This window comes from Schistocerca gregaria, chromosome X (genome assembly GCF_023897955.1).
Source record: "Schistocerca gregaria isolate iqSchGreg1 chromosome X, iqSchGreg1.2, whole genome shotgun sequence".
Classification (NCBI taxonomy): domain Eukaryota; kingdom Metazoa; phylum Arthropoda; class Insecta; order Orthoptera; family Acrididae; genus Schistocerca; species Schistocerca gregaria.
In genome coordinates this window covers 485,071,605-485,143,693 of record NC_064931.1, presented here as the reverse complement: position 1 = coordinate 485,143,693, position 72,089 = coordinate 485,071,605, and the positions used below count along the sequence as shown (strand labels likewise).

Below are 72,089 nucleotides of genomic sequence, written 5' to 3'. Positions count from 1 at the left end.
CAGATGCTGGATGTAGTCCTGTGGAAGGGCTTGCCATGCCATTTCCACCTGGCGCCTCAGTTGGACCCGCGTTCGTGCTGGACGTGCAGACCGTGTGAGACGACACTTCATCCAGTCCCAAACATGCTCAATGGGGGACAGATCCGGAGATCTTGCTGGCCAGGGTAGTTGACTTACACCTTCTAGAGCACGTTGGGTGGCACGGGATACATGCGGACGTGCATAGACCTGTTGGAACAGCAAGTTACCTTGCCGGTCTAGGAATGGTAAAACGATGCGTTCGATGACGGTTTGGATGTACAGTGCACTATTCAGTGTCCCCTCGACGATCACCAGAGGTGTACGGCCAGTGTAGGAGATCGCTCCCCACACCATGATGCCGGGTGTTGGCCCTATGTGTCTCGGTCGTATGCAGTCCTGATTGTGGCGCTCACCTGCACCTCGCCAAACACGCATACGACCATCATTGGCACCAAGGCAGAAGCGACTCTCATCGCTGAAGACGACACGTCTCCATTCGTCCCTCCATTCACGCCTGTCGCGACACCACTGAAGGCGGGCTGCACAATGTTGGGGCGTGAGCGGAAGACGGCCTAACGGTGTGCGGGACAGTAGCCCAGCTTCATGGAGACGGTTGCGAATGGTCCTCGCCGATACCCCAGGAGCAACAGTGTGCCTAATTTGCTGGGAAGTGGCGGTGCGGTCCCCTACGGCACTGCGTAGGATCCTACGGTCTTGTCGTGCATCTGTGCGTCGCTGCGGTCCGGTCCCAGGTCGATGGGCACGTGCACCTTCCGCCGACCACTGGCGACAACATCGATGTACTGTGGAGACCTCACGCCCCACGTGTTGAGCAATTCGGCGGTACGTCCACCCGGCCTCCCGCATGCCCACTATACGCCCTCGCTCAAAGTCCGTCAACTGCACATACGGTTCACGTCCACGCTGTCGCGGCATGCTACCAGTGTTAAAGACTGCGATGGAGCTCCGTATGCCACGGCAAACTGGCTGACACTGACGGCGGCGGTGCACAAATGCTGCGCAGCTAGCGCCATTCGACGGCCAACACCGCGGTTCCTGGTGTGTCCGCTGTGCCGTGCGTGTGATCATTGCTTGTACAGCCCTCTCGCAGTGTCCGGAGCAAGTATGGTGGGTCTGACACACCGGTGTCAATGTGTTCTTTTTTCCATTTCCAGGAGTGTATTAGAAGTTTATTAACATTTAAGTAAAGTAATTTCTGTGGGTTGGATAAACTTCTAATTTGTTGTTAGTGTACTAACAGCCAATACATTAAATTTGTGAACATTTCAGGTTGTATAATAATATTCCAGTAATCATGACTATGTAGTAATAGAATACAGAATAACAGAAACATAAAACTGCCTTTCCCCATTTCGTTTATAGACTTGTTGATTCTCACAAACTTTATCATTTCTCTACAGACCACACATTAATTCCTTTGTGTCTGTATGTTTGCATGGAAAAGTTTACAAATATCTATAGAGTATGAACATAGCCAATAGCAATTTGAATATGGACATATTTAGGCAAATAGTTTGTCCTAGCAGATAAAACATCGGCTTTCAAGAAATTTCAAGGAACTTTGGAATCAAACATTTAGAAATTAACTACAAACATTTATTAATCAATAACAGAAGATCATTTGTACTTTCCTAGCAGCTAAGAGCATTCCTGAACTGGGGAAATTACAACCTCCATTGTTAATGAGAATATTTCACTCACCACTAATACTTTATGCAGTTTCTTGTAATGACAACATTATTAGGTCATAAATGCACTTAAAGGTCTGAATATTGGGATCACAAGAGTAGTGTCTGTAGTCTACAGTCGCTGTTTTAAATAATCTGTTGTTGAAACATGAAAGTCTAAATTCCAAAGTTGTGTATATATGTATTAGTAAGTACTTAGAAAGAATGTTAAGGTGTAAATTTCTGAATTCAACATCGTGAATAAAACATAATATCTCAGAAATGACACAGGATAATAAATGAATATCTCTGAACATGAGTGTATTTGAGACCAATGTGTTATTTCTGTGTGTCATCGAACTTTAGACCCAACATTTATGTTTTCTGTTCCTCTTATTTAGGTCTTTGCACAGATTTACTGCCATGACTTGCATAATGGCAGTCATGGTGGCCAATATGATTTCGGCTGGCACCATATCGAAAACAGTGCCATGAGTATTTTGATTGTGGTACATGCAAATGGTGGCTCATATCACTATTGAAGATTCAGGGAGCATGTTACTTGCTATGGTGTCACTTAAACTTCATGTGGAAACTTGGCTTAGGTGGATGGAAATCATATATACACTCGAAAAAATGTGACAACCCATGATGAGTACTGACAAGGGCTCATTTCTCAGCCCTGTTTTCAGACTGGATACACTCACTCCTGTCACCATCACAATTGGTGGATTTCGGAATTCTATTACGTGGTTTGAAAGGAGAAGGGTGAAGCATCCTTGTACTGGCTTGAGTGCAGAGACAGCTAGTACTGCCAACCTGTAGCAGTGGGAATGAAGTGCTGGTACTGTCGACATAAGGCGTAAAGTGTAACTGACTTAGCATGGTCCTGCAGTGGCCTAAATAGTCTGACACAGACGGATACCTGCATCGTGCCATGAGGTCACATGACATGGGGTAGCAGAGTAATGCCCAGCTGACCACCTGTCGATGAGATTGGTGCCCCAGACGCTGTGGAGGTAACCTGCAACTCCGTGGTAACCAGCCCTGACCATACATGAAAAATGTCTTGGTGTTGATGAGACTCGTTTTCGCACGGCCTCTTGGTGGGGCAGCTGTCGCATGGCCTGTGGAGGAATCGATTACCAGGTGGATACAACATCCCTCTCCCCTTTAAAAAAAGATGGTACTGGCATAACAAATACGTGCGGGAGGCAGCCCACCGCCCCTGCTGACTGTCCATGGAACTGGAACGATCAGCAAAACACTCACCAAAAGGAAAAACTTTTGCCTGGGAACTGACCAAAGAATACAATTACAAAACATTGCATTCCATGTGTATTGAACTGAACAAAAATTCTATGCATATGTAAGAATAGAAAAAAGATACAGACAGAAGGACGCAAGGGGGTGATACAGAGAGCAGAAAGAAAGTAATAAAAGAAGAAAATGGCATGTAGAAGGAAAAAATAAAATCCCACCTCTAAATACTGGACAAGAAGAGGATATTAGTATCTTTAAACAAGAGATTATAATTTTTTGCCCATGGTCTTGTGTATTCCCAAATGTGCCAAATTTGCCACACACTACCACAATGTGAGGTATGAAGTAATTTCTGTTTACACCTCCCACCATTTTATATTATTTCAACCGAGGAAAATGGCACAGCTGTTAAGTCACTCCACTTCTATTCAGAGGGGGTAGAGTTCAAATCCCTATCCAACCACATTTTTAAATTTTTCTGAGGTACTGTAAGAAAATTTTTTGAGATTGGCACATTAGTCATACTACACTCATGCTCATAAATTAAGGATAATGCTGGTACATGGTGAAACAACGCTTTGGTGGGCGGTTTGCGGGTTTAAATCACCTCAGGGTATGACCATGCGGTGCATTTCATCTGCGGCCGTCGCACGGTGGCGCTGGTAGCAGTCCATATACGCAGAGGTGTGGTGGTGCATGTCAGAGTACGGTGCTGCGAGTAAGTGTGCAGACGTTTTCAGACGTGCTAATGGTAACTGTGTGTTGAAAATGGTTCAAAGAACACATATTGATGACGTTATGAGGGGTAGAATACTAGAGCGACTGGAGGCTGGTCAAACACAGCACATCGTAGCAGGGACCCTCCATGTGCCACAAAGTGTGATTTCAAGATAATGGCAACAAGTCCAGAAGACAGGAAACGTGTCCAGACGCTACAGTACGGTACGTCCACAGTGTACAACACCACAAGAAGACCGATATCTCACCATCACTGCTCGCAGACGGCCACGAAGTACTGCAGGTAGCCTTGCTCGGGACCTTACCGCAGCCACTGGAACAGTTGTCTCCAGACACACAGTCAACAGACGACTGAAAAGACATGGTTTATTCGCCCGGAGACCTGAAAGGTGCATTCCACTAACCCTTGGTCACAAGAGAGCCCGTAAATCCTGGTGTCAAGAACACAGTACATGGTCATTGGAACAGTGGTCCCAGGTTGTGTTCACAGAAGGGTCCAGGTATAGTCTGAACAGTGATTCTCGACGGATTTTCATCTGGCATGAACCAGGAACCAGATACCAACCCCTTAATGTCCTTGAAAGGGACCTGTATGGAAGTCTTGGTTTGATGGTGTTGGGTAGGATTATGATTGGTGCATGTACACCCCTGCATGTCTTTGACAGAGGTACTGCGACAGGTCAGGTTTATTGAGACGTCATTTTGCACCTGTATGTCCGCCTTTTCAGGGCTGCAGTGGGTCCCACCTTCCTCCTGACAGCTTCCGCACAGAGCTGCCATCGTGGAGGAGTACCTTGAAACAGAAGATATCAGGCGAATTGAGTGGCCTGCCTGTTCTCCAGACCTAAGCCCCATCGAGCACGGCTCTCGGCCAACGTATCGGTGCACGTCTTCAAACCCCTGTGACACTTCAGGAGCTCCGACAGGCACTGGTGCAAGAATGGGAGGCTATACCAAAATGGTTCAAATGGCTCTAAGCACTATGGGACTTAACATCTGAGGTCATCAGTCCCCTAGACTTAGAACTACTTAAACCTGGACATCACACACATCCAAGCCTGAGGCAGGATTCGAACTTGCGACCGTAGCAGCCGCGTGGTTCCGGACTGAAGCGCCAACAACCGCTCGACCACAACGGCCGGCAGGAAGCTATACCCGAGCAGCTGCTCGACCACCTGATCCAGAGTATCCCAACCCGTTGTGCGGCCTGTGTACGTGTGCATGGTGATCAAATCCCATATTGATGTCGGTGTACATGCGCAGGTAACAGCCGCGTTTTGTAGCACATGTATCAGGGACGGTTTTCTCAACTTATCACCAATACCGTGAACTTACAGATCTGTGTCGTGTGTGTTCCCTATGTATCTATGCCGTTAGCGCCAGTTTTATGTGGTGCCACGTTGTGCGGCACCACATTCTGCAATTATCCCTAATTTATGAGCATGAGTATAGTTATGCCCATGAACCGAAAATAACAATCAGTATAGAAGAACAGAATTACCAAAATAGTACTTGTAAAGGGAGATGCATACGACAGTTCATGTTCTGTCTAACAAAGGACGTCATATTTTTAGGCAACAATTTCACTGAAGGTACACTATGTGGACAAAAGTATCCGGACACCCCCAAAGACATGCGTTTTTCACATTAGGTACATTACGTTGCCACCTACTGCCAGGTACGCAATATCAGAGACCTTATTAGTCATTAGACATCGTGAGGTTCGAACGCGGCCAGGTGACTGGGTGTCACTTGTGTCATATGCTTGTACACGAGATTTCCACACACCTAAACATCCCATCGTCCACTATTTCCAATGTGATAGTGAAGTGGAAACGCACGGCTAGCCGGGCGGGATTCACTTACTTACTCGGGACCCGAAAGAGATATGGCTCTCCTTCCTGCGTTAAAAACGATTTCAATATCTTAGCTACAGTTACTACACAGGAATGTATAACCTAAAATGAACCAAACGTTAAACTGTCCAGCAACGGCATTTTTCACTCTAAACTTTTCGAAAGAAGCTCGACGTTTTACTTATTTTCTTAGTAGCGCGAAAAGTATGAGCGATTACGAAAAGAGAGCCAGTTCATTATAAAGCTGCGATATATGATTATAAGAGATGAAAAAAAATATTTTTTATACAATAGTTTCCTCAGACTCGAATGAGAAAGACTGCGTAGTGTCCCACAACCGTGAACCCCAAAACAGTGGTTTTTAATTTTTTACTGCAAAAGTAAAAGTTTTAGTGAGAAACCAACTGTAGAGAAGGAGATAACTTTGCTTCGTTTACGTAAAACAGTTTTTTAGAGTTACAGCAGCTGATTCGATATTTGGTTCTCCGCACTTCGTTTCACAGCTACAGGACTGCGCGTCTCGCCGCAATACGTCTCCCGTGCGGAGGCACTCCGCTCGTGTGGCCTTACCATAACAATTAATAGTGTTCTGCTCCAGACGAGAGCTAGGAAAAACTAACAACGCAAACGAACGATTTCTGCATCTGTACTGGCAAGAAAATGAGCACTGCGTTGCGTACCTTGGATGCCGTAGGCCAAGAAGTGCAACTCCAGCTGTTGACGGCACAGGTCTCAGTGATTCTGACGGTCAAACACACGAAAAGTCGGCGCAGATAGGGTAGTGGTGTGCCGAGACACAACAGTAGTAGCCAGAATCTCTGTGAATTATTTGAGGAAAGAGAGTCTGTGAAACTTACACTGTATGATCTCACCAAAGTGTTTGACTGAGTCCCCTACAAGACCTTATTCAAAATATTAAAATACTATGGTGTTGTAAGTGCTGTACTATCTACTTTGCAGTGCTACTTAGGAAACAAATGGCAGATTGTTTCAGTTCACAGAACAATATCTCAGGAGCAGATGATGTAACACGGTGTGCAAAGCAGGCCGCGGTGGTCTCGCGGTTCTAGGCGCGCAGTCCGGAACCGTGCGACTGCTACGGTCGCAGGTTCGAATCCTGCCTCGGGCATGGATGTATGTGATGTCCTTACGTTAGTTAGGTTTAAGTAGTTCTAAGGTCTAGGGGACAAATGACCACAGCAGTTGAGTCCCATAGTGCTCAGAACCATTTGAACCATTTTTGAACGGTGTGCCACCAAGTTCTAACACAACCCCATTCTTTTCCTCATTTCTGTAAATGATCGAAGTCAATATGGTGTCACACAACAATTTATCGACTAAACCGCTTTTATTGCAGTCGTAGAATCAGATTTGCTATTTAGAAAGGCCAATGAGTGGCTCGTGTCAAATAAGATGAAAATAAATGAAGGAACAACGCAGCGTATAGTGTGCAGCCTCAGCAAAAACAACAATTAGAAATTGCAAAATTGCTGGGTTATATAAAATATTACAAACTTCCAAAACATGGACACACTAATTATGTATGCAACAAACTGTCACATGTAATGTACCACTTAAAGGGACTGAAAAGAGTAACTAAACGCTAGCGTCTATTAACTACACTAAAACTAAAAACTAAACATCGTTAGAACAAACCTTGAACGTCCAAGTTACCTCCCGACGGCCGTGTCATCCTCACTAGATGCGTACATGTGGTCATCAAACCGCTCTCCCGGCCGTTGGCAGTTTTCGTGAGTGCAGCCGCTACTTTCCAGTCGAGTAGCTCCTGAACTGGCCGCACAAGGGCTGAGTGCACCCCGCTTGCCAACAGCGATCGGCGTACAGTCATGCATCCAAGACAAGTCCGACAGCGCCTCGGTGATCTGATGGGAACCGGTATTACCACTACGGCAAGCCCGTTGGCACTATTAACTACACTGACTGACAAAAAGAAGTGACGCACCCGGAAGGTGATGACAAAACGAAATGAAACTTCACGGGTTGAGAGAGTATGTCATATTATTTCAGTGATTACAAAATCGAGTCAAATTTAAAAAGAACTTGAGGCCATGAGCCCTATTATCAGTATGGCGTTGCACCCCCTCTGGCCCAGATGCATGCACTAATTCGATTGGAAACAGTGTAAAAGCCGTTACATTCCCTCCTGAGACAGTGTGGCCCACAGCTGTGGTAAAGTGGTACCCGATATCCTGGATGCTTGCTCTGAGACAGGGTTGTCGTCCAAACTGGCCTCACATACGTCCTATCGGGGATCTATCTGGGGAATCTTGCTGACCACAGAAGTACGTCAGCATCACGCAGCCAGTTCGTAGAGACACATGTCGTTAGTGGACGAGCATTGTGTAGTTGACAATGGCACTACGATACTGTTGCATGAGAGGTAACACACAAGGACACAGGATGTACGTGACATACTACTGTGTCATCAGAGTTCCATCAACCATTACCAGCCATGATCTAAAGTCATACCCAGTGGCTCCGCACACCATAATTTCAGGAGTAACACCGCTGCGCATCTCTAAAACATTGGAAGAATGGGACCTCACCGACAATAGCCATCCGACATAGTATGGGACAGTGATTCGTCACGTACCACAATACAATGTCTTTCGTCGGTAATCTATGCTTCCCGGTCGTGACACAATCGAACCACACTCGTTTGTGTTGCAAATTTAAATGCAGCCTATGTATGAGACGTTAATTCCGTAGTCAAGACTGCTGTTAGTCCACGACCAATGCTGCAGGATGACAAAAATGTTGCAGGGAGTCCATTACTTCTTCTCAGACGGCAGGGGCTAATTTCAAGGTGTTGCAATATGATTGGTGCACAATATGACGATCGTCCATTGTGGTGGTCAGAGGTAGTGTACTGGTACTTTGGCGCTGAGTATGCCTGCTCTCACACTCCCATACAGTCCAGCATCGGGCCCTGTCACATCTGAATGACCCACTAATTAGAATATTATCAGTTGCCTATTTCAAACTCTTTCAGGTGATGAGGACGCTGTCTCTAGAATATTTGGCATTTTCATGCCGTTCATAGTGATCACTGAACATCTGACGATGTTCACGTTCCTTATATACCCTACCAGGCCTCATAACAACACTAAACACGGACAACACTAGCGCAAATTGGTGGCAGTTCTGCCTGTCACAGAGAATTGCAGTTCTAAATCAGTTATATACCCTCTGATTGCGTGTATGTTTACAAAGCTACATTGCTTCACTTTTTGCTCAGGCAGTTTATGAAACACACTCATATAGCCTATGGGCTACAGCTGTGGAGTAATGTGTGAGGCTGCAAGAACATGACACTACTGCAAAAGAAGGCTCGAAGTATTATCATAATATGGGATATAACTACTGCCGAAAACAAGAGATAGCTTCCCAACGATTGCTCTGACAACGTTTACTTCACTAGACTTGGTAGTGCAGATCTTACTGCTGGAGAAGTTCAAGAAAATATTATAAGACACCTAAACCTACGCCCACTATACTTAATACAGGAGTTTCTGGTGACAGTGAATAGATCTAATGAACTTTCGTCACATTTAATAAACCTATTAATAAAATATATATTGATCATAAATGTAATCTCCTTTAAATGTTTAATTTGCTTAAACTAGTTATATTCTTTATGTTGTTTTTACTATAATTTATTACCATTGTAAATCTGAGGCAGTCTGTCCAGCCATAGCTAGAGAATGAGGCAGATCTGGTAATAAATGATAATCTTCAAGGAGTAAGAACTGTCTAACGACGTGAGAGAAGAAGATGGGATGAGAGTTGGCGTGGGTGGCACAGGCAGTCCAGTAGTACAGTCAAAATATAACATAGCTTTGAAAGACCTGCGATCAAATAAAGATGAAGGCATAGATAACATTCCTTCAGAATTTCTAAAACATTCGTGGAAAGTAGCGTCGAAACGACTACTAAAGTTGGTTTGTAGAAAAAACAAGCCTGGAAGCACACCATCAGACTTGCAGAAAAATATAACCCAAACAGTCCCAAAGACAGCAAGAGCAGACACGGACGAGAACAACTGCATAATCAGCTAATCAGCTCATGCATCCAACTTCCTGACAAGTATAACAGACAGAAGAATGTGAAATTGAGAGTATGTTAGGTGATGATTAGTATCGATGTAGGAAAGATAAAGTTCAGACAAAGCTCTTGATAATGGATGCATCAGTTAAGATTTGTCGACCTAGAAAAACATTCGACAATGTAAAATAGTGCTTCATATGAAAAGACCGATAATGTAGTATATGTACAAAAACCAAGAGGAAAAATAAGAATGAAAGACTAAGATCGAAGCTCTCGGTTTAGAGAGTTATAAGGCAGGGAGAAGCAGTCATAGAAATAAAGATGCAGGAATGGGATTAACATCCAAGATGAGAGAATACTAACGATAAGTTTCGCTGATGAGGTTCCTACCCAAAGTGAAAGTAAGGAAGAACTGCAGGACCTGTTAAATGGAATAAAATGTCTAATGAGCAGACACTATTGATTGAGAGTAATCCAGAGTTACTTAATTAGTTAGTTATTCAGTTAGTTAGTTTCATGTTCCATGGATCATTTGCATGATAAATTGTAATGATGTGGAACAATTCATTTTACATTTAGATTGCAGATTAATTTGTAAATATGGCTACATGCTGAATATTTATAACTTTTTATTTTTGTTAATTTTTTGTTATTACATCTACAGAAGTGAGTTAGTCATTCCTGTCCAGCACCTTTCACACGTTTGCATGGTTAAAGCAGGTGGCACACTTGCTTTCATGGGTAGAATAATGGGGAAATGCATTTAGTCTACAAAGGAGATACCTTACAAAATACTTGTGTGACCCATCATAGAATATTACTCAAGTGTGTGCTATCCATGCCAGACAAGATTAACAGGAGATATTGAACGTAATTAGTTTCATGTTCTACAGATCATTTGTGAAATTAATTTTAATGATGTAACACAAGTCATTTTACACTCACGTCATACATTCATTTGTAAATATGGGTACATACTGACCATTTACAATTTTTGTAATACAGTTGTGTATTACTTTCCACTCACCACTTCTCACACATTACAAAAATAGAAATTCCTCTACAGGGTTTGTCAAGATTTAACTTTATAAGTGATCAAATAATTTTAATGCACACTTGTGCACCCCTTTTTGTACTACAGTCAGCCTTAATGTGTAGTAATAAATGCCGTTCTTTCTTCTGGTATTACAATTATTTACATCATTGTCCCTTTTGAACTGCAGTGGGTTATTTAGGACAAACTTCAAGAGGGAATGAACATACTGTGAAGCAGTAGTCAGAACACCCAATTCCTTAAACAGGTGTCTACAAGACGATCGTTAGTGAGCACCACATATTATTCTTACTGCACGTTTTTGAGCAATGAAGACTTTTTTCTTAAAGATGAGTTACCTCAGAACATCATTCCATATGCCATTATTGAAGAAAAATATGCAAAACATGTAAACTTATTGATTTGTGTCTCCCCAAGATTTGCAATGGTTCTAACTGAAAATGTGGCTGAACTAAATTATTTAAGATGTTCCAAAATGTGCTTTTTCCAGTTTAAATTCTCTTCAATATGTATCACTAAGAATTTTGGAGTTTCCATCCTATTTATTATTTCCTCACAATGTGTTACACTTATCGTTGGTGTAGTACTCCTAGATATGCAGGACTGAATAATATGGGTCTTTTTAAAATTGAGGGTGGAACTACTCACAGACAACCTCTCAATGATACTTTTAAGGAAGACAGAAGTAATAAGGAGAAGCTGATTTGAGATTAGCGATGAACTTAACGTCAAAAAGAAGCCAACTAACATGAAACATTGGCCTTGATTTGAGGAAGAAATTTATGAAAAGTCGTTTGAAGCATACTATTGGATCGAAGTGAATTACAGTCTGTGGGAAAACAAAAAAGAAGAGACTCGAAGAGTTTAAGATTTGGTGCTTCGCAAGAATGTTGAACATTAGGTGAACTGATGAGCTAAGAAATGTGGAGATTCTCTGCATAATTAGTGAAAACATCGACAAGAAGAAGGAACAGGATGATATGTTAAAACATCAAGCGATAACTTTCATGGTACTTGAAGAATCTGTAGAGAGTAGAAAAAACTATAGAGAAAGTGAAGAACTGAAATATATCCAAGAAATAAATGAGGACGCTGGGTGCAATAACTACTCTAAGATGAAGAGAGTGATACATTACAGGAGTTTGTGGTGGGCTGCATCAAACCAGTCACTATGGCCCCTCCCACCGGAAGTTCGAGTCCTCCCTCGGCATGGGTGTATCTGTTGTTCTTAGCATAAGTTAGTTTAAGTAGTGTGTAAGTCTATGGACCGATGACCTCAGGAATTCCCACACATTTGAACCAGTCATTAGACTCAAGACAGAAAAAAAGCGAGCAAGTTTAATGGTGTACTTCCAGGTGTCCAGCCAAGTTGTTCTTTCCACTTTATACATGATATTTCGACAACTGATCCAGTCGAAGTATTCAGGTACTGCAGTTAGGTAGAACACCTGGATGTACATCGTTAATCAATCAAGCCGAGGAAACCTGAGAGTTTACAGTAAGCATGTCTGCCAGAAGTACCCTCATGCTAAAGCAATCTTTGGAAGTAGGATGTCATTTACTTGCTATGAAGCTTAAGCCCAATACCATTAACAATATCACACATCACTAAATGAGCTGTATTGTTGTTTAGCGTAATTTACATTTTGTGTGGATTTTGATTGTTCTTTTAAAAAATGGTTTATTCCTTTTGAAATCTTAACTGAGGAGAGAATTTGGCATCTTACAATAACCTTTTCCTATGCTGCCATGGTCACCTACTACAAGTATGGTCTACTGAAAAATGAAACTGAAGAAGTATTCAAAATTTTGATCAGGAGAACATCAACAACCAAGGAGCATATTAATAGAACAAAAATCCACTTTGGTGGCAAGTAATTAGTCTTTTTTGTTATACGACCAGTTTCAGAAAATTAAAGCTCCATCATCAGGTGCTATCAGCTGAGAACAAGAAGAGGAGCAACTAGATTACCAGAACTATTGTGTTGACACTCGACAAAACACGATAAAGCCATGAAAATGGCATTACTCAAAATTATGAAGGTGTGGCAGTCAGAACCGTCAATCACAAATGATCTAGACTATGCCAAACAACAAATAGGTGTGAAACAAAGACTCTAACGTAGAGGGAGAGGTCCAAATGAAAATAAAAACAATAATACATAAATAATAGTACTCAAGAATAGGTACAGCAACCAGGGCACCTGCCTTGACAGCCGATGAGGAATTGAATATTGCAGCCTGCTGCATAAGAGCTGAATGTGGTGGTACAAGGGACTAATATAGGGATCAGTGAGATGAGGAAACAGGGGGCATGGTAGAAAATTGAAGGAAAACAGGGCTGACAGGTCTGTTTACTTACATCTGTGTGGCTAACAAGATAGAAAAGAGATAAAAAAACAGAAAAAAGAAATGAATATAATATACATGTAAATGTACATAGTTGCGCTTAAAACTAATTTTTACATTTATGTTATATTTATTCCTTTTTTCTATCGATTTATCTCTTTTCTATCTTGTAAGCAACAACTTTGTAAATGGACTTACCTTTGAACCCTGTTTCGCCTCACATTTCAGGTGATGTCATATGTTTTCCCATCTCACTGGTTCCTTTATTAGTCACTTACACCAACACATTAACCTGGCTTACCAGCAGGCTATAATTTCAGTTCCTCTTTGGCTGTTGACGCAGATGGGGACTATCACAGGTTCCCTAAATCATTGCAGTCGAATTCCAGGAAGCTTTCTACATCATTCTAAATAATGACAGTGATCAATCTGCATTCACTGTTGATGTAACACCAGTATTACTGAAAACATAATTAATCATTTACCTAATTATTGTTTCCTATGACATAAGACTACAATAGGTCATTATTATTCGATACATAACAACAGGATTCCGAAAGGTCAGTGTAAGGATTTCATCTACATCTAAATTTACATTTATACTCCGCAAGCCACCCAACGGTGTGTGGCGGAGGGCACTTTACGTGCCACTGTCATTACCTCCCTTCCCTGTTCCAGTCGCGTATGGTTCGCAGAAATCCTCCATGCGCGCTCGAATCTCGCTAACTTTACATTGGTGACCTCCTCTGGAGGTATTAGTAGGGGGAAGCAATATATTCGTTACCCCATCCAGAAACGCACCCTCTCGAAACCTGGACAGCAAGCTACACCACGATGCAGAGCGCCTCTCTTGCGGAGTCTGCCACTTGAGTTTACTAAACATCTCCATAACGCTATCACGATTACTAAATAACCCTGTGACGAAACTCTCTGCTCTTCTTTGGATCTTCTCTATCTCCTCCGTCAACCCGATCTGGTACAGATCCCACACTGATGAGCAATACTCAAGTATAGGTCGAACGAGTGTTTAGTAGGCCACCTCCTTTCTTGATGGACTACATTTTCTAAGGACTGTCCCAATGAATCTCAACCCTGGTACCCGCCTTACCAACAATTAATTTTATATGATCATTCCACTTCAAATCGTTCCGCACGCATACTCCCAGATATTTTACAGAAGTAACTGCTAATCATACAATATAGGATCCTTCTTTCTATGTATTCGCAATACATTACATTTGTCTATGTTAAGGGTCAGTTGCCACTCCCTGCACCAAGTGCCTATCTGCTGCACATCTTCCTGCACTTCGCTACAGTTTTCTAATGCTGCAACTTCTCTGTATACTACAGCATCATCCGCGAAAAGCCGCATGGAACTTCTGACACTATCTACTAAGTCATTTATATATATTGTGAAAAGCAATGGTCCCATAACACTCCCCTGTGACACGCCAGAGGTTACTTTAACGTCTGTAGACGTCTCTCCAATGATAACAACATGCTGTGTTCTGTTTGATAAAAACTCTTCAATCCAGCCACACAGCTGGTCTGATATTCCATAGGCTCTTACTTTTTTTATCAGGCGACAGTGCGGAACTGTATCGAACGCCTTCCGGAAGTCTAGAAAAATAGCATCTACCTGGTAGCCTGAATCTAATATTTTCTGGATCTCATGAACAAATAAAGCGAGTTGGGTCTCACACGATCTCTGTTTCCGGAATCCATGTTAATTCCTACAGAGTAGATTCTGGGTTTCCAAAAACGACATGATACTCGAGCAAAAAACATGTTCTAAAATTCTACAACAGATCGACGTCAGAGATATAGGTCTATAGTTTTGCGCATGTGCTCGACGAGCCTTCTTGAAGACTGGGACTACCTGTGCTCTTTTCCAATCATTTGGAACCTTCCGTTCCTCTAGAAACTTGCAGAACACGGCTGTTAGAAGGGGGGCAAGTTCTTTCACGTACTCTGTGTAGAATCGAATTGGTATCCCATCAGGTCCAGTGGACTTTCCTCTGTTGAGTGATTTCAGTTGCTTTTATATTCCTTGGACACTTATTTCGATGATAGCCATTTTTTCGTTTGTGCGAGGATTTAGAGAAGGAACTGCAGTGCGGTCTTCCTCTGTGAAACAGCTTTGGAAAAAGGTGTTTAGTATTTCAGCTTTACGCGTATCATCCTCTGTTTCAATGCCATCATCATCCCGGAGTGTCTGGATATGCTGTTTCGAGCCACTTACTGATTTAACGTAAGACGAGAACTTCCTACGATTTTCTGTCAAGTCGGTACATAGAATTTTACTTTCGAATTCACTGAACGCTTCACGCATAGCCCTCCTTACGCAAACTTTGACATCGTTTAGCTTCTGTTTGTCTGAGAGGTTTTGGCTGCATTTAAACTTGGAGTGAAGTTCTATTTGCTTTCGCAGTAGTTTCCTAACTTTGTTGTTGTACCAACGTGGGTTTTTCCCGTCCCTCACAGTTTTACTTGGCGCGTACCTGTCTAGAACGCATTTTACGATTGCTTGAACTTTTTCCATAAACACTCAACATTGTCAGTTCGGAACTGAAATTTTCGTTTTGATCTGTTAGTTAATCTGAACTCTGCCTTCTATTACTCTTGCTAAACAGAAAAACCTTCCTCCCTTTTTTTATATTCCTCTTAACTTCCATATTCAGGGATGCTGCAACGGCCTTATGATCACTGATTCCCTGTTCTGCAAATACAGAGTCGAAAAGTTCGGGTCTGTTTGTTATCAGTAGGTCCAAGATGTTATCTCCACGAGTTGGTTCTCTGTTTAATTGCTCGAGGTAATTTTCGGATAGTGCACTCAGTATAATGTCACTCGATGCTCTGTCCGTACCACCAGTCCTAAACATCTGAGTGTCCCAGTCTATATCTGGTAAATTGAAATCTCCACCTGAGACTATACTATGCTGAGAAAATTTATGTGAAATGTATTCCAAATATTCTCTCACTTGTTCTGCCACTAATGCTGCTGAGTCGGGAGGTCGGTAAAAGGGGCCAATTATTAACCTAGCTCGGTTGTTGAGTGTAACCTCCACCCATAATAATTCACAGGAACTATCCACTTCTACTTCACTACAGGATAAACAACTACTAACAGCGACGAACACTCCACCACCGGTTGCATGCAATATATCCTTTCTAAACACCGTCTGTACCTTTGTAAAAATTCCAGCAGAATTTATCTCTGGCTTCAGCCAGCTTTCTGTACCTATAACGATTTCAGCTTCGGTGCTTTCTATCAGCGCTTGAAGTTCCGGTACTTTACCAACGCAGCTTCGACAGTTTACAATTACAATACCAATTGCTGCTTGGTCCCCGCATGTCCTGACATTGCCCCGCACCCGTTGAGGCTGTTGCCCTTTCTGTACTTGCCCGAGGCCATCTAACCTAAAAAACCGCCCAGTCCACGCCACACAGCCTCCGCTACCCGTGTAGCCGCTTGTTGCGTGTAGTGGACTCCTGACCTATCCAGTGGAACCCGAAACCCCACCACCCTATGGCGCAAGTCGAGGAATCTGCAGCCCACACGGTCGCAGAACTGTCTCAGCCTCTGATTTAGACCCTCCACTCGGCTCTGTACCAAAGGTCCGCAGTCAGTCCTGTCGACGATGCTGCACATGGTGAGCTCTGCTGTCATCCCGCTAGCGAGACTGGCAGTCTTCACCAAATCAGATAGCCGCCGAAAGCCAGAGAGGATTTCCTTAGATCCATAGCGACACACATCATTGGTGCCGACATGAGCGACCACCTGCAGATGGTTGCACCCAGTACCCTTCATGGCATCCAGAAGGACCCTTTCCACATCTGGAATGACCCCCCCTCCCCCCCAGTATGCACACGAAGTGCACATTGGTTTTCTTCCCCTCTCTTGCTGCCATATCCCTAAGGGGCCCATTACGCGCCTGACGTTGGAGCTCCCACCTACCAGTAAGCCCAACCTCTGCGACCGCCCGAATCTTGCAGACTTAGGGGCAACCTCTGGAACAGGACAAGCAACCATGTCAGGCCGAAGATCAGTATCAGCCTGAGACAGAGCCTGAATCCGTTTCGTCAGCAAACTGGAGAGGCCTTCCGTTGAGCCCTCCGGAATGTCTTTTGCCCCCTAACACACCTTGAGACGACCTCCCACTCTACCACAGGTGAGGGATCAGCCTCAATGCAGGCAGTATCCCGCGCAACCACAGTCATAGTCCGATCGGGGGATGCGTGGGACGAGCTGGCCGTCCCCGACTAACCCCCATCCGGACCCCCACAGTGATGCCCATTGGCAACAGCCTCAAGCTGTGTGACCGAAGTCAACACTGCCTGAAGCTGGGAGCGAAGAGATGCCAACTCAGCCTCCATCCGAACACAGCAGTTGCAGTCCCTATCCATACTAAAAACTGTTGTGCAAAGAACGTCTGAACTAGTCTACAGAGAGCGCAAATAGATCGACACCAAATTTAAACGATTATTAAAATACAAGATTGCCTAGTAAATGCAGTAATGCTGCTACTTGCGCTCTGCTGACACACTGCTCGGCGGCGGAAGGAGACTACGCGATTTTACACTATTCAGGTACTAAAACGCGGTGCTACAACTCTCAAATACTATAATACGCCCGAAATTTATGAATTAAACAATGCAAGTACCAAAAACACGCAAAGATATAGAGAATTAAACTATGTAACAAATGAGTGAGCTAGGAGTATACGACTTTCTGCTGCAGCTGCTTATCCAATGGCGGCAGGGAGCACACTGACTGTGACCAACCGACACTGGCCGTTCAAAACAAAAACAGAAGACAAACGACTACGCGAATTTACACCACTCAGGTACTAAAACGCGATGCTACAACTCTCAAATACTATAATACGCCCGAAATTTATGAGTTAAACAATGCAAGTAGCAAAAACACGCAAAGAAATTATGAATTAAACTATGTAACAAATGAGTGAGCTAGGAGTATACGACTTTCTGCTGTAGCTGCTTATCCAATAGCAACAGGGAGCACACCCTATGTATGCACACGCACATTCACACACACACACACACACACACACACACACACACACACACACATGCTCACACATGAAAATACACAGAGAGGGAAGCATGAGATATTGATACACTAAGAAGCTTTTGGTTTATCATTTTATGTTAATGAATATTTCTCCTCTGTTTCAAATCAGTCAGTGTGTAATATTTTGTGACCAGGTAATGTGCACTACGACTATAAACAAAAGCCTGAAATACATGTGAATCAAATAACACACCTTCTCAAATAAGAGAGCACACCACACACACACACACACACACATACACAGAAACACACACACAAAGTGCCCAACCACCCACCCCACTCAACTCTCCAAGGATCCCTCAATCTGTTCCCATGATCTCTCAGTCAGCTCTAAAGCATGTTACCAAGAGCAGTGCAAACGTGCAGTTCTCAGCAGTATAGGTTACATGCAACACATTTTTACTGGAGGAAGCGCATACTATGAGCATTTAGCAGATACAGGACAAAAATTTTGCACATCAATAGGAGACAAAAATGAATGTAAGTAAAAACCACAAACATATAACTGTAAATAGAAATAGGAAAAGAATAACTACAAATCTCATATCAAAATACGTGTAATTAAATAAGTTTGTGTTATCATAGACCACCGAAGAGGCTTAACATGGACAGGCGAAACATGTCTGGTACTCAAGAATAAATTTCAGTTGCAAAAGACAGAAGTTTTCTTATCTTTATGATAAAACATAACTGAAGTTATTTACAAAGTGTTCGTGAAAGATGGCAGTCATAAAAAATTGGAACAATGCTGTAACTTCTTTCCTTCAGAAGAAAGAAGCAGATAAGAAAACTATAGATCCATCACCACCTTTTGCAAAATCTACAACACATTCAGTACAATTATTATCATTAACAAAGGAAAACGCTAGATTTTAATGAGACAAAGGAATAATCTGGCTTCATATGTAGTCATAGCGCAATGGACAAGACATATAAACTAGAACAATGAATATGAATCAAGACGTTCTCACAGATTCATAGGTATTGAGAAAGATTTTGACGTAGTTTCAATGAAATCTGTATTAATCGTCCTTGATATACAAGTCAGTGATTCAACCCATGTAAATTTACTGAAGAATTTATACATCACTGCTACAGCTTCTGTTATGTGATGTTCACTGTGGTAGTGAAACTTCAGAACTGAAAGAATAATTTGACAAAATCGTCCAATATCACAAAAAGATTTGTTAGCAGTACTAGGAGAGGTTTTCAGATTCCTTGATCTGCATCTACGTACATACTCCACAGGCCACCATAGAGTGTGCAGCAGAGTGTATCCTGTACGACTAAAAGTCATTCCCTTCCTTGTTGAGGAAAAACCGACTGGTTGTATGTCTCGACATGAGCCATCTTCGTTGTCCTTACTCAAAATGTATGTTGATGGTAGTAGAATTATTCTGCAGTCAGCTTCAAATGGTGGTTCTCTCAATTTCGTCAACAGTGTTCCTTGAAAGGAATGTCACCTTTCCTCCTGGGACTCTCAGCAGGCTTTTTCGTGAACCATCTCTGTAATACTTGCATGTTGTTTGCACATATTTGTAACAAACCCAGCAGTACACCTCTGAATTACCTCGATGTCCTCCTTTAATTGAACCTGGTTTGGATCGCAAACATTCAGGCAGTACTCAAGAGGAGGTCACACTAGCATTCTATACAAGGTCTCCTTTACAGATGAACCACACTTTCTTAAAATTTTCCCAATAAACCAAAGTCGACATTTACTGTCCATACTGTCCATCACATCCTCACTCCATTTCATATGGCTTTTCAGTGTTATGACCACCTATTTAAATGGCATGACTGTGTCAAGCATAACACCAGTTATGCTGTATCTGAAGATTATAGGTTTGTTTTTCCTACTCATCTGGATTAACTTGCATTTCTTTTACATTTTGGGCTTGCTTCTATTCATCACACTGAATATAAATTTTGTCTAATTCATCTTGTGCCCTCTTACAGTAGCCCAACTTCATCATCTTCCTGTACACCACAGCATCATCAGCAAACAAAAGATTTAACGAAATTAAAATTACATATTAATACCTTCAGCTGCTGACGGGCGTTGATATATATCAGCGGGGACAGGTGCAAAATGTGTGCCCCGACCGGGACTCGAATCCAGAATCTCCTGCTTAGATGGCAGATGCTCTATCCATCTGAGCCACCAAGGACACAAGGAGTGTGTGACTTCAGGGACTATCTCACGCATGCCTCCTATGAGACCCACATTCTCACCTTATATGTCCACATGTAACATTTGTAGTGCCCCTACCCAACACACTCATTACTCGTGGAAGACATTCTTACCAAGTCCTGTAAGAGTTTGGGTAATATATGTGTATCCGCACAGAAGAGTAAGGTCATGGCCGATATTGCCAGAACCATATACTTTATACGAATATGGTGTATGTTCTTTCGGACACGTCCAAAAGTAACAGACATCATTGATGACCTGCAGCCGTCTAGAACGAAATTAGGATTATACATTAATACCTTCAGCTGCTGACGGGCGTTGATATATATCGACGGGTACAGGTGAAAATGTGTCATCAACGGTGTCTGTTCTTTTGGACATGTCCTTAAAAAATAGACACAAAATTCATATAAAGTAACATCAGATTTTGTCCCTCCTGTCCACCAGATCATATATACAAAATAATAACGGTTCTGTCACACTTTCCCTGGGCACTCCTGACGATAGCCTTGTCTCTGATTAACACTTGCAGTCTGTCCGCCCCGGTAGCTGAGTGGTCAGTGCGACAGACTGTCAATCCAAAGGGCCCGGGTTCGATTCCCGGATGGGTCGGAAATTTTCTCCACTCAGGGACTGGGTGTTGTGTTGTCCTAATCACTATTACTTCATCCCCATCGACGCGCAAGTCGTCGAAAGACTTGCACCAGGCGAACGGTCTACCCGACGGGAGGCCCTCGTCACACGACATTTCATTACTTGCAGTCTAGGACATGATGCTGGGTTCTTTTACTTAAGAAGTCTTTGAGCCACTCACATATCTGGGTACCAACTCCATATGCTCATACGTTTGTTTACAGTCTGAGTTGATATGATAAACAGACAAGTACTGTATATTAATGTAACATACATTTCACTTTATGGAAAAACTTAAGAGAGAAATTTTAAAACCACACGTGAAAATCAATTAAAATATAACTGAAATAACGTAAATTCAACCCACCAAAAGGCAAATTGTACAAATTAACTTCCAGTTCATAGAATCAGTTGTGTTTTCGTATTTATGGTGTATTTTTGGAAATCTGAATAAAGTTTTCTAAACTAAGCTTCGAACTTTGTATTACCAGATTCAATTTTTTAAAGTGAAGCATGGACTTCTTTTCTTTTAGAAACTGAGGACTCCTCTGCATGGAATGATGGGAATTGCTTTAAGATAGCCATTAACTGTACAAATAACAACATTCTTTTGGAAAAACTTAAAGATTGTAGCTTTCAAGGTGTAATGAGTAAGTGCTTCACTTAAAGTTCAATTGATAAGAAACAAAGGATCATGTTAGATAGCTCTTGCAGCTCTCATGGTGACTCTTTTTCTGAATGGGGACAAACCACTAATGCCATTTCTCAGGTATCAGTTCTGGGACCATGCCTATATATATATATATATATATATATATATATATATATATATATATATATATATATATATATAATCTCCCACATTACACTGAAAAGGCAGGAATTTTCCTCTTTACTAATGATGCAAGCACAATAATGAAACCCAGCACAATAAGCAATAACTGAAATATACAAAAGTAATACTGATCATGTTTCTTCAACTTCTCCCAGTATAATTCACGATGAACTACTTCACAGGTAAACAGCTGGATGCCAGTGTCCAATGAGCACAATATTTCAGCTGAAGACCACCTTGCCATTGTACACCTGATGTTGGCAGTGTGGTAGTTTGCCGAAATATTGTGCCCATTGGACACTGACATCCAGCTGTTCACATGTGAAATACTTAATACTAGTATTGACTGATTCTTGTAAAATTGTCTGTCACTTAACTCAGAGGAAACCCTGTTCATTCATGCTGTTAATACACTGAGGTGACAAAAGTCGGGATACCTCCTAATATCGAGTTGCACCACTTTTTGCACAGTGTAGTACAGCTACTCGATGTGGCATGGAAGTTCCCTGCAGAAACAGTGAGGTATGCTGCCTCTGTAGCCGTTCTGAATTGCGAAAATGTTGTTGGTGCAGAATTCTGTGCACGAACTGAGCTCTCGATTATGTCCCATAAATTTTGAGCAGGTTTCATATCGGATGGTCTGGGTGGCCAAATCATTCGCTCGAATTGTCCAGAATATTCTTCAAATCTATTGCGAACAATTTTGTCCCAGTGTCATAGACCATTGTCTTCCATAAAAATTCCTTTGTTGTTTGTTAACCTGAAGTTTATGTATGGCTCAAAATCGTCTCTAAATACCTGAACATAACCATTTCCAGTCAACGATCATTCAGCTTGACCAGAGGATCCAGTGCACTACATCTAAACACGGCCTCCAACATCAGGGAGCCACCACCAGCTTTCTTAGTGCCTTGTTTGCAGTTTTGATCCATGGCTCTATGGAGTCTGCACGACACTGGAAGCCTCCCATCAGTCCTTATCAACTGAAATTCTGACTCAACTGACCTGGCTACAGTTTTCCAGTCGTCTATGGTCCAACCAATATGGTCACGAGTCCAAGAGAGGCACTGCAGACAGTGTCATGCTGTTTGCAAAGGCACTCCCATCGGCCATCAGCTGCCATACATAACCCATCAAAGCCAAATTTCGTTCCATCGTCCTAATGGGTACGTTCGTTGTATGCCTCACATTGATTTCTTGGTTATTTCAAAAAGTGTTGCTTCTCTGTTAGCACAGTCAACTATATGCAAACACCACTGCTCTCAGTAGTTAAGTAAAGGCTGTTGGCCACTGTATTGTATAAGGCGAGAGGTCATGCTTGAAATGTAGTGTTCTCAGCACAATTCTGAGACTGTGGAATATGGACCATTGGCGTATCTCCCATTTTGTCCCATACATCTAACTTCAACGAGTTTGTTGATTCCTGTTGTTTGGGGCCATAATCAATTCACAAACCTTTTCACATGAATCATCTGAGTACAAATGACAGTTCTGCCAGTTCACTACTATTTTGTACCTTTTGTATGCAATACCACTGCCATCTATATATGTACATATCACTGTCTGCTGATTTTTGTCACCTCAGTATATTTGCATCCGTTTTCCCCAGTTGCTAATTATAGCTTCAATTATATTTTATAATAAAGGTAAGAAAACGTATGTAGTTTACAGCTGGAATTTATTCCTGAGAACCAGACAAGTTTCGCCTATTCATGTTAGGCATCTTCAGTGGTATTCATTTTTGTGTCCTGTTCATACAGTCATTTTTTGTCCTGTTCAATTCATTGAGTTCTGTACAAGGTATGATAAATCATCATTAACAACAGCACAGCATGGGTCTCCATAGTGATATTAATACAGAACATAACCTGAACTGAAACTCACATATTACAGATGTTTTCAAATTTCTTTAATTTAGTGGCTGATTTTGGTAATGAAAGCATCAGAAAAATGGCTTAATTTACATTCTCACATTACTTGAACTTATATGGCATAACTCTAGGAACAAAAACAGCCTCCAATTTAGTGGCATTTGCTTTAAGTGTAACTGCTGATGTTAGTAATGAAAGCATCAGAAAAATAGCTTACTTCACACTCTCACATTACTTGATCTCATATGGCATAACTCTAGGGGAAAAAACAGGCTCCACTCTTAACTGAAATAAATAGCAGCATTCATAAATAGAAACCGAGGAACAGCAGTATCCTCCACTTAATGAACGTTTTAAAAAAAAAATTGAAATAATTTATGTTTGACAACTCCTTCTACTCCATTAATGAAGTTCTGAGGAAATATTTTGTGTGTGTTTTGGTTTTGTATGACAACTTTTTTAGATTAAGATCAAAACAATGTAATTGAAAGGATGGAGCTATATTTCTACATAAGAAATGTACTGTACTTGTGAATCTGCTGACTCGTTTCACATCATGGCGAGTTGTAAACATGATCAATGGAACATGAAAAAGAACTGAAACTGAAACTAGCTGACAGTAAAACAAAGGAATAAATCAGGGAACAAACTAGATCAGAAGATGTGATTATGACCATAACGAAAATCAGGTGGAGGTACATTAAATATCTCGACATATGAATGTATGGTAAATGGATCAAGGAAGTTATTTGTTGAGTTCCAATAAATACCAAACCACAAACACCACAATCTAATGGAAAGTGGCTATATGACATTAGAAAAGATGCAGAAACAGTATGGATATATACAGCTTAAGTCAGTAATCCATGGAAAAGCTTAAAGGAGGAATTCTTCTAGTGGAAGATGTCAAATGGTTGATGGTGATGGTAACTACTGCAAGTCTGATGGTCAGTTATCATTTCCTTAATTTGGTCAATATGGTAGCTCCATGGCACAATATTCCATTATGGGGCTATTTCAAGTTCAGAAAACATTTTCTGTTGTTGTGCATGCACAAGAGTTGTGCCATTGATATGTCTGCCCAAATATCTGTAACCAACTGAGTTTTGCAAACTGTTCACTTATTCTCTGTTACATGTGGACTGTCATTATTTGCTGCCACTGATTATAGATGTATTTGGCTGCTACTATTTATGGTTTTGAAATGCACTGTTATATACTACAATGAATAGATATCACTTTCTACAAAAACTGTGAACTCAACTCGAGACCTTTGCCCTTCACAGGCAAGCGCTCTACCATCTGAGGCACCTGAGTACAATTCACAACCTACCCTCAGAGTTTTACTTCCGCCAGAACCTCATCTATCTTCCAAACTCATGGCGGAAGTAAAGCTGTGAAGATGGCCCAGGAATTGTGCTCAGTAGGACAGATTCTAGAGCACTTTCCCATGAAAGGCAAAAGTCCCAAGTTCGTGCCTGTCTGCCTCAGAGTTTTCATCTGACAGTAAGTTTCATATCAGTGCACATGTCACAGCAAAGTGAAAAATTCATTCAGAAATTACTTTTATGTTTCACAATTACCTACAATCACATGAAATAAACAAAATGCGTGCTACATTTCTTACACTGATATAACTCTATTGGCTACAAATCTTACGATGGAGGAATTATTGAATTTAATGTAGTAATAGCTATAATTCTTGTCTTATTGGTGATGGGTCTCACCACAATACATCTATCTTGTGCCTATATACTTGCACCACATAACAGGCATATTCCATTCTAGACAAGTGCGTTACAGTACATCCAGTGATGTTCACATCTAAATGCATAAGAAAAAAGCAATTAAGCACATTTACGTGAGTGTGTTTAAAGTATCGAAGTCCTTGGTTGAAATTCATTTTGCAGTTGTGCTGCAACAAAACAGAATCTTGCACTCATATTACTTCAACTATTCCGTATTGTTCTGCTGAAAACCTGTTCCTCAGATAATTTTGTATATCCTTGATATTTCACAACTTATTATTTCTGATTATCATAAGCACTTCAGTAATTACATATAATTTCAAGGAGAGATTTTGTTTAAAGTCGGCTAACTCTTGACAGAACTGAATAAGATTACCCAGAATAATTTGTCAGATGGTGACGTTGGTGAGGTGTGACGGGGGTGGGAAAGTGGAGGGTGGTAACTGCGACTGATAATATCAGAAGTTAACCCCCTCTCGACGAGCCTACTAACTTTAGAGTAGTGAATTTTGTGATTTTGTTTCTTCTAAGCATTTGATTTAATTATTCATTGATTTGTTTTCGTGACACATTTAAAATTATCCATAACGCCTTGGATATTTTCCGATGAATGTTCTTCCACAGAAAGGTCAGATAAATGAAAGCAAAAACAGTATTATTTATAAATCCATAAACATTAAAGAGAAAAATCAACAATTTCACACGTCTCTCTTAGCAAATCAATACAGGTCTACAGGGTAATAATAATTGGGTTCTGATGTGAACAACAGAATTCTTACTTTGCACAAACATGTAATGTATGACCAAGTCTAATGTTAGACTGTGTGATTGTCAGTACTGACACCTTTGGCATGAATTACGCAACAGAAGGCAATGGGTATAGACACTATGGTTCAGCTGTGTTTAAACTAGTCGTGGCGTGTGTGGTCTGCTGTGTGGAGTTTTGGTGTATAGATGTGACGTATGGTCCTTAACGTGTGCGTGTTTTGGCACTAAGATTGAAGATGAAAGCCGCACTCGCAATTTTGTTTGTATTTATTGGTTGCTGTAGCAACGTCGTGTTTTTGGAGCTTCTTATTAAGTAAGCATAATCACATTACAGTTTGTAAGGGATGATTAGCTTTCATAAAACTTTGTAAATAAGCTTTGACATTGTAGAGAAATTGGTTGCTGTTATCATGGGGTAACTTGTTTGTACAAATCAAAAATACTTTTCAGTAACCCTAATGTCCCCGGCACTTTGATGATGGTTATGCTCCTGAGAGCATTTTCATAGCCCGCGAATCTCCTCTTGTGTGTAGTTTTGTAATTAATTTCTAATTTGGTGGAGGACAAGGTAAATCTAAAGACAGTTCAGTGACATACTCTACCAATTGATTCACAGTTAATAAAACAAGTTTTATCAAAGGTGATTACCATTTTCATTTGTCTCGATTCCTCTCCGTGTATCGTTGATTTCAAAATTGAAATGAAGCTACCTCCGTCCAACCGTGTCCAGCTCAAAAAATCTGTGATTTACTAGTATCTGTCACCTATTCGTTATGAACTAAGGCACTGACATTTAATTGCATATAGTTCACTAAAAAAGAGAAACAATCTTGACTATTGAGAAAGTATATCTGTGGGGTTACAAAAGGCAATTATGTTAAAAGATATAGAGTAATGCTATATTTATGTATGAGTGCAGTTGCTATTGTTTGGCCTTGAGAAAATTGTGGCACCTGTAAAACATTAATTTGAGGGAACAGTGCCTGTATGAACAATTTAATCATCAAAGGTTTATACATAACTTTCTTAGCACTGCACCAGTTTTCAGATGACAATTTGTGATGTACCTTTCAGTAGGCCTGTCTGACATTTCTCCCATAGAAGTTTGCCTCTATTCATGTTGTTGATATCACAAATAGCATTAAGATTGTATTGGTTGATTCCACTTCTCTCTTTATGAAATAACTGCCCTATTTTGAGTACGTAATTAAAACCTTAAGAATTAAGAAAGAGAAACCTGCCTTTACTGCATTTCTAGCTTTAGAGAAGGGTTTTGACAATTCTTTAAAACTGTGAAGGGAGCATTAGTGAAATGTTTACAATTGTTACAGACCCTAGACAGCAGTTATAAGACATAAAGTTTATGAAAGGTGAGCAGAAGGTGAAATGGAAGTGAAACAGTGTTGTAGTCTATCTGTGAAGGTAGGAATCTGCAAATGGGATTAACATTCAGGTAGAACAATTAAATACTTTGATGTTTGCCCGTGACATTGTAATTTTGTTAGAGGTGCAAAGGACTTGGAAGAGCAGGTAAATAGAATGGATAGACTGTTGGGTGGAAAAAGCATGTAAGATGAATATTATGAAAAACAATGCAAGGGTAACAGCATGTAGTAGAATTAAATCGGCCGCTGCTGAGGGAATTATGTGAGGAAGGACACCAATCGAAGTAGTAGGTAAGTTTTGATATTTTTGCAGTGAAGTAACTTATGATGCTATAAAATAGCAAGAAATGCATTTCTGAAAAAGAGGAGTTTGCTAACATCAAGCAGAAATTTAAGTGTTAGAAAGTCTGTTCTGAAGATATTTGTGTTGAATTTAGCCTTCAGTGGAAGTTTTTGGACAGTAAACAATTCAAAGAAAATCAAACTTTTGAAATGTGTTACAGAAGAATATGAAAGATTAGATGAGTAGGTTGCATTACTGTTGTGGAGATTGTGAACCAAATTTGGGAGAAGAGAAACTTGGTACACAACCTGACTCAAATAAGGGATTGATTGGTGGGTCACATCCTGAGGCATCAAGGAATAGGCAGTAGTAAATCTGGTAATGGAAGCAAGTGTCGGGGTTAAAATTGTAGGGGGAGACTAATGCTTGGCTACAACAAGCAGGTTCAAGTAGATGGAGGTTTCAGCAGTTGTGTAGAGATGCACAGTCTTGTGCAGGATGTACTAGCTTGTAGTGCTGCACCAAATTAGGCTTCTGACTGAAGGTCACAACAATATTCCTGATAATTTATTTTCTAAGTAACATCTCTGCCAATATAGATCCATTCTGCTATATCAATGTTCAAATTTTTCATTTATCTTAAAAATGTTGTGATCAGACAGCTTTAATAGATTTTTAATGGCAGCAACTGGAATGCATATGTATGATTCTTCGCTTTACTTATTTTTCAGGGAGGATCCAAGTTCTGGGAATATAATTACATTTTCTCAGTTCTTATTTATTGCTCTAGAAGGTTTTATATTTACATCAAGATGTGGTACAAAGAAGCCAAGTATTGGTTTAAAGTAAGTTAATAATATATTGTAGTTTACTAGTTGTGTGTTTAAACTTGTCTCCTGTAATTGATGTATGCATAAACCTACTGGTAATATACACCAAAATGCTCCTTGTAGTTCTCTATATAAATGTGTTTCTTAATTAAGGTATCAATTTTACCTATTTAGGAAGAAGAAATTCCTTCTTATGACATAAAAACTTGGTAGTTTTCCACATATATGGCAATGTGGATACCTGGCAGTCATGCTTTCAGATCTTTCCTGTTGACATTTAGGTAATGGAAGAGATGAAAACAAAAAATGATTTTCAAATGGATAGTGTGCTATTATATTACATTATTACTTACCACACCTACAGTTGGAGAAGGTAGTGCCATAATTTAATGGATTTTTTTGTTATGCTAAGAAATAGAGCCACAGACTTGCCTGTGCAATGATACTGCACGAGACCTGCTTAGAAGAGAAGCTTATCGTGAGGTGTCCCAGATCTAGATCTTTTCAAAACTAACTAAACAACACAGATCTTGTTTCATGTGTTCTCTTTTTCTTCCCAATGCAGTAGAAACTGTTCTTTGGCACCTTTTCTGAGACTCAATACATGGCTCTCACTGCATATGAGGTGTAACAGTCAGCTCTTGCCAAAAGCGGTATCTAAAAGTATTCACTGGGTGATTTGAAAGACTGCAGTAATGCAGAAGATATGAAGTATGTTTTTGGAAACAGAGATTTGCATTATACAGGGTGAGTCACTAACTATTGCCTCCTGGAATAACTCCAAAAGTATGATAGGAGCTGAAAAATTTGTGCGACAATGGGGGCCATAATATGATGTTGGTTTTTTGGTACTAGGTGGGGTTGCTTAAGAGATATGAAGATCAACTTTGTTTTTCCCAATGGGATGCTATAGTTTGGTACTTATTTTCTGATAGCGGCTATTGAGACAAATCCAGTGGAGTGTAACACTAAGGTCTTTGGAGGTCAAAAAAGGTCAAAAATGTGGCATGAATGTCCATTTATAGAAGGTGTTCGAAGTGATGACCACTGGTCTTCTTGTCATGGGTTGAGTGCTATTCCTTATCACTTCGGCACTTATCAAAGCACATGTTCAGACAATTCTGTCTCATATATTCTGCAAATAGTAAATATTTGCCGAATACGAAGTATCCATTTAATGTGCCATTGATGTGTAAACACCATTCGATGATTTTGCAATACAGCGTTAATCGGGGCGTTAAGGATAACACCGTCGACTCAGGCAAATGTGAATGATGTATTCCTTCAAAGAACAACTTGATGTGCTTCTCATTTAAGGAGAAACCAACGAAACTCAGTGAGAGCTAGAGACTTATAAACTGAAAGATATCCTCAACATACCCAGCCTCTATGTTGTACATTTAAATATGTGTATGATAAACTGAGGACAACTGGATCTTTAACGTATTGGAAACATATAAGGCAAAGGAAAGTTATTAGCGAGGAACGGAAATTGATACTTTTGCCACTGTGGTGCAAGATCCTTGTGTTAGTTTGCGTCAAAAATCGCAGGGGAATCTGGCATAAGCGAGAGTAGTGTTGCTCATGTTCTGCATCACTGTAAACATCATCCTTACCATATCAGTCTCCACCAAGAATTCACTGGTATGGATTGTATGCATCACATTGAATTCTGGCGATGGGGGGGGGGGGGGGGGGGGGGGGGGTCGGGCAGTACCAGTACCGTACTCTAGACAACAGTGAACACAATCACACAACATTATAACCATAATTGTGGCTGGTTAATTGAAGTATCTCCCTATTAAAACAGTATGATCAGAAACTTACCTGTTATTCATTAGTTTTTCATAGCCTTAAGAGTGATCATCCTGTAAGATCACTTTTGGAAGATAGAATACATTGTCACACATAGTAGATTGCAAGGTATTCCTGAGTATTCTGTGGTATTGTATGTGGCAACATCATGTACAGAAATCACTAGTGTGTGTAATGTTACCATTTGTATAGCAGTTGGTGTTTGTGATTATAGTCTTGGTTTACTACTTTAAGTGTTAGGGTACCTTAAATTTTCTAATTTCTTTGTTTTTTGTTTCAGAGATTACAGTATTCTAGTTGCAATGTTTTTCATTGCCAACCTATGCAACAACTATGCGTTTAATTTCAACATTCCCATGCCTTTGCACATGATATTTAGAGCTGTAAGTAAAGACGCAGACCTTAGCTTTAGATTTAATATTTCGTTGCAATATTCCAGGGCTGAAATTTAAAAAAAAATCCATCATTTTTAATAGACTTATTAAATTTGCATTCTCCTCAAATTTCTCTTCTCTCAAGATTCAATGATGATTATATTCATAATTCATTAATGTCACTGTTTGATTTTTCCTTCCTAGTAATTACGGTTACATTCATGCATGGATTCTTATATAGTTTTTTTCCCCATATTACAGGGCTCTCTGATAGCAAACATGATTATGGGAATTATAATTTTGAAGAAAAAATACACATTTTCAAAATATCTGTCCGTCTTCATGATTACGTTTGGAATAGTTATGTGCACAGTGGTTTCTGGTAAGGAAGTGGTAAGTTTCATTTTGTTGAAGAGATAAATGTTTACGTATATATTCTGCTGTTTTAAGTAATTTTTTTGCAGAAAGTTATAGCCACAAATTTTTTCATTGGGATAGTAAAATAGGTAACAGTTGTTTGTTACAAAATAACCCTTTATTGTGATAATGTGCAGAGTTTAAATTAAATTAATGATTTGTGCATCTTTGGATAAGAAATTCTTAGCATGGCCAAAAGATTTTCCTGCTGAATGCAATGCTATTTTTCACTGGTAGATTACTTCACCATATACTACGTAAATTGTTTTCTGTTTTTCACGCTGGGTTTGTTTAGAGCAGTGATTCCCAGGTTATTTTACCTTACTAGGAGCATTCATCATCTTTTGTTGTTTCATTTTGTAATTGTTACTCCAAAACAGCCGTATCATGGAACTACTTTCCTTTAGGTGTTCAGTTTTCATCTGTCTTTCTGTACTACTTCATTATTTTGTATCGCTCAGTACTTTATCTCTGTAGTGTTTTCTCTAATTAACTCCTTCAGTGTTTTAACTGCATTATGATATTTTTCTGTCACCGATTGATGTCTTGTATTTTATTATGTGTAGTTCAGCCAGCGCGCTAGTTTCTGAAAAGTAATTGATATTAAGGCACACACAACCCCCTCCTCTCTCTGTCATAAAGTAAGCAACAGTTTAAAAAAATTGAGCTGTGCAGCAGCCAGAAGACACATGGAATAATGTTTAGGAAGTAGTATGCATACCAGATACGCAGAATTTTATTGATTATTCTTGGGCACTGGACTGTGGTAGGCTTGTTTTGCACAACTTAAGAATTAGTTATGCATTATCAGAGACAAGAGCTTCATCAGAAGTGCCGCAGGGAAGTGTGATGGGACCATTCTTGTTATCAGTACAAAGGATGAGTAATTATACTTTCACTATGTTACCCACTTTAGACAGAAAACTATTTACCATTTGGGTGCACAGCTTTATGGGAATGATGTCCAGACTCGCTACAAGATTTGCTTTGTTAGTGTCAAGATGTGCCTTTAGGCACTGGTACTACTGTGGGGAGATTGGGTTGAAACACAAGATTCAGTCAACATCGGTCTGGACAAGGTAAGCAGAGCTTTTACTCATAAAGCTGTTTTATCAGACTGCCACTCTTCACAAATATTGGTGCATTAAAGGAATACAGGAAGGTCTTCTTTTTGCAGCGGAGTTGAAGAACGCTATTCAGAAGTGTGAATTAATTGGTGGTTAGGAAACTGCCCCTGGAAGAGGCAGTCAGCCAACAGTGCCATGAATTGTTGAAAAAGTCACTGTTGCCATGGCTGAGAATGCTGGGCGTAACATGCGATCTTCAAGCTGTGCATTAGCTTTGTCCTGACAGCTGAACATTCTGTGGTCCACCATTCAAAAAGTGCTGGAAACAGTTGTGAAATGTTATCTGTACTAACTTCTCATTACACGCCAAACTTTGCCACGTGACAGACATTCCAGAAGACTTTTCTCTGAAGTTGAAGTTGATGACGTGTGTCTTTGGAAAATTTTGGGAAGTGATGAAGCACATATTACTCTCACTGGGGCAGAGAACACACAATTGTCTTTTTGGGGGATCGTCACTGCCTATGAACGTTTGTGAAGTTCCTCTCCATAGGGATGTATCACTGTTTGGTGTCCTTCTGCGGGTCTGGGAGTTAGAATAGGTCCAAGGTACCTCTGCCTGTCATAAGAGACTACTAAAAGGAGTCTCACACTTTTGGACCCTATAAGTTTAGGTCCCAGTTTATGGTTTGACCTGCCACTTTCCAAATTCTACGGAAGTGCGGGCCGTATGGGGCAGGACACCTTGCGTGGTGCTTGAGGTATCCATAGTGCCCTTAGATTCAATTTTCTGAACCTCTTGTCATTGCTTTGCATCTCCACCTGCAACTCAACTATTTGGGCAAGGGCACTTTCTGGGGTATGTCATCTTCTTCCATTGTCTCCTGTCCTCTTTCGTCCCCATGACAGTATTGTATTTCTCTGTGCCCAATATCCAGCACAGTAGCCAGTCCGTTGTGGTGGGGCTTTCATGTACCTATTTGGTGGTAGCCCCCTGACAGCACAGGGATCGCACTGCTGATGATGCCCGAGCTGTAAACTCCTCACGTATGCCAAAGAGTAGATACCTGTCTTCCTGGGGCGTCAGGAATCTCGGCAATAGCCATCACACAAGGTAGCCTTTGCTGTGGTTGGGTGGCGCCTGTGGGGAGAGCCCCGGATCGGAGTGGGTGGATCAGGGCAGATGACCCATAATGAAGCGGAGTAAGTCATTTCTTGCTGGTGACTGTACGGCGCCAGCAGCCTCTAAGAAGGGCAACATCGAGCACAATGCTGACAGGTATGACCCTAAATCTTTTCCCTCCTTCACTACACCATGGGACGAATGTAGGGCTACAGAATGATGAGAGACGTATTCACCTCAGTATTTAGTCTGTAGCAGAATGGACGGGGACTCCTTTCTACCTATGAAGCCTCAATTTTTTTTGGAACATCTTGAGGATAAGTTTGGGGAAGTGACGGTGCTGTCGAAGATGAGAAGCCTTGCAGTCTGGATCCAGATAGCCTCCCCAGCCCAATCCTGGGCGTTACTAGCTTGTGACTGGCTGGGTAATATTCCTGTTTCTGTCACTCCCCATAAAAGCCTCTACATGGTCCAGGGGATTATTTTCCATTGCTACCTCCTCTTGCAGTCTGATGACGAGCTCTGTGCCAATCTAGAACGGCAGGGTGTTCATTTCATTCAGCGCCTTTACAAGGGACCCAAAGACAACGGGGTTGCTACCGGTGCCTTCATCTTGGCCTTTCGGGGTGATTCATTGCCTGAAAAGTCAAGGTGATGGTTTACAGCTGTGACATTAAACTATACGCCCCTCCCCCTATGCTGTGCTTTAAGTGCTGGAAATTCGGGCACATACCTTTTTGCTGCACTTCCAGTGCCACATGTCTAGACTGCGGACATACACTGCATCCTGATGCTCACAGTGCGCCTCCTCCCACTTGTACCAATTGCGGGGAGCAGCACTCCCCCTGCTCGCCAGACTGCACAGTACTCCAAAAGGAGCGGAAAATCATGGAGTACAAGACCCTGGACTGGTTGACTTACCTGATTGGACCCCTTTAGGTTGACGTCCACATACACTTCAGCTACATAACCATCACCATCACAAGTACCAGTCATACCACTCTCTGTGCCACGAACAGTGGGCACCCCGGGCCTACAGAATACATCTGCCCACTTGGTGGTAAGGCGAAAATCTCCTTCTGTTGATCCCAGAGTACATACTTCGGGAGCAAGGCCTCCCCCCCTCCCCTTCCCCTGCCAAACGAAGGGGACATCAGTCCCTCCTCCCCCCCCCCCCCCTCCCCCCAACTGGAGAAGCAACAGCCTCCTCTGGCTCCTCTCGTGCAGAAGGGGTCCCTGGGGCCCCTCTCTCCCAAGGTTCACTAATGCTACAGCAGACACTTGCCAGTGGCTAAAGGAGCCAAAAGCTTCTGGACAAAGAGCTTCATTGCCTTCCTTCGTGCCTGAAGCTACTTCAGAGAAGTCCTCCCAGCAAGCCCCTAAAGGGAAGCAAGAGGGCAAGCAAACAAAGAAATCTGCTAAGAAAAAGGACCCTCTGGTGGCCACAGCACCACCGCTCCCCGCCAATTCTACAATTGTGCGTGAGGTGGAAATCTCAGCATCCCCTGAGGACCTGGTTCTCACTGATGTCTCATCCACAATAGGTATGGATACACACACTCCATCGGTGGCAGGAGGTGACCCTGGAGTGTATCCTGACTACATACATGCTTCATGCCTTCCCAGCCTCACGATAACGTCGTCATCCAGTGGAATTGCTGCAGTTTTTACACCACCTGGCTGAGCTACGCCAACTGATAAGCTTTACACCTCCTTTCTGCATTGCCCTCCAAGAAACCTGGTTTCCAGCAATGCGGACCCCTTGCCCTTCGCAGCTGTAGGAGATATTACAAGAACTGTAGCAACTATAATGGGGTGTCAGTTGGAGTTTGTGTCTATGTCCTGAACACAGTATGCAGTGGACCTTTGCCTCTTCAAACCCCTATTGAAGCTGTGGCTCTCAGGATAAGGACGACACAGAAATAACTGTCTGCAATGTTTATCTTCCTCCAGATGGTGCAGTACCCCTGAATGCAGTGGCTGCACTAATTCAACAACTCCCTAAACCTTTCCTACTTCTGGGAGATTTTAACGTCTATAACCCCTCGAGGGGTGGCACTGTGCTTACTGCCCGAGGTAGAGCCGTTGAAACTTTTCTGTCTCAACTCAACCTCTGCCTCTTAAATTTTGGGACCCCCACACATTTCAGTATGGCTCATTGCACTTACTCAGCCATTGATTTATCCCTCTGCTACCTAGGACTTCTCCCATCCATCCGCTTGAGAGCCCACTATGACTTGCATGGTAGTTACCACTTTCCCCTCTTCCTGTCACTCCCCCAGTGCCATTCCCCCAGACGTCTACCAAGATGGGCTTTAGACAAGGCAGACTGGGAAGCTTTCACCTCTGCTGTCACCATTGAATCTCCCCCACATGGTAGCATCAATGTGTCAGTTGAGCAGGTCACTAGAACGATCATTTCTGCGGCGGAAAACACGATCTCTTGTTCTGTAGGGTGCCACCGGCCAAAGTCAGTACCTTGGTGCTCGCCTGAAATTGCGGAGGCCATTAAAGAGCACCGGCGAGCTCTACAGTGACATAAGTGGCACCCTTCCCTAGAGCACCTAATAGCTTTTAAATGGCTCAATGCCCATGTTCGCCAGCTTATAAAAAGACAGGAACAGGCGTGTTGGGAGAGGTACGTCTCAACAATTGGGTGTCATACATCACCTTCCACAGTCTGGACAAAGATTAGATGTGTTTGTAGGTACCAGACCCCATATGTGTTACTGGCATTGACATCAATGGCATGTTATCTACAGACGCAAAAGCAATTGCCAAGCACTATGCTTGGGCCTCTGCCAGAGAATTACCGCCAGCATTTCGCGCCCTCAAACAGCGGATGGAAGGGAAAGCCCTCTCGTTTACCGACCATTGCAGTGAAACCAGTAATGCTCCATTTACAGAGTGGAAGCTCCTCAGCGTCCTTGCACACTGCCCTGACACAGCTCCTGGGCCAGATTGGATCCACAGTCAAATGATCAAACATCTCTCGTCCGACTGCAAGCAACATCTCCTTGTCATCTTCAACCAGATCTGGTGCGATGACATCTTTCCAGCGCAATGTTGGGAGAGCACCATCATTACAGTGCTCAAACCCAGTAAAAACTCTTGATCTGGCTAGCTGTTGCCCCATCAGCCACACCAACATTCTTTGTAAGCTGTTAGAATGTATGGTAAGTCAGCAGTTGTGTTTGGTCCTGGAGTCACGTGGCCTACTGGCTCCATGCCAGGGCAGTTTCTGCCAGGGTTTCTCTACTGTTTATAATCTATTTTCCCTTGAGTCTGCCATCTGAACAGCCTTTTCCAGATGCCAACACCTGGTTGCCATCTTTTTTGATTTACGAAAAGCCTACGACACAACCTGGAGACATCATATCATTGCTATGTTATATGAGTGGGGTCTCAAGGGCCTGCTCCCGATTTTTATCTAGACTTTCCTATCACTCCTTACTTTCTGTGTCCAAGTTGGTGCCTCCCATAGTTCCCCCCCCCCCCCCCCCCCCCCCCCCTCCTATATTCAGGAGAATGGGGCCCCGCAGGGCTCTGTATTGACTGATCTCTATTTTTAGTGGCCATTGACGGTGTAGCAGCAGCCTTTGGGCTGTCAGTCTCACCTTCTCTGTATGCAGACGACTTCTGCATTTCGTACAGGCCCTCCAGTATTGGTGTTGCCGAGCGGCGCCTACAGGGAGCCATCTGCTACAAGGTGCAGTCATGGGCTCTGGCCTACGGCTTCCAGTTTTCAGTCGTGAAGTCATGTGTCGTGCATTTCTGTCGGCATCGTACCGTCCATCCAGAACCAGAACTTTACCTTAATGACAATCCACTCACTGTAGTGGAGACATATCAATTCTTAGAATTGGTTTTTGACACCTGATTGAAATGGCTTCCTCATCTTCATCAGCTGAAATGGAACTGCTGGCAGCACCTCAGTGCCCTCCACTACCTGAGCAACACCAACTGGGGTGCAGATCGCTCTACACTGCTACAGCTCTACAGAGCCCTTGTTCAATCTCGGCTTGACTATGCGAATCTGGTTTATGGTTCGGTGGCGCCCTTAGCATTGCATTTACTCAACCCAGTGCACCACTGTGGCATTCGACTGGTAACAGGAGCTTTTAGGATGAGTCCGGTGACCAGTGTCCTGGTGGGGACCAGAGTCCCTCCATCGAAGGTCAGGCGTGCACAACTGCTCACCAGTTATGTTGCACACATTCATCGTTCTCCTGAGCACCTGAATTACTGTCTCCTTTCCCCATCCATGGTGGTTCATTTTTGCATCGAAGGGCCAGGTCAGGGCTTAAGATTGTGGTTTACGTCCAATCTCTTCTGTATGAAGTGTAGTCCTTGCCTTTACCACCTATACTTGAGGTCCATTCACGTACACCTGCATGGTGTACACCTAGGCCAAAGCTTTGCCTGGACCTTTCACATGGCTCTTGCTGTCACTTCCTCTCGATTCTTGACATGTACCTGGACCATGAAGTGGTTTACACTGATGACTCGATGGCTGATGGTCATGTTGACTTCATGTATGGAAGACATATTGAACATCACTCCTTGCCAGATGGCTGCAGTGTTTTCACTGCAGAGCTGACGGCCATTTCTCGTGCTCTTGAGCGCATCTGCTCATGCCCTGGCGAGGCGTTTCTTCTCTGTACTAACTCCTTGAACAGTCTACGAGCTATCGACCAGTGCTACCCCCGCCATCCTTTGGTAGTGACCATCTAGGAGTCCATCGATGCCCTGGAATGGTCCTGTTGTTCCATGATGTTTGTGTGGACCCCAGGCCACTTCAGAATCCCAGGAAATGAACTTGCCGACAGGCTGGCCAAACAGGCTATGCGGAAACCGCTTGTGGAGATCGGCATCCCTGTAACTGACCTGCCATCATTATTACACCGCAAAGTTTTTCAGCTTTGGGATAATCTCAGTATGCACAACAAACTGTGTGCCCTTAAGGAGACTATGAATGTGAGGAAGACCTCCATGCGGGCCTCTCACATGGACTCAGTGGTTCTCTGCCGGCTCCGCATTGGCCACGCTTGGGTGACACGGGCTACCTCCTATGCCGTGGTGACCCACCTCAGTGTCGGTGCGGCGCCTGGCTGACCGTGGCCCTTACTTTAGTGAGCTGTCCTTCTTTGGCTGCCCTGCGACAGACTCTTCCGATACCGGACTCTTTGCCATTAATTTTAGCTGACAACACGTCATCAGATAATTTAGTTTCACGTTTTATACGTGACGCTGGGTTTTATCATTCTATATGTTTTAGCGAATGTCCTTTGTCCCTTTGTGTTTGCCACGCTAATGTTTTTAGGGTGGGTGTTTTAATGTGTCACAGAGTGGCTGGCTTATCCTTTTTCTGCTCGTGGTCGGCCAGCCAGTCATCTGCTCTCTTGTTTTTACCCCTTCTACCTGTTTGTTGCTTCTCTCTGTGCAGTTTTCTTTTCCTGTTTTGTCCATAGTAGTGTTGGTTGTCCTGTCATTCTTCGGGTTCTTCCATTCTCCTGTTATTGTGCTGTTCGTCTCCTTTCTTTTTTCTTTCCCTCTTGTAATTATTTTACTGGGAACAAGGGACCAATGACCTTGAAGTTAGCCACCCCCCCCCCCCCCCCCTTTAAACGAACTAACCAACCATTTAGCCTTCTCTCTGAGGTCGCTGCCCTCCCTCCATTTAAACTCTGTCGCACTTTCTTTGCATTTGTTTGTCTTGGTGGTCATCTTTTTCCCTACATGTGTTCAGCTCACCTTGTCTTTTTGGGGTGGACATTTTAATGTGTCACAGCGGTTGGCTCATCCTCTTTTTATTATTGTGATCATCCAGCCCAGACCATATGCTCTATGGTTTTTTAGTGCCATGTTCTACTTTTCCTTGTGGTGTATGTTTTCCCCGTTTTTGTTCATTCCATTTGTTTTCTTTTTAGGTGTGGTGTTAGGTGTTTTTGTACCTCGAGCCTTGCTTGCATCAGAAAAAAGCTGGTATCCCTAGTTCATTCTCTGAACTTTTACATCTACATACATGCTCCACAAACCACCAAATGGCACTTGGTAGAAGGTGTCCTGTACCACTCACTAGTCATTCCCTTTCCTATTTCACTCACAAATGCATCAAGGGAAAAGGGCTGTCTATAAGTCTCCATATGAGCCTTAATTTCCCTTAGTAAGTCTTCATGGTCCTTAGGTGAAATGTGTGTTGGTGGCAGATGAATTGTTCTGCAGTCAGCCACAAATGTCACTTCTCTAAATTTTCTGAATAGTACTTCAGTACCTGGTAGATCAAGAGGCCTATAATATGCTGCCAGTCTGTGAAGGTCCAGTTCTGTTCTTCGTTGAATAATTTTGCCACAAAAGTGAAAAATAACAAGCTCTACAATTTCTCTGCTGACTAAATGCCTGTTGTGAATCCCCGGTCATTAGTTACTCATATCACCTGCACTATAGTTCATTTATGGTTCTTTCCACCTATATCTGACCTTATATGAACTAATTCTACAAAAATTTTGTGTAAACCCCATACCAGTATATGTAAATGATGGTTGACTCTCAACTATTGGTTCTAAAAATTGAATAACATAACCAAGAACAGAATGGTAACAAGTTTGGCCAGCATATCATAGGCCTCTTGATCTACCAGGTACTGAAGTACCTAAACATTGTGAAATCCAGTGGCATACAGATGAATGATGATTTCACCAATGCATGCAGTGTGATCATTTTGTGATTGTTACTTTTCTCAGAACAGAAGAAGAGCACAATCATAGTGGAGGGAGAAGCTCATATTGCTCAGTGAGACTCCAGTAGGTCGTAAGTTCCACCTAAATGTTTGTTTATATTATTTGTTCACCTTGGTGTAACGACTGCTGCAGTCCTTATTGATGATTTCAGATTTATGAGATACAATATATTTAAAGTGGTTAATCAAGCCAATCTGTAATTCTAAGATTCCACCATGCTAGTCACACCCAAATTGAGTGTGCCATTCATAATTTCTTAATTCCCATGAGGATACTTCATCATTCTCCTAGTACACTTTAACACAGCAGCATAGTATCGGATCTTGGAAAAAATGCTACTCCTTGATATGTAGCTCTTCTCCAGAGTAAATGAGCTGGCATGATGATGCAACACATTGGACTTGCATTTGTGAGAAGCAAGGTTCAAATCCCCGTGTAGCAACTGAAATTTGATTTTCCTTGGTTTATGTAATCATTTTATATGAATTCCAGGATATTCTTTGAAAAAGACTCTACCAAGCTTCTTCTATGTCTTTGTCCAATCCAAGCTTGTGATCTGCCTCCAGTGACAGGAGATCAAACCATGAGCTCCCTTCTTTCTTCTCCATGTTAGTAAGTCAGATTTGGGATGCACAGTTGTCTCCTATGCGGCAGTGACAGGACAGATTTGAATTTTTCTTCTTGATGGCCACCCTAATCTTCAATGTGGCACCATCTGCCTCCTTCTGAATGAATCATTTAAACTGCCAAGTAGTTTTGGTGTATACTTGGACCTCTTTTGACATTTATTTTAAAAATATTTTAATGTGTATTTGTGTAACCTTTGAACAGTGTCAGAAGTCCAGCATATTTGTATTGTAGAGAAATGGTGGAAATGTTAATACCAGTCGTGCATTCCTGCAGGTGACTTAAATATTGATAATTCCCTTGTGTTGCTTGTGATATTCATTGATGAATGTATTCAGCATTGTCACCAGAGGCTCGCTATAGACTAGCAGTGCTCACAAGAGGAATGGGTACATCCTTTCTGATGACATGAAAGGCAGGGTTTTTGCTTTCTTCAAGGATGGTGTATTTTTGTGAGAATGAATTAAGTAGACTTTTGTCAAAACAAAATCTGTATGTCATACTCTGATTAAAGACTATAACTACTATACTAACCTTTTTAGCTTATACAAAGTGCACATGTTGAAATGATGGGTTTCCAAATGTTTGATGGTAGTATTTTCAAGATATTGTTTAATCCTTGTCCAAAGAATCTACAAAATGAAGTCCAAACCATCTGCTCTTAGTAGTAAAGCAATAGTAAAAAAAAAAATAGGTTATAATATTTAGCAATATGACATTATCAAATGCAGAATATGTGACTAGCATGTTTACGTATCAATAAATTGAGTACAGTACTTGTAAATTATTGCTACAGGTTGGTAGAACTGACAACATGAACTTCTCTGTGGAACTACTAAAGAGACTTCAGTACACTTTGTTTACATATTATTGCAGATACAAAATACACTCCTGGAAATGGAAAAAAGAACACATTGACACCGGTGTGTCAGACCCACCATACTTGCTCCGGACACTGCGAGAGGGCTGTACAAGCAATGATCACACGCACGGCACAGCGGACACACCAGGAACCGCGGTGTTGGCCGTCGAATGGCGCTAGCTGCGCAGCATTTGTGCACCGCCGCCGTCAGTGTCGGCCAGTTTGCCGTGGCATACGGAGCTCCATCGCAGTCTTTAACACTGGTAGCATGCCGCGACAGCGTGGACGTGAACCCTATGTGCAGTTGACGGACTTTGAGCGAGGGCGTATAGTGGGCATGCGGGAGGCTGGGTGGACGTACCGCTGAATTGCTCAACACGTGGGGCGTGAGGTCTCCACAGAACATCGATATTGTCGCCAGTGATCGGCGGAAGGTGCACGTGCCCGTCGACCTGGGACCGGACCGCAGCAACGCACGGATGCACGCCAAGACCGTAGGATCCTACGCAGTGCCGTAGGGGACCGCACCGCCACTTCCCAGCAAATTAGGGACACTGTTGCTCCTGGGGTATCGGCGAGGACCATTCGCAACCGTCCCCATGAAGCTGGGCTACGGTCCCGCACACCGTTAGGCTGTCTTCCGCTCACGCCCCAACATCGTGCAGCCCGCCTCCAGTGGTGTCGCGACAGGCGTGAATGGAGGGACGAATGGAGACGTGTTATCTTCAGCGATGAGAGTCGCTTCTGCCTTGGTGCCAATGATGGTCGTATGCGTGTTTGGCGCCGTGCAGGTGAGCGCCACAGTCAGGACTGCATACGACCGAGGCACACAGGGCCAACACCCGGCATCATGGTGTGGGGAGCGATCTCCTACACTGGCCGTACACCTCTGGTGATCGTCGAGGGGACACTGAATAGTGCACGGTACATCCAAACCGTCATCGAACCCATCGTTCTACCATTCCTAGACCGGCAAGGGAACTTGCTGTTCCAACAGGACAATGCACGTATCCCGTGCCACCCAACGTGCTCTAGAAGGTGTAAGTCAACTACCCTGGGCAGCAAGATCTCCGGATCTGTCCCCCATTGAGCATGTTTGGGACTGGATGAAGCGTGGTCTCATGCGGTCTGCACGTCCAGCACGAACGCTGGTCCAACTGAGGCGCCAGGTGGAAATGGCATGGCAAGGCGTTCCACACGACTACATCCAGCATCTCTACGATCGTCTCCATGGGAGAATAGCAGCCTGCATTGCTGCGAAAGGTGGATATACACTGTACTAGTGTTCTTATTTCAATTTCCAGGAGTGTAGTTAAAAAATATCATGGTTTTGTTTTTCCTGCAACTTTTCCTCATGTAACATGAAAAGAGTGACTGACACCGTCTTGATATTTTAACACTGTGAAGAGCAGAAAAAGTTGTGCATCTGATCCACATACCTCACATTACTATTAGTTGCCAGCTGAAATTTGGCCAAAACTTAGCTAGAGCTCACACAACAGTTTGCTGCCCTCCATTGAATACCTCATAAAACCTTGATCTATATATATATAATCTCATGTTGTCCAGTTTAGTTTTATTCAGTAGGTTCTGTAGGGAACATAACTGCAAAATTTCATTCAAGTTGTAGATGAACATGTGTTAACTGCTGGTTGATTCGACTTGGAATGACCTGTATGTATGTATATAATAATATTGTATTCACCTGAAAATATATTCTTATTACTTTTTTTGTTCTTTAGAAAGCAACATATGCTGTAGGTAAAGAGCCAGAAGTACCAGCATCACATTTAGAGGTGTTCTTCTGGTGGACAGTAGGTGAGTACATTCAAAATTGTGAATTCTATTGCCTCTAAAACTGTGTACCAAATTGTGACCCTCGCCTTTTGAATGTGTTGGTCTGACCAGTGCAGTAGCTACACATAACTCATGGACTCGCTTCACAATCTCAGTTCTACCATTATTCGTCACCTGCTTTCCAAAGGAGCTCTCCTGCAGACCTTGCTGGAGTCACTCCTGGAAGAAAGAGCTTAATAATGCCTGTTTAGAATGACACGACACTTCAACTCTCCAGTATAACGTATATTGTTTTGATTCTCCATGATGTAGTAACTGTGAATTTGTGTTTATCAAAGCCTGAATAGCCTCAGTCAGTAAGAGCATTGATAGGAAAAGATATTCTTCAGTATTTCTTACAGTCATTATAAATGCATGCCTCACAACCTACCCCCACATAATCCTAGATAAAGTCCTACGTGTGTGACAAAACTGTTCTTTTCCCAAGTTATAACATTAGGATTCCATCTAATACATAGTATGTTGTCATTCAAGCCACTACAAAATACAGAGCACCATTAATATCGAAAGAAAGTGTAGAAAACTGTGGTAAGTGCCTAGTCCAGCATCCTTAAAGCGGATGATGGTAAGCATGCAGCTGCTAGCCCAATCTACTTCATAGTACAGAGCTGAGAAATGTTTATCACAACTCCAAATATATAGTTCCATACTCAAGCCCAGGTCCAAGAAAATTCAGCATCAATAACAGAATGTTGGTAAAGAAAGGCTTCATAACCAGATACAGTGCGCCAATTCACTGCTGTATTGCTGCCTTTATTTACTGTAAAATACTATTGGCTCTTTCCATGGTTCACACTGTCATCCCTTTGCCAGTTCCCACCTTTAGCTGAACTACGGTCTGCCAGTGGTGGGCTCTGTGGGGGTGGACCTTCTGTGTGGGCAGAGCTAGTACCTAGGACTTGCAGGGGTCTAAGGATTGTCCACAGCTATCATGTAGTGTGAAATTAGGAGCATTGTTGTGAACTTATGCTGGCTCTTCTTCAAAACTGACAGTGGTGGTGGTCTACTGTGGTTACCCTGGCCCTGATGTCATCTTATAGGGAGTGTGTAGTCATTAAGTTCTTGCTGTTCGGACTGATTTTGTTGCCATCCAAGTTGCTGTGTGGTGGCACTCCATATGACCAGTGACAACCCCATGTGCCAACCCCCGTGTACAGCACCATGTGCAAGTCCACATCAGTGAGCCTGTGCTGGCTTGGCCAAGGGATCTGTTTTCACTGAGGTTTAAAAGTAAGAAGTAAAGCAGTGTGTGAATGATCCTTATTGTATTCACCTGGACCATCCCCTTCATTTCACTGTTGGATACTGGGTGAAATGGAGCAGTGGTTAGATGTGTCATGGTGTTTCTTCAACAAACAGAATAGAATTCATCGGATGTAGAATATAGGATGTTATCAGGTGCAGCGTGCGAGATGCTTTACAGTGAATTTAGTTGTTAATGAAACTATGCCTGTTGTCATCAGCATAACATACGGATACCTGGCATCTGAGCCCCCACCTCCTCTGCATGGCACACATGGGCACGCCCCCATACACACACAAAGACCCCCTTTTTAGATGACATGACATTTAGGAAGAGTGATCAAATGTTATTACAGTGTCAATAAAATGCAGTAAAAAATATGAAGTTTTTAGCTGTTATAGAGTAAAGTCTTGTAGGCTCTTAAAAAGCTGAAGGTACAAATGAAAATTGTCCATAGTTTAATAGTATGGTTAATGAAATGTGACAAACCTGTAATGTTTCTTTTTCAGGTATTACTCTCCTGACAGTAGCCCTTTTTGTGTCTGCAAGGATGGGAATATACCAAGAAACTCTATATGCTAGATATGGGAAGCACCCAAAGGAAGCTTTGTTCTATACTGTGAGTACATTTTCAAGTCAGCTGTAAAATTATGTGCAGGTGCATTGTTGTTGTTGTTGTTGTTGTCTTCAGTCCTGAGACTTGTTTGATGCAGCTCTCCATGCTACTCTATCCTGTGCAAGCTTCTTCATCTCCCAGTACCTACTGCAACCTGCATCCTTCTGAATCTGCTTAGTGTATTCATCTCTTGGTCTCTCTCTATGATTTTTACCCTCCACGCTGCCCTCCAGTGCTAAATTTGTGATCCCTTGATGCCTCAGAACATGTCCTACCAACCGATCCCTTCTTCTAGTCAAGTTATGCCACAAACTTCTCTTCTCCCCAATCCTATTCAATACTTCCTCATTAGTTATGTGATCTACCCATCTAATCTTCAGCATTCTTCTGTAGCACCACATTTCGAAAGCTTCTATTCTCTTCTTGTCCAAACTATTTATCATACATGTTTCACTTCCATACATGGATACACTCCAAACAAATACTTTCAGAAACGACTTCCTGATACATAAATCTATATTCGATGTTAACAAATTTCTCTTCTTCAGAAACGCTTTCCTTGCTATTGCCAGTCTGCATTTTATATCCTCTCTACTTCGACCATCATCAGTTACTTTGGTCCCCAAATAGCAAAACTCCTTTACTACTTTAAGTGTCTCATTTCCTAATCTAATTCCCTCAGCATCACCTGATTTAATTCGACTACATTCCATTATCCTCGTTTTGCTTTTGTTGATGTTCATCTTATATCCTCCTTTCAAGACACTATCCATTCCGTTCAACTGCTCTTCCAAGTCCTTTGCCGTTTCTGACAGAATTACAATGTCATCGGCGAACCTCAAAGTTTTTACTTCTCCATGAATTTTAATACCTACTCCAAATTTGTCTTTTGTTTCCTTTACTGCTTGCTCAATATACAGATTGAATAACATTGGGGAGAGGCTACAACCCTGTCTCACTCCTTTCCCAACCACTGCTTCCCTTTCATGCCCTTCGACTCGTATGACTGCCATCTGGTTTCTGTACAAATTGTGAATAGCCTTTCGCTCTCTGTATTTTACCCCTGCCACCGAACGATTTTACATGCGTTTTTGCGCAATGTTTATGGTAATGGTGTGAAAATTCATCATACAGGTGGTGGTGTACAATGACTTTAGCTTAAGTGACTGTAACTAGCGTACACGCCTCCCCCCCCCCCCCCCCTTGCCCCATCACACACACACACACACACACACACACACACACACACACACACACACACCACTGTTGTCTGCCACTGCCTGACTTAAATATTGTTGTCCATCCTTTTTCTCTCTTTCCTTATCCAATGTTTCCATGCTACCTATTTTTTGCTGTAGAATTTCACCACTCAGTTACAAGAAATCATTTATTTTGTGCTTGACCTTTAGTTCATTATTACTTTCCTGACCTTCACCTCATATGATAGACACTTCAGACTGATTTATCAGCACATTTTACCTCTTTTTTTTCACATTAATTTCTTTCTTTTTCTTGTGGCAACATTTACTTGAGTTCAAAGAATTTATGTAATCATCTATTTAAAAAAAGATTTATTACTCTGCTTAATTTTTAATACAACTTTACTGTAGGTTACATTGGGCATTTTAAACAGTGGGATGGCACTGAATATTCCACTGTATTATTAGCTTGCATTGCAAATTCTCCTTACAGCCAAAATGAATATTTTTAATGTGGGCACTACAGCAGATGTGGATTTTTCAAAGGACTAAATGTATGATCTTCTACCTATTCATACATATTGCGAAACAGATGAACCCACTGGAGGAATCTATGAGAAATATTCATGATACCCTTATGCTGTTCATAATGATTTACTCTCATTTTGAACTCCTGTTTAGATTCTGTCATTGGATGATGTGCATCCATGTGCCAAGACCATGGCTGTGCTCTTTTTACATTTTAAATGTGAATAATATACTTTTTTTTAGAATGGGGAAGACATGTTCAAAAGTCTTTGTGAGAACACTCTTGCTCTCATTAGCTTTGGAAAGTTACAGAAACTGGACAATATTTTTGTGATCTATCTCCTGCACTTAGCCCTTTTCTATTGACTAGCAAGTTTTCATACATTTCTTATCAATAAAATCAAATGCAAAATGCTATGATTCTGCTTGATATAGTGCGTATTGGGGTAGAAAACTACAGCTGTTGCTAAAATCACATACCTTTATTTACGAATATTTGGAAAGTAATTCTTCTGTGACAAATATCTGTGTAACACTGTGGTCCAGCATAGTTGTGAAATCAGTATGTTTAGGCTGTGATAAGCATGCAGTATGCCAACAACCAACACCAACTCCATTGTTGAGCTTCAGTGCAGCACTACGAGTCTAAATCTTTGGCACTTCAATAAGAATTTAACTTTCTGATTGGTAACGCAACTGCCAAGGAGGTTAAGAAAGCGAATGTGCACTCTGTGTGCACACTGGGTGGAGCCGTTCCTGGCATGGAACTGGTCCTTCCAGGTGCCATGATGAGCGCAAGGTGCAGCTAGCTGGCTCACATCAGTGCCAATGATGTCTGTCACTTTGGATACAAAGAGATTCTCTCTGGTTTAGAGTGGCTATCAAAAGTGATAAAGGCTGCCAGTCTTGCGAGGTGAAAGCAGAGCTCACCATTTGAAGCATAGTCGACAGGACGGATTGAACCTGTGGTACAGAGCCAAGTGGAGGGTCTAAACCGGAGTTTGATGGTTCTGCAACTGTGTAGGCTGCAGATTCCTAAACTTGCACTATAGGGTGCGGGGTTTTGGATTCTGCTAAATAGGTCAGGAGTACACTACATGCAGGAAGTGGCTACATGGGTGGCAGGGGTTGTGTGGTGTGGACTGGGCAGTTTTTAGGGTAGACGGTTTCGGGGAAATGCAGAAAGGGCTTCTGTCTCAAAGGGTGCAGGTTGAACACAGGAAGAACACAGATCTAGGAACCATTGGTACAACAGTTGTACATTGTCACAGCTGTGTTGGGAAAGTATCAGAGCTCCAAGTGCTAATGGAAAGTTCTGATCAATTGAAAGCTGGCTACAGCCAGAGATAAGTTCAGCTGAAATTTTTGTGAAGGACCTAATGGTTTTCAGAAAGGATAGCCTAAACACAGGTGACAGTAACGTGTTTGTTGCTGGTAGTAGTAGTTTATGTTGTGGCAAAATTGAAGTAGATAGTTCCTGTGAGTTAGTATGGGTAGAAGTCATTCTTGGTGACTGGAATAAAATAATAATTGGATCCTTTTACCAACCTCCCAATTCAGATAATACAATTGCTGAAAGATACAAAGAAAACTGGAGTCTAATTTCAAAAATGTACCCAACTCGTACAGTTTAATTATAGTTGGTGGTGACTTCAATTGATCCTTCATATGTTGGTAAAAATACACGTTCAAATCCAGGGGTACTCAAAAGACAAAATCCGAAATGGTGCTAAATGCATTCTCTGAAAATTATTTTGAGCAATTAGTTCACAAGCCCACTCATATGGTAAGTGGTTGTGAAACCACACTTCACCTCTTAGCAGCAAATAATCCTGAGCTAATAACAAGCATCAAAACGCACAGGGATTAGTAAATACAGTGTTGTCGTAAGAGACTGAATATCATAACTCCCAAATCATCCAAAAACAAATGAAAAATATACCTGTCCAAAAAAGCAGATAAAAATTTGCTTGGTGCCTTCCTGAGAGACAATATCCACTCCTTCCGAATTAACAGTGTAAGTGTAGACCAGATGCGGCATGAATTCAAGAACATTTATACCAAATAAAGTAAAAAATGAGCTGATCCCCCTTGGTACCCATAACAAAACTTTGTCTTAAAACTTAGCAGAAAAATCTAGAGATATTCTTGCAGTATATAAGTATTCTAGTGGCAAAACACAATGATGCCTTCTTTGCACGATAGCAATGGAAGTGCTATCTATGACAGTGCTGCTAAAACAGAGTTACAAAACAGTCTTTTGAGATTCCTTCACCAAAGAAGATGAAGTGAATACTCCAGGATTTGACTCAAGAACAGCTGCCAAAATGAGTAACTTAAAAGTAGATAACCTTAGAGTAGTGAACCAGTTGAAATCGCTTAACAAAAGTAAGACTTCCAGTTGAGGCAGTATACCAATTAGATTCCATTCAGAGTATGCTGATCCAATAGCTCCATACTTCAGTCACATACAACAGCTTTTTCGAAAAAATGATCCGTACTCAAGGACTGGAAAGTGACACAGATCTCGCCAATGTTCGAGAAAGGAATAGGAGTAAGCCACTAAATTACAGGACCATATCATTGACTTTGATGTGCAGCTGGATTTTGGAACAAGTATTGTGCTCTAACATTATGAATTACCTCAAAGAAAACCGTCTATTGACACACAGTCAATGCAGATTTAGAAAACGTCATTCTTGCGAAAAACGACTAGCTCTTTAGTCAGGTGAAGTGTTACTGCTGCTGACAAGGCATTTCAAATGGGTTCTGGTTTCTGGAAGGCTTATGACGCCATACCTCACAATCAGCCTGTAATCAAATAGCTTGCTTATGGAATATCATCTGTTATGTGACTGGATTTGTGATTTCTTGTCAGAGGTCACAGTTCATAGTAATTGATGGAAAGTTACAAAGTGAAACAAAAATGATTTCTGGCATTCCCCATGGAAATGTTGTGCACCCTCTGTTGTTTCTTACCTATATAAATGATTTATGAGACAATCTGAGCAGCTGTCTTGGGTAGTTTACAGATGATGCTGTCACTTATCATCTAGTAAAGCTATCACAAGATCGAAACAAATAGCAAAAAAATGAAGTGTGCAAATTGGCAATTGACCCTCAATAATGAAAAGTGTCAGACCATCCAGATGAAAGTAATCCATGAAATTACTGTTACATGATAAGTCAATCAAATCTAAAGGCATTAATTTCAGCTAAATACCTAGACATTCCCCCATGAACCATGGACTTTGCCGTTGGTGGGGAGGCTTGCGTGCCTCAGCGATACAGATAGCTGTACTGTAGGTACAACCACAACAGAGGGGTATCTGTTGAGAGGCCAGACAAACATTTGGTTCCTGAAGAGGGGCAGCAGCCTTTTCAGTAGTTGCAAGGGCAGCAGTCTGGATGATCGACTGAACTGGCCTTGTAACAATAACCAAAACGGCCTTGCTGTGCTGGTACTACGAACGGCTGAAAGCCTGGGGAAACTATGGCCATAATTTTTCCCGAGGGCATGCAGCTTTACTGTATGCTTAAATGATGATGGCGTCCTATTGGGTAAAATATTCCGGAGGTAAAATAGTCCCCCTTTCGGATCTCCGGGCGGGGACTACTCAAGAGGATGTCGTTATCAGGAGAAAGAAAACTGGTGTTCTACGGATCGGAGTGTGGAATGTCAGATCCCTTAATCGGACAGGTAGGTTAGAAAATTTAAAAAGGGAAATGGATAGGTTAAAGTTAGATATAGTGGGAATTAGTGAAGTTCGGTGGCAGGAGGAACATGACTTCTGTTAAGGTGACTACAGGGTTATAAACACAAAATCAAATAGCGGTAATGCAGGAATAGGTTTAATAATGAATAGGAAAATAGGAATGCTGGTAAGCTACTACAAACAGTATAGTGAACGCATTATTGTGGCCAAGATAGATACGAAGCCCACACCTACTACAGTAGTACAAGTTTATATGCCAACTAGCTCTGCAAATGACAAAGAAATTGAAGAAATGTATGGTGAAATAAAAGAAATTATTCAGATAGTGAAGGGAGATGAAAATTTAATAGTAATGGGTGACTGGAATTCGAGTGTAGGAAAAGGGAGAGAAGGAAACGTAGTAGGTGAATATGGATTGGGGCTAAGAAATGAAAGAGGAAGCCGCCTGGTAGAATTTTGCACAGAGCACAACTTAATCATAGCTAACACTTGGTTTAAGCATCATGAAAGAAGGTTGTATACATGGAAGAACCCTGGAGATACTAAAAGGTATCAGATAGATTATATAATGGTAAGACAGAGATTTAGGAACCAGGTTTTAAATTGTAAGACATTTCCAGGGGCAAATGTGGACTCTGATCACAATCTATTGGTTATGACCTGTAGATTAAAACTGAAGAAACTGCAAAAATGTGGGAATTTAAGAAGATGGGACCTGGATAAACTGAAAGAGCCAGAGGTTGTACAGAGTTTCAGGGAGAGGATAAGGGAACAATTGACAGGAATGGGGGAAAGAAATACAGTAGAAGAAGAATGGGTAGCTTTGAGGGATGAAGTAGTGAAGGCAGCAGAGGATCAAGTAGGTAAAAAGACGAGGACTAGTAGAAATCCTTGGGTAACAGAAGAAATATTGAATTTAATTGATGAAAGGAGAAAATATAAAAATGCAGTAAATGAAGCAGGCAAAAAGGAATACAAACGTCTCAAAAATGAGATCGACAGGAAGTGCAAAATGGCTAAGCAGGGATGGCTAGAGGACAAATGTAAGGATGTAGAGGCATATCTCACTAGGGGTAAGATAGATACTGCCTACAGGAAAATTAAAGAGACATTTGGAGATAAGAGAACCACTTGTATGAATATCAAGAGCTCAGAGGGAAACCCAGTTCTAAGCAAAGAAGTGAAAGCAGAAAGGTAGAAGGAGTATATAGAGGATTTATACAAGGACGATGTACTTGAGGACAATATTATGGAAATGGAAGAGGATGTAGATGAAGATGAAATGGGAGATACGATACTGCGTGAAGAGTTTGACAGAGCACTTAAAGACCTGAGTCAAAACAAGGTCCCCCGGAGTAGACAACATTCCATTGGAACTACTGACGGCCTTGGGAGAGCCAGTCATGCCAAAACTCTACCATCTGGTGAGCAAGATGTATAAAACAGGCGAAACACCCTCAGACTTCAAGAAGAATATAATAATTCCAATCCCAAAGAAAGCAGGTGTTGACAGATGTGAAAATTACCGAACAATCAGTTTAATAAGCCACAGCTGCAAAATACTAACACAAATTCTTTACTGGCGAATGGAAAGACTAGTAGAAGCCGACCTAGGGGAAGATCACTTTGGATTCCGTAGAAATACTGGAACACGTGAGGCAAAAACTGATCTTACGACTTACCTTAGAAGAAAGATTAAGGAAAGGCAAACCTATGTTTCTAGCATTTGTAGACTTAGAGAAAGCTTTTGGAAATGTTGACTGGAATACTGTCTCTCAATTCTAAAGGTGGCAGGGGCAAAATACAGGGAGCGAAAGGCTATTCACAATTTGTACAGAAACCAGATGGCAATTATAAGAGTCGAGGGACATGAAAGGGAAGTAGTGGTTGGGAAGGGAGTGAGACAGGGTTGTAGCCTCTCCCCGATGTTATTCAATCTGTATATTGAGCAATCAGTAAAGGAAACAAAAGGAAAAATTTGGAGTAGGAATTAAAATCCATGGAGAAGAAATAAAAACTTTGAGGTTCGCCGATGACATTGTAATCCTGTCAGAGACAGCAAAGGGCCTGGAAAAGCAGCTGAACGGAATGGACAGTGTCTTGAAAGGAGGATATAAGATGAACATCAACAAAAGCAAAACTAGGATAATGGAATGTAGTCGAATTAAATCGGGTGATGCTGAGGGAATTAGATTAGGAAATGAGACACTTAAAGTAGTAAAGGAGTTTTGCTATTTGGGGAGCAAAATAACTGATGATGGTCGAAGCAGAGAGGATATATAATGTAGACTGACAATGGCAAGGAAAGCGTTTCTGAAGAAAAGAAATTTTTTAACATTGAGTATAGATTTAAGTGTCAGGAAGTCGTTTCTGGAAGTATTTGTATGGAGTGTAGCCATGTATGGAAGTGAAACGTGGACGATAACTAGTTTGGACAAGAAGAGAATAGAAGCTTTTGAAATGTGGTGCTACAGAAGAATGCTGATGATTTGATGGGTAGATCACATAACTAATGAGGAAGTATTGAATAGGATTGGGGAGAAGAGAAGTTTGTGGCACAACTTGACTAGAAGAAGGGATCGATTGGTAGGACATGTTCTGAGGCATCAAGGGATCACCAATTTAGTATTGGAGGGCAGCATGGAGGGTAAAAATCGTAGAGGGAGACCAAGAGATGAATACACCAAGCAGATTCTGAAGGATGTAGGTTGCAGTAGGTACTGGGAGATGAAGAAGCTTGCACAGGATAGAGTAGCATGGAGAGCTGCATCAAACCAGTCTCTGGACTGAAGACCACAACAACAACAACCTAGACATTACAATTTACACTACACTTGTTCATCCTATTTTGGGGTAGTGCTGGCACTGTGTGGGATCCTTACCCGATAGATTTAATGGAGTACATTGAAAAAGCTCAAAGAAGTGCAGCACGTCTTGTATTATCGAGAAATAGGGGAGAGTGTGTCATGGACATGATACAAGATTTGGGGTGGACATCATTAAAACAAAGGTGTTTCTCGTTGCGGCGGGACCTTCTCACGAAATCCCAATCACCAGCTATCTCTTCTGAATGCAAAAATATTTTGTTGATGCTGACCAACATAGGGAGAAACGAAAATCATTAAAAACAAAAACAAAAAAGGGAAATCGGAACTTGCACAGAAAGATTTGGGTGTTAGTTTCTTAAGTGCTCTGTTCGAGAGTAGAATAAATAGAGAATTATTGTGAAGGTGGTTTGATGAACCCTCATGTACTTACTTGTGATTTGTAAAGTATCCACGTAGATGTAGGTGTAGATGAACTGTAGCTACACAAGCAGCTTTCAGTAAGTAAATGAATAAATGTATAGTGCATTTTCTAACCATATATGGCAAATTGACATTCGATGTGTACTGATTAGCCAGAACAAATTTTGCAGGAGATATTAAGCACTCAGTTTGTTGTCGTGTTAAGTCAGAAATCTTTTTCGCATAAAGATTCTTTGGGAACACTTTGTGCAGTGAAGTGACACAGTTGTCAAGTGTCTTCATAAATGCACACAAAAGCTCATAAGTGTTGAATTCGAAATGTGCCACGGGTGACAGAAACCATTTAATTTCAGTTGAACGCAATACACTGAATGAAAGGAATTCTTATGACTTCATATAGGGTCCAACATATGCAGTGGAAGTGCTTTCATACGTTCATTATAAGATTTGGCATTAGATGGAAGCTCCATGTCATTGTTTTAAAGTCATCTCTCGCTATTCAAGTAGGTGGAGGAGAAAGTTTGTGATTGAAATTCCATGAGAATGTCCTGCCACAGCAAAAAACATGTTTGCTTTAATGTCTACCACCCCTGTTCGTGTATCATATCCATGACACTCTTCACCTTATTTTGTGATGATACAAAATGAGCTACTCTTCTTTGAACATTTCAATGTCCTACATCAGTCTGATCTGATGTGCATCCCACACTGCACAGCAATACTCCCAAGGAGGGCGGACAAATATAATATGAGCAGTCTCTTTAGTAAACCTATTACATTTTCTAAGTGTTTGGCCAAAAAATGACAGTCCTTGGTTTGCTTTCCCCAGAACATTATCTATGTGATCGTTTCAATTTAAGTTATTCATAATTGTAATAGCTACGTATTTAGTTGAGTTTACAGCCTTTAGATTTGTGTGATTTACCACATAACTGAAATTTAGTGGATTCTTTTTTAGTGCTCATGTGGATGACTTCACACTTTTCATTATTTAGAGTCAGTTGCCACTTTTTTTCACCATACGAAGACTGGTGACTTGTCGTGATGATAAATGACAGCATCATCTGCAAACGATCTAAGAGGGCTGCTCAGATTGTCTCCTAAATCATTTATGTAGATCAGGAACAATAGAGGATCTGCAACACTTTCTTTGGGAATGCCACATATTACTTCTCTTTTACTTTATGATATTGGGGTCATTTATTGCGTATGGACCGTTACATTTTTGAGAGGAAATCACAAATCCAGTCACACAGATGAGATAAGCACACAGTGTAATTAGAAGTCACTTATGGGGGAAATATGTTGATGGGCTTCTGGAAATCAAAAAAATTTGGAATCAATTTGACGTCCCCTGTTGATAGCACTCCATTACTTCGTGAGAATAAAAAGCTAGTTGTGTTTCACAGGAACATTGTTTTCTGAGTCCATGTTGGCTATTTGTGAATAAATTATTTTCTTCGAGGTGACTCATTATGTACGAGAACAGTATATGTTCCAAAATCCTACTGCAAATTGATGTTAGTGACATGGATCTATAATTCAGTGGATTACTCTTATTTCTTCCTTGATTATTGGTGTGACCTGTGCAACTTTCCAGTCTTTGGATACGGATCTTTCTACGAGCGAGCAGTTGTGTATGATTACTTAGTATAGAGCTATTGTATCGGCATTCTGTGAAAGGAACCTGATTGATAGACAATCTGGACTGGAAGCCTCGCCTTTCTTAAGTGTTGTAAGCTGCTTTGCTACACTGAGGATATCTACTTGATTAGAATTTTGCAATATTTACTTAATCTCCTTTTGTGAATGTGTTAGTAACTCTACTTAGTGGCATTGTCATCAATATCACAGTCATTGTTATCGCACAGTGAAGGTATTGATTGCATCTTGCCACTGGTGTACTTTACATACAACCATAATGTCTTTGAGTTTTCTGCCAGATTTTGAGACAGTTTTGTTGTGGAAACTATTAAAAGCATCTTGCATTGAAGTTTGCACTAAATTTTGTCTGTAAATCTTTGCTAATCTTGGGAATTCTGCGTTCTTTTAAATTTGGCATGCTTTTTTCATTGCTTCTACAATAGTGTTCTGACCTGCCTTGTGTAGAGTCGGGGAGGGGAGGGATCAATGCCATCTCTTATTGCTTTATTTTGTACACATCTCTTAATTGCCATTGATACTATTTCTTTGAATTTAAACCACATCTGGTCTACGCTTACATAGTCAGGTTGGAAGTTAATGGAGACTGTCTATTAGGAAGGCGTCAAGTTAATTTTTATCTGATTTTTTTTTTTTTTTTTTTTTTTTTTTTTTTAAGGGATGTGCATTACATATATTTCTGGTGGGTTTGGATATTATGGTATTCAGTCTAGCTACAACTACTTTGTGGTCACTAGTCCGGTAAAACAGATGCCATCATTTGGCATGAACTTGTCTTCATTCCATTTTTCCAGAATCAGATTGTGTCAGATCTATTTTCATAATGCATAAGGAAAACACGCACAGTGTACTGTGAAATGCCACTACACAGTCTAGCCACAATAGGATCTCAAACAAAGGAGCTCATTCATTGACATTGGTACTAGGAAATGATGTTAAATTTTGCTGGGTAGCTGGGATGGGAGTCTAGTGGAACTAGAAAACAAAGGTAGGGCCCAAAGAGGAGTATGTTGCAAAATACGCTGTGTATCTAAAAGACCACTTCTCAATGAGAAACTGAATAGGTGGATAAACAATTCTGACTGTGCCCATCCATCAAGGTGAAATCTCACTGCCAACAGAAAACAGGGTACTGTCCACTGTTGCACGGCTATCTTTCATATCACACGTCAACATCAAATTATAGACAGATTAACACTTCCTCGAGTTGTATAGGGAATATGATTTAGGTGAAATTGAGGCAAGCGTTATGAATTTAGGAAGGATGTTACACAGGTTCAACCACTTTTTGTTAACGGTAAGCAGGTTATACGTGTTTTTCATTTGTAAGCTGTCATTCATGTGCATTTATCTAGTCTTCAGTATTTTAAGTTAGCTGCTTCATGGTTGTTGTGTGTGTGAGTGTGTGTGTGTGTGTGTGTGTGTGTGTGTGAGAGAGAGAGAGAGAGAGAGAGAGAGAGAGAGAGAGAGAGAGAGAGAGAGATTTTATGTATAAAATATTTATAAACTTATGTACAGTTAACTAAAGGAAATCACAATCCATTCTTTTCTTCTTTCAGCATTTGTTACCTTTGCCAGGATTCCTAATAGTTGGCTACGATATTTATCAGCATATAATATCTGTTTTTGAAAGTGCTCCTATGGTTCTTCCAATAGTGGGTGCTATACCAAAGATGGTTGTTTATCTTGCTGGAAATGTTCTGACACAGTATCCTTCATCAAATTTGATGCATGTGAAATACTTAATTTTCTTTTATTGGTGCTGATTGTGTGTAAATTTGAGTGGAATTTATCTTAACATATCTAGGTATGTGCGGTGGTACTCATCAAATTTTGAATCTGTGTTTTCATAAAATTAGTAAGATAATGAGATGCCAGTATTAAAGCAAGGCAGTCAACACAAAAATTAAATTTACCAGGTGCCAGGTTTTAGTAATTGAGCATTGGAGGTGGCACATTCATTGTATGTTAGTTTTTCGTACTTTGAAAGTTCACCATCTGTACCTGACATTTTTAGTCTCGTTGCAATGTCTGAGTTCTGAAATCCAAAAGTGTTAAAGTAAAACACTCATCTTTTCTTAAGTGTAAAAATGTACAAATAAGGCACTTACTTATCTTAATAGCTGCAACAGTTTACATGTAAGTTGGTGGAAATCATTGGATGTGGGGGAGGGGGGGGGGGTGTATGTTCTGTTACATACCAGCCAAAGAAATTGCACTATTATTGTAATGAGTCGGGTGCTGCTCTGGAGAAGCAACACAAACCTGATCCTTGTGTTGCACTATAGTGAGTAGTGCACTGTTCCAACTTTTGTTAGTGAAGAAACATCAAGCTGGAAATTGGTTTGATCACCACAGAGTTCTATTGGAGGCCCTTGCCTTCCTCTAACCTTTGAATTGACACACCATATAGTTATAATGGAACCTACAGTTTAAAGTGGTCTTGAAACCATGATCCAATTCAACATTTTTTTGTTTTAATACATAACTTCCAGAGGTGAGATAAAAAAAGTAATCATAAGACTGACTGACGGTATGCACCTGAAAATGTGGATTTATGCAAAGCATGGTAGGCAGTTTTAATGGCTCAGCAATCCTGTAGGCAATTTCCATGTAGAAAACCTCTGCACTCCCAATACGGCGGCACTGCTGCTCTTTGAATTTCAGAATGCAGTACACCTATATCTCACCACATGTATTTTTGCCAGAGAAAGTTATCTTTTCTTATGATAAGTATGTGAGTAGTTATTTCTCTCTTCAGTCAGCAACCATGGAATGAAGTGAGGAGACACCAATTGGAATTCTGACCCGCATAGCCCCTGGTACTACAAGTTCAGTAATGTGAAAACCACCTTTAGTGTGTTCAAGCACCCTGTGCTCTAAATTATGATGCTAGGGCAGGCACAGTATGGTTTCAGTACTCTAATGACCTTTCTGACCTACTAATCCAGTGCTGCATGATCACTCATGAGACAGTTTATTACACAAGGTTAAGTCAAGTATTATCCGCAATTTAGTTACATTATTGTTTATTTTGGTAGTACTGTCATTTTACATAGATGATGCATGCTTTGTTTGTTGTTATATATTTGCAATTTTCAAGCTGCTAGGCTAGTTTCATTATCGTTGACGTGCTGTTAATCATGGCTGCTCTGCTGTCTGTTTTCACAAAAGAAGAGCAATGTTCAGCAATCCATTTTTTTTTTGTAGTCGGAAGGCATACCAGTGGCCGAAATTCATCAAAGACTCTTGGTACAGAACGAGAAAGGTGTTTTGCCACAACGGAGTGTCTATAAACGGATTGGGAAAATTCTGAAATGGTCGCACAAGTGTTACGCACGATGGAGGAGCCGGACGACCTTTTACTGCCACAAATAAAGGAACATTGAGCGTTCACCTGAAATGATTCTTGTAGACAGACGATTAACTATTGACGAAGTGGCACATCGTATGCAAATTAGTCATGTTTCTGCCTATGAAATCATCCACAACAGACTTGGATTTGATAAAGTTTGTGCAAGATGGGTCCCAAAACAACTCGCACAGTTGCATAAACAAACGCTCTTGGACATCTCGCTATCGTAACAAACAGGACAACTTCTTAGACAGGATCATTACTGGTGACAAAACATGGATCCATCATTTTGAGCTGGAGAGTAAACGGCAGAGTATGGAATGGAAAATCCAAATTCGCTGTGCAAGAAAAAGTTCAAGACCCAGCCGCCTGCAGGAAAACTGATGCTTATGGTTTTTTGGGACGTACGAGGTCCAGTACTGGAACATTATGGAGAAAGGGGCACAGCAATAGAGTGTATGTAATAGTGAGATGCTTATTGCCAGGCTAAAATGTGCAATTCAAAGCAAATACCGAGGATTGCTGTTAAAAGATGCTGTGTTGTTGCACAACAATGCCCGTCCACACACTGCTGCCCACACTGCTGAAATGCTCCATAAACTCAAATTTGAAGTACTTTATGATCCTCCATATTGTCCCGATCTTGCCCCCTTCTGACTATCACTTGTTTGGTACACTCAAAAAGGTATTAAGGGGCCATCAATTTGCCTCGGACGAAGCAGTGAAAGAGAAGGGGTGCATTCCTGGCTCGCAGCTCAACAGATAACCTTCTTTTATGAGGGCATTAGGAAGCTTGTACAACAATGGACCAAGTGCGTTGAAATGCAAGGAGACTATGTTGAAAAATGATGTTCTTGTAAGTTTTCTATTTGATTACAACAAAATTTTATAACTACTTTGCAGACTGGACATGTCATATCATCTACACATCTCACCTGTGTAATGATTTTACTCCCTTTGCACATCCACAGGGCATCAGTTTTTTTTAAATGCTTAATAATATTTTATCAACCACAGCAATGTGATAGTCTCAGTTGTCTATATGTAATCATTCAAATGTTTGTGATTTCTGGTTGCTGAACTTATAAACAAATGCAAGTGGAGTGTAAATGCTGCTAGGGAGCATGAATTAGTATTTAGAGAATCCAAAATATAATTCATTTTCTTATGCATTACAACTTAAGTGTTTCACATTATTGTGTTAAGTAAATCCTTAGCGTTTGACCAGATACATGTGCATCAGCTCAGTCTATGTCCTGACTACAGAATGCTCATCTCTTACTGTCACCCTTGTTGTAACTTTACGAAAGTTTATAAGTCTGTTATTTTCAATTATCTATTTCAAAAATGACTTCACCCTCATTCACTGGATTGGAACTATACTAGTCTTTTCAGGTACAATCATATTCACTGAAGTGGTACCAAGAATCAGAGGTGCCTTGACACCAGTTTCGAAGAAGAAAGATTAATAATAATAATAAAAAGTGGTAAAGCTGCGTAGATAAAGGTTCCAGATGAGAGAAAATGATAATTTTAAATTTTGGCATTTGTTGTGAATGACTTTAGTAGTGATGATGAAATGCTTTAACAGCTGACAGTAACTGACAAACTGTATACTATTGGATGAAAAGAAAAGGAGAACTATAAAATTGTGGAACAGAGTTGCTGGTCAGTATGTCAGTTTCTCATCCCGTGGTCGGAGTAACTAACCTGCCCTTCTTCTTCAACGTTCCACAGTCTACATCACCTCTTCAAGGGAGGAACTATTAATTCTCAAAGCTAGGTTAGTATTACGGACATGCCTCCTGACCAGCAATTTTGCTCATAATTTTAAAGTAGTCGTTTGGACAATTCGGCTTGTACTGGATTTCTTAGAAGGGTATCAACTGTTAAGAAAACTATGTATTAAATTTTTGACAAATTTCAGGGACCACAGTCATAATTTCGTACCTTTAACATTTGTAAATATTAAGTTTTACATGCAGAATTTACTAAATGTGAGATGTTTTTAGAGATCTGCTCTCTGCAGCCAGACATCAGCAGCTGGGAGCACCGTACTGTTAATATGTGGGAGGGTATTTCCAGTTCTGGTGTTTGACTTAGAATGAAGCAAAACTGCTTTAAAACTTTGGTTGTAATTGTGGAAAAGAATTCATTTTTATTTGTAACTGGGTTATTGCTGTACCAGTTTAAATTATGGAAATGCTTAAATCTCTGTATGGCAGAGTTGTCAGTTTTATTGGCATGTACTGAAGTGTACCTGCAAATGTTTCATGTAAGTTGAGATTTGAAAGATAATGTCTTAGATGCCTAATTTTATACAGATTATTTAAGTTAAGAACTCTGTGCAGTATTATGTACATGGTGTTTCTTTCCAAAGAAAATATTTTTAGGAAAGTGAGGCACGGCTTCAGGAACACTTATCATTTTGTCTTTTTTTAAATTTATTCCAGAGTTCATAGTTTGCTGATTTATATTACCTAGTAGAGTGTGCAACTAACTAGTGGTCATTGTGAATTACATGATCTCGAAGTTTTGAAAAGCATTTATGTGGTACTCTGGTTTCTAAAGTGTGTGGCCTCCCATTTCAGATGCTGGCTGTGTGTGTGTGTGTGTGTGTGTGTGTGTGTGTGTGTGTGTGTGTGTGTGTGTGTGTTAGGGTTCTTTTGTTACACTGATGTTAATGGTCAGTTTTGTAGAGCACTTTAAAATGCATAAGTACTCGCAGAACTGTTGTATATGCTTTAATATAAAGAACTTATGTTAATATGTCTGTGATGAAAGTAGAATGCAACTGAGTCTTGAGAATTTTATTTTATTTTCTGCTGTGTGTGACAAAGTGAGTTTGTTCAAGTTATTTCCTTACAGGAGGCCAGAAGAATCAGAAAAATAAAGCAATATAATATTTTCAAACTTGTAATATTTGACGTTAAGCAAAAAATATATTTATATATAATCATTAAAATAAAATTTTCATATCACTACAACATGCTATGCTGAAATTCATTTATAATAAATGCTATGTCACACAAATTGCATCTATTTCTAATGGGAAGGGGACAACGTTGAAACACATACAGTGACATATGGAAAAATTGCTCTAACAGTAGGGGGTGTGTTAAAATAACACAGAGCAATTCAGCCTAATATCAGATCACAATATTTAGCAAACCACATACACTAATTTGCCTTATAGCCTAAGGAAAAAATCCTACAATAAACACTTTCTCCTCCTTCAAAATTACATACTGTTCCATTTCGCTACTGAAGATTGGCTGTGGAGAGTGAAAATTTACATTCTGCATAACTTGACAAAGAAGTTTGGCTTAAGCCTTTCGCTGCTATGGGTGTGCATAGACGTCATACTACACCATTCCCCAGGTGCTGTGGTCATGGATACACGCACCCTTGGGTTTTCCTACATTGCTGTAGATGTCAGCATACGTCTTGAGCTGCCAACATCTTACTGCTGTGGATGAGTTACATCCACATTTTGGTGAATAAAATAAGTTTTGTGTGTTTATCAGAGTACATAAGTGCCTCGTTGCACGCTATCATTAGCAAACCACTTCATTTTTGTATCTTGAATCGCTTGAGGTATGACCACACAAATTCGCGACGCGCACTGACATGGGCTGGATATAAAACCCAGTTACTCAAGAGTGGAGCGAGATATCGTTTTGTTCTCATTTTAAATAAAATTTAGATATATGAGCTACATTTCATTTATTGCAATGTATGAGCTAAATCAACCATACACAAAGTTTACGCAGTACATTTTTATCTCTGCAAAATATTTAAAATGTTTTTCTTAATTTGATGCAGCACAGCAAGTATGAAGGATAACAAAAATATATTCAGTTCTTTATGAGCAAAGATAACACTGTAAAATCTGCAAAAACATTTTCACAAGTCTCCGAAAAATCAGGTCATAAGTATTTCATACCAGATGGAACAGCATCTATCAGCTCAGGCACCAGCATTTAGCAAGCTATACAGCCATAAAAAATAAAAAGCTACCCTCAGCACAGAATGCAGAGAGCATATTTGTAGGAGCAAATATTATTTGATCTGTAATAGGTGGTGTTGAACTCCATAAGTAAAATCTAATTTATACATGTGTTAACTGAAATAAATGGTTTCGTAACTTCAGTTAAATGATAGTGCAGAAAACACTATTGAGACGTCTCAGTGCTACAATATTGAGTGATCTTGTGAAAATAAATTTTGGCAACAAACCAAGCAGAATCTTTCCAGAGGGGGAAGGGAGGACATTGCCACACAGGAGGGTATCCTTGTAGTAACAGGTGGGAAGTGTAAACTCAGATACGGGGTATTAGTAGTAGTGGCTAAATCTGACAAAGATAAAAAGGAAAATAAAGTAAACTTATTGCAACAAAGTAGGATTTAAAAAAATAAAAGAAATGGACAGTTTTTTTTTTTTTTGTGAACTGCATCCTACGAATCTTGTAGCCGTAGTATGAGAGTGGATATTCCACAGCATCGAGTTAGTGAAGGTCTGGTATCGAGCAAGAAATACTTGTCACATATATTTAAGAAAACTTTGATACCCTTAAAATTTTGAGTGATTTTACAAATTAAGAAATATGTACATAAATATGTAACCAAAATTGATGAAATATGTAATGAAACAATGTTACATAAAATCCAAAATTTTATATTTTTTCTAGAAAACGTAAGTTTACAGGTAGGCTAGTCAAAATATATACATTAATTCTTGATCAGTTCACTTCCACTACGAAGTGCTTAAGTACAAGTGCCTGCTACTCAAGCCACACTGTAAGGGGGATGCACAAGTAATTATAATTTCTTTCCAAATGTTCTGTTGCCATGCACAGTCTTCTGTCTGACAATATGTTTTTATAAATAGAGAAAAATCACTCAACATTGCATATTTATACAAAGGGATTGTGCTAGGAATAATATTTTCAGGGGCTTTTACAATTTCACCATTAAATAAGTGAGACAGAATAACAAGAATTTGAGTACAGATTGCAGTTTAGTGGAAACCGCACCACCCACTTCACCTCGTACAACACTCATTGTGTTTTAGGGCTCAAAGACAAATAGGCTCAGATGCACACACCCATGTCAGAACCATAGAACACAACGGAAGGAGAAAAAAAGGTTAAACTGCTACACATTAAGCCCAATCAACGGAAGGAAAGATAGCTAAAAACAGGGACTTGGAGAAAGGTCCATAAAATGCACTGCAGAGAACAGAGGTCATGAACTTAAGGTTAAATGTCCATTGCCATAGTGCTACAAACGATAAAAAGTAAAACACGGTCGACAAGCCCGTGTGCGTTGTGCTAAAAAATCACTGATAACTCAATACTGCAAACATAAATGAGATTGTAAATGGTTAAAAAAAAGGGGGGGGGCATTTCCATCAGGAAATGACAAACTGTCAGAGGTTGAGGGCAATGAGCTTAAAGTGGTGGGGGAACACCACTTAACAAATAGTGATGGCTAAAAAGACAGTGCTCAACACAACATAGCTAAAATGATGTCCTCATGGTGAGAGGGCTGAGAGGCCTAATTCCCCGGAGCTTGTTCCCATGAAGGGAGGACCAGTGGTGATGCCAAAGTGACACCACCTGCTAACCTGGTACAACACTGACAATGCAAACTGCATCTTCCGTTATTCCCACAGCCTCATGGAGAGGCATATTTGAAGTTTCAAGTTCCTTGATACCGCCATGAAGCGAGGTGAAGTTACTTGTGATGCATGAAATTGAACTGATCACCTTAGAACTATTGAATGCTGATAGGAATTCACTCAAAGACACTGCAGGATCAGAAGGAAAGTTCTCCATCACTGATTTCAGAGGCTCAAAGTGCTTACTGTAGAAAGTCACAAATACAATTCATGGTATCCACCTCGTTACCACTGGCTCCAGAGGCAGAGGTACAATAGGGAGCTGCTGCTTGTAGCGTTGTACATGGGAAAGACATTTCAAGAAAACTACCACTGTAGCTATCAGTATATTTGCTTCTGGGAAATGTGTAACTCACTCTGTCACTTATTGCAGCCATACATGTAACATGCACTAAGTTTGGAGAAAATATGCCAAGAATTTCCCTGCTCTCAACATATATGAAGGGGCATCTGTGTACATAAATAGGATCCTCTCTTCCTCTACACCATCTCGCCATTTAGTACCTTAAGTTCATCATTAATCAATCTAGCAATTCTGTAACTGTTTGTTGCCTCAAGGTTTACACTAAATTAAATAGGGTTTAGCTGTAGCCTCAGCGTCCAACTTGCCCACAATTAGATTAGCAGTGAAACAGCCTAAAGCATCCATTGTCTAATCAGAAGAAATACATATAGGTGATGTGTCAACATAGCAAGATTATTCTTTCGTGGAGTGAACTCATAGGGAATGTTGCACTATTTCTGGAGGAAATGTTTAAATTCAGGTACCTGTAGTTTGTTCCCTGTAACAAATACAAAACACAGTTCTTTGTAAAATCACTATTAGGCGAGGTATACTGTCCATGCAACTGTGTAAGTAGAACCTGTTTCTTTAAACAAATGTGTTGTTTATTTCTAATATGTACACTCCTGGAAATGGAAAAAAGAACACATTGACACCTGTGTGTCAGACCCACCATACTAGCTCTGGACACTGCGAGAGGGCTGTACAAGCAATGATCACACGCACGGCACAGCGGACACACCAGGAACCGTAGTGTTGGCCATCGAATGGCGCTAGCTGCGCAGCATTTGTGCACCGCCGCCATCAGTGTCAGCCAGTTTGCCGTGGCATACGGAGCTCCTACGCAGTCTTTAACACTGGTAGCATGCCGTGACAGCGTGGACGTGAACAGTATGTGCAGTTGACGGACTTTGAGCGAGGGCGTATAGTGGGCATGCGGGATGCCGGGTGGACGTACCGCCGAATTGCTCAACACGTGGGGCATGAGGTCTCCACAGTACATCGATGTTGTAGCCAGTGGTCGGCGGAAGGTGCACGTGCCCGTCGACCTGGGACCGGACCGCAGCGACGCACAGATGCACGCCAAGACCGTAGGATCCTACGCAGTGCCGTAGGGGACCGCACCGCCACTTCCCAGCAAATTAGGGACACTGTTGCTCCTGGGGTATCGGCAAGGACCATTCGAAACCGTCTCCATGAAGCTGGGCTACGGTCCCGCACACCGTTAGGCCGTCTTCCGCTCACGCCCCAACATCGTGCAGCCCGCCTCCAGTGGTGTCGCGACAGGCGTGAATGGAGGGACGAATGGAGACGTGTCATCTTCTGCGATGAGAGTCGCTTCTGCCTTGGTGCCAATGATGGTCGTATGCGTGTTTGGCGCCGTGCAGGTGAGCGCCACAATCAGGACTGCATACGACAGAGGCACACAGGGCCAACACCCGGCATCATGGTGTGGGTAGCGATCTCCTACACTGGCCGTACACCTCTGGTGATCGTCAAGGGGACACTGAATAGTGCACGGTACATCCAAACCGTCATCGAACCCATCGTTCTACCATTCGTAGACCGGCAAGGGAACTTGCTGTTCCAACAGCACAATGCACGTCCGCATGTATCCCGTGCCACCCAACGTGCTCTAGAAGGTGTAAGTCAACTACCCTGGCCAGCAAGATCTCCGGATCTGTCCCCCATTGAGCTTGTTTGGGACTGGATGAAGCGTCTTCTCACGCGGTCTGCACGTCCAGCACGAACGCTGGTCCAACTGAGGCGCTAGGTGGAAATGGCATGGCAAGCCATTCCACAGGACTACATCCAGCATCTCGACGATCGTCTCCATGGGAGAATAGCAGCCTGCATTGCAGTGAAAGGTGGATATACACTGTACTAGTGGCGACATTGTGCATGCTCTGTTGCCTGTGTCTATGTGCCTGTGGTTCTGTCAGTGTGATCATGTGATGTATCTGACCCCAGGAATGTGTCAAAGTTTCCCCTTCCTGGGACAATGAATTCCCGGTGTTCTTATTTCAATTTCCAGGAGTGTAGATTGCTTCGAAAAAGTAGATCAGTGTGAGATTTCATCATACATCCTATATGTTTATCACCAGAGTTGCCTCAGGTTCTGGAAATCAGGGAATTTCAAACACACCAGGGAAATTTGGAAAAAAAACATGAAAAAAATCTCATTTTTTTGACTCAGTAGATGAAATGGTTTGTTTACTGAGGTGTCATGCATCATCACTGGCTGGTCGCAGCTGAGTACATGCACTGTTTCCCTCCTCCTCCCTCATTCTTACTGCTTCTCCCCTTCCTACCACTCCCCTCAGCTTGCAGTCAGTGCTGCCGCCATTTCTTGATTTCTTGACACTAGCCTAGCAGCTGGTGTCAGAGAGAGAGAGAGAGAGAGAGAGAGAGAGAGAGAGAGAGAGAGAGAGAGAGAGAGTGAGTGAGTGTGTGTGTGAAGCTAGGGCAGAAAATTTGGTTGTGAGAGGGTAACTGTCTTTTCTATGAGCCTGTCTGTGGCTCACCAATCATCTTTACAGTGAGTTGCTACCTATCCTCACTATTATTGATTCTCAGAGTATTTGAACAAGTTATCTGTTGCACGGATCACCGCAGTCTCATTTCATCGACATGCTGTATGTGGCTCGTGAATAGCTGGCCACACGAATGGATTTCTGTGACGGGCCAAAACAGCAGTCCATTTCTGCAGGTATTTGCAATGGATTAGGCCTGCTGATCATGAAGCCATTCATTTCCCACCAATGTGCAGGCCCTGCCCATCGGATCTAGTCTCACTGATCAGTCCACAGGCCGGGTCCATTTGTGTGTGGCGTAATGCAGTGGATATTCGTGGTTTATCGATGGACCGAGGACTGCAGTGCCCCTTGGCAGGCCAGAGGCCACAGGCGATGGATTTCAGGAATTGGTTGGTTGGTTAGTTTGTTTAAAAGAGAGGGGGGGAGGGTGGAATAAGGGACCAAACTGCAAGGTTCAGTCCCTTGTTCCCAGTAAAATAATTACACAACGCAAAGAAGAAAAGAAAGGAGACATACAGCACAATAACAAGGGAAAGGAAGAACCAGAAGGACAACCAATACTATTATGGACAAGAACAGGAAAAAAAACTATAGAGTCGCTTGGAGTCTGATGAGAGATGTTTAATTATCTGACTATGGATCTGATCCCGTCCAGGAGCTGTGTCAGGACAATGTACAAGGTCACTGAGGAGCTCCCACTCTGTAAACGGGGCGTCATAGGATTCACTTTGGCGTGTAGTAAACAAGAAGACATTCTCTTCCAGCCGCCGTTTGAGAGTGCGAAAGACTGGGGGGGGGGGGGGGGGGACTCTCCAATGCAGAGGCTCGAGCACAGTGCTCGGCAATCGTATTTTCATTGGCAGATAAAACATTTATGTCAACACCAGGAACACCTGTTGGGGTCTGGTACCTAAGAACACGTTTGATCTTCGCCCAGACTAGGGAAGGTAACGTATGGCACCCAATGGTGGAGACATATCTCTCCCAACCCTCCTGCTTCCATCGTTCGATAAGTTGGCGAACAAGAGCACAGAGCCATTTAAAGGTTATGAGGTACTCCAGCGAAGGGTGCCACTGTAGAGCTCGCCAACGCTCCTTAATTACTTCAGTGACTTCTGGTGACCACCAAGGGACTGCTTTTCACTGGGGGCACCCTAAAGAGTGGGGGATCGTGTTTTCTGCCACAGAAACGATTGGTGTAGTCACCTGCTCAATCATCACATTGATGTTACCTTGTGAGGGAGATTCAACGGTGACCGGAGAGGAGAACGTTTCCCAGTGCGCCTTGTTTAAAGCCTATCTGGGCAGGCATCCATGGGCTTGATGCTGGGGCAGTGACAAGAAGATGGGGAACTGGTCATTACCAGACAGATTGTCATGCACTCTCCAGTGGTCAGATGGGAGAAGTCCTGGGCTGAACCAAGTAACTGCCTTGAGCCACACTGAAATGTGTGGCGGCCCCAGTATTTAAGAGCCAGAGGCCGAACTGAGACTGTAAAGTTGCGACATCTCTGCCTCGATAAGTAAGAACAGTGCCACTCCACAAGAGGTTATGGGTGTTAAAATCTCCCAAAAGTAGGAAAGGTTTAAGGAGTTGATCAATCAGTGCAGTTAATACATTCCGGGATACTACACCATCTGGAGGAAGACATATATTCCATTTCCTCTGTCTTCCTTATTCTGACAGCCACACCTTCAAGAGAGGTTTGGAGTGGCACAGGTTCACCACAGACTGAGTTAGGACATAAACGCAAACCCCACCTCACACTCGATAAGTCATTATGTTTCCTATAGCATCCCTTATAGCTGCGGAGGGCAGGGGTCCCCATTGCTGGGAGCCAGGTTTCCTGGAGGGCAATGCAGAAAGCAGGTATAAAGCTCAACAGCTGCCACAGCTCTGCCAGGCGAAAGAAAAAACCACTGCAATTACTATGGAGGATGGCGGCATTGTGAGACTAGGAAGGCATGGAACATTCAATGAGGCAGTTTACGCAATAGGGTCACCTGCTGCCACTGACTTTTTGGCTGAGCAGTCTGTATCCATTTTTTCTGAGGGTCTGGTGAGATCTAGGTCTTCAGCAGACGCCAGAATCTCCACCTCATCTGCAGATGCAAAGCTTGGAGTAGCGGCGGTGTGGATGTCGCCGCAATTCCCTTGGTCTTGGGGACCTTCATTTTGTATTTCTCTAGCTGGTCCTTGGGTTTCCCTGGTTGAGAGGGCTTCACTGATTCAGTCGCCGGCACTGAGGATGAGTGTGAAGCCCTGCAACCAGCTGCTTTTGGGCTCTTCAGTCACTGGCGGGTGTCACCTTTCCAACTAGCAGAAACCTGGGAAGGGAGTGACCCATGGGACTCCTTCCTAGCGAGAGCAGCTGAAGAAGTTGTACACTTTTCTGTCTTGGAAGTAGGGACGGATGTCCCCGATGGCTGGAGGGGTGTTGCTCCTGAAGTATCTGGTGCAGGAGCAACAGGGAGCGAAGTGCAGGTGTAGTCTTCTGGCTCTGAGAAGTGACTGTGGTTGGCGGAGCTGATGAGGCAAGAACTGTTGTAGTGGCGGCATAAGATGGTGTCATGTGTGCAGGATGTAGGGGTTCAAATTTCCTCTTAGCCTCAGTGTAGGTCAGTCAGTCCAGGGTCTTGTACTCCATGACTTTCCTTTCTTTCTGGAGAACCCTGCAGTCTGGCGAGCAAGGCGAATGGTGCTCTCCACAGTTGACACAGATGGAAGGCGGGGCACATGGAGTATTGGGATGTGATGGGCGTCCGCAATCTCGACACATGTCTTTGTATGTACAGCAGGAAGACATGTGACCGAACTTCCAACATTAAAAGCACCGCATTGGAAGAGGGATATGGGGGTTTTACATCACAGCGGTAGACCATCACCTTGACATTCTTAGATAATGTATCACCCTAGAAGGCCAAGATGAAGGCACCGGTGGCAACCTGATTATCCCTTTGATCCCAGTGGACACGCCAAACAAAATGTGCACAGCTCATTGTCAGACTGCAAAAGAAGGTCCCTGTGAAATATGATACCTTGGACCATATTTAAGATCTTATGGGATGTGATGGTTAAAGAAACATCCCCCAGCTTGTCACAAGTGAGTAATGCCTGTGACTGGACAGAGGCTGCTGTTTCGATCAAGACAGACCCAGATCTCAATTTGGACAAGCCCTCCACCTCCGCAAAGATGTCCTCTAAATACTCAACAAAAAACTGAGGCTTCATCGTCATGAAAGATTCCCCATCAGCTCTCTAACATACAAGGTACCATGATGAATACGAGCCACTGCCATCCTTAGACTGACATTCCTCCCATGGTGTGGCCATGGAGGGAAACAATTTGGGGTCATACTTCTGTGCAATGAACTGAGCCCGTGAATGCTTAGAGACTGCTGGTGTTTGACCACCAACAAGAGATGATGTACTACGCTTCATTGCGTGTCATCGAGCCTGATGCCACCCACTGCGACCAGGGCCCCTCCCCACGGGCGCCACCCAGCCGCAGCTGGGCAGGATGGCCATTGCCGGAGGTCCTGATGCCGCAGGGGGATGGGCATCTGTCCCTTGGCATACGTGAGGAGTTAACAGCGCAGACATCAGCATAGCAATCCCTGTGTGGTCAGGGGGCTACAACCAACAGGTACAGTCATACTCAAAAGTATCCGAACGATCTGAACTGCATTTCACCTGATTCACATGCAACCGGCATAACGCGGCTGTCTAGCAGGTCCTATAATCGCTCTCCTTAGTATAGTCGTTTGACTATTGAAAATGGTTCCAACATGTCACCACTAGAAAACACTGCTCTGTATCGCAGTAACTCAAGATGTAAAGTAATACCATGATGCTACAAATATCAGGGAACACCTTATCACAGATAAGACTGTCCTTAAGGCTTGTAAGCTACATTTATTACAATAAATGACATATCTGAAAGGTTACCACTGTCATTATTACGTCAGATAGATAATGCACGTAGTAAGTTCGTCGTATTGATGGTTTCCTCTTCAAACTAACATACAGTACTTATTATTTAACACAAAATGACATTAAAAATTTAAGTTATTCACGAGCAGTTAGTTGAGAATATGTATGAACTTCAAATGACACGACGAACCGTCTCGTTCTGCATATGGACTCAAACCCATGTCAGGCAGACTAAGCAAGATTTCGTGACTGACGCAAACTAACAGTCATTCCTGATAAGGCATACAAAGAGTGATACACCTCCATTTTAGACAGTATCAGTTAACAAATATGAAGTTTAAATTACATAAGGCAAACATTTTTAACGGACGCGAATTCCTACGTAGCATCTATTGTCCCTGTTAACGAACTACGAAAGATGTTAAATATTGCTTCTTCACAAGTAACTTACTTGAAAGGCCGTGAGGCAAAGCATTGTGTTCGACATGGATTAGAACCCAGAAACTAATCGGATTGATATCGAA

At 41.7% G+C, this 72,089-nt stretch overlaps 1 protein-coding gene across 1 annotated transcript; it reads left to right on the top strand.

Moving 5' to 3' along the window:
- The first annotated feature begins 26,266 nt into the window (after positions 1 to 26,266).
- Positions 26,267 to 62,115, top strand: LOC126297768 (UDP-xylose and UDP-N-acetylglucosamine transporter). Its single transcript, XM_049988943.1, has 8 exons — positions 26,267 to 26,494; positions 28,581 to 28,694; positions 30,775 to 30,877; positions 31,130 to 31,261; positions 43,447 to 43,522; positions 45,314 to 45,423; positions 57,333 to 57,481; positions 60,357 to 62,115. The coding sequence occupies exons 1-8, from the start codon at positions 26,418 to 26,420 to the stop codon at positions 60,595 to 60,597; spliced, it is 1,002 nt and encodes a 333-aa protein (XP_049844900.1). The 5' UTR covers positions 26,267 to 26,417; the 3' UTR covers positions 60,598 to 62,115.
- Positions 62,116 to 72,089: the final 9,974 nt, after the last annotated feature.

Coding starts and splice junctions, on each gene's coding strand:
- LOC126297768 (XM_049988943.1), top strand. CDS start 26,418: ATGAAAGCCGCACTCGCAATTTTGTTTGTATTTATTGGTTGCTGTAGC. Junction 28,695..30,774: donor AAGCCAAGTATTGGTTTAAA/GTAAGTTAATAA, acceptor TTTTTGTTTCAG/AGATTACAGTATTCTAGTTG. Junction 45,424..57,332: donor AGGAAGCTTTGTTCTATACT/GTGAGTACATTT, acceptor TTCTTCTTTCAG/CATTTGTTACCTTTGCCAGG.